The 61041-nt window shown below is 53.2% G+C and overlaps 1 protein-coding gene across 1 annotated transcript; it reads right to left on the bottom strand.

Annotated features, from left to right (window-relative positions):
• Positions 1-11074: 11074 nt before the first annotated feature.
• On the bottom strand, positions 11075-52084 carry LOC105419488 (histone-lysine N-methyltransferase 2C-like). The gene is given in 65 exon segments (XM_029832315.1): positions 11075-11340; positions 11424-11532; positions 11691-11764; positions 11840-11956; positions 12043-12125; positions 12228-12399; positions 12402-12443; positions 12543-12679; positions 12768-13179; positions 13181-13513; positions 13515-13670; positions 13672-13887; positions 13963-14076; positions 14500-14558; positions 14736-14994; positions 15446-15582; positions 15659-15837; positions 15984-16131; positions 16348-16477; positions 16559-16723; positions 17665-17856; positions 17945-19255; positions 19257-19598; positions 19785-20017; positions 20097-20157; positions 20252-20318; positions 20470-20581; positions 20668-22235; positions 22328-22635; positions 22811-24736; positions 24972-25178; positions 25708-25781; positions 26227-26462; positions 26551-26695; positions 26787-26936; positions 27071-27103; positions 27194-27334; positions 28220-28312; positions 28652-28844; positions 29776-29906; positions 29991-30116; positions 30332-30451; positions 31201-31413; positions 31510-31581; positions 31667-31773; positions 31853-32017; positions 32290-32471; positions 32559-32663; positions 32911-33015; positions 33240-33356; positions 34045-34167; positions 35535-36253; positions 36418-36489; positions 39125-39468; positions 39562-39737; positions 41139-41253; positions 41742-41913; positions 42013-42175; positions 42689-42798; positions 42880-42989; positions 43256-43462; positions 43738-43885; positions 45525-45613; positions 48830-49018; positions 51129-52084. Coding segments are annotated over 64 exon segments (14706 nt in total). The 5' UTR covers position 49018; positions 51129-52084; the 3' UTR covers positions 11075-11247.
• Positions 52085-61041: the final 8957 nt, after the last annotated feature.

Here is a 61041-nt window from a genome sequence, read left to right as displayed (position 1 = left end):
ATGTAAATATCACTCTTGGTTCAGCAGCTGTGGGGAGGAAAAAGAGCAGGAAATACTTTCAGGGGGGGGGGGGATAATGGACACAAAACACACAGCCTCAACAGCAATTATGGGTCTGGACCACTTACCTGATGCCTGTAGTCATAATTAAGCTCTGCTTCGGCCACTATCACCACACAAACGGTGGAAAGGAAAAACACTCGGCTGCAGCATTTCGACACGTTGATGGTTGTTGTCAAAAACGGAAGTGATGTTTGCAGATTATAATCACAATTAAAAGTCTGGCTGCAGGGCTGCATTTAGCTCCAGTTTTAGAAGTTTGCTTCCTAACTATTCATTTAAAAACGCGGGTTATGAATGCGGGTCGTTGCCTGATTTTGCGGGCTCCTCGATTAGAAATAAGAGAAATATTTGCGATGGATCACAAAGTCGACCGACCAAACTTCGCCTCTGTTGCGCAGCAGCGAATATTTTAATTACTTACCGTCGTCGTCTAGGTCAAGTTTCTCCAGCATGCCTTCGAACAAACCGCAGACCTGCGAGTGGGGACAGAAAGGCACAAGGTGTGCGGTGAAGGCGAGCACAAACCCCCGCAGAAAGCGACACAAACTTTGCCGGGATGCGTGAGCGAGCAGCGGCGTTGAAGCGACTCCCCCCCCCGGTAGAGCCCACTGGTCCCACCGGTTCCCGGTGAACCCCGGGGCGCCAACACCCACACGGACAAAGGGGAACAACGGCCACCGACACCGAAACCTTTTCTCGGCTACATGCGGCTCCTCCGCGTCCGTTAACTAAACGCAAATTAAGCGGACTGAAAGCTCGCCCGGAGCCCGACCCCCCCCGCCGGGAGAAGCAGAATGGAACAGTCCAGCACCATTTGCTGCAGCAGCAGAGCCGCGGTGTCCGGAACAGAACCCCCCCCCCCCAATAACGGGGCTGAGCACATTTGATACAAAATACAGTAAATCCAATCCAGCCCACGCTCACTCACCGATGGGGGGGCACCGACAGGCAGGAAATAACCAGGAAGCAACGGCGCACGGCGGACACGCCCCTTCATGCTGGAGCAACCTGGCTGCTTCACCATAATAGGAAATCCTTCAGGTTGCTTAGCAACAAGAAGCCGAGGACGCCTCATCACACCATCAGAGGAAATCTCCCCAACAAAGTGAAGGAGGGGGTGTCCGAGGTTCTACCAGGACGTCTGGTTCCGATTCTGGTTCTGGCTCGGGCACAAGCAGCCCAGCACAGCTGACTGTTCGGGTTGTCCTGCGGCGTTGCAGGTGCAGGAGTGGCTGCGCTGTGACGCCAGCAGTAATCCCCCCCCACCCCCATGACTAATGACCGCCGGACCGTGGGCACCGGTCCTGGGTCTGTAGAACCGGTCCTGGGTCTGTAGCACGGTCCTGGGTCTGTAGCAGAGCCACACAAGCTGCAGATGCAATATTAATTCATCACAAGAGCTTTCTGCTAATTATCCAAGCAAGAAACCACCCGTCCCTCCCTGGGAACCGGAGGGGAACCTCGCTTCACGCTCTCTTTCTGCCGTTGGACTCACGTGTGAGGTAGAGTGAGACGGCGCCGGGCTGGAGGAAGGGATGGGAGGCTTGGCGGCGGGAAGAGTGAGGCGCTGTCCTATATCCGGGGGCGTGGACATGGAGCGGGACCGCGTGCTGGCGTCCGGGTTCTCGGCGTCGGCCGTGCTTGGCTGGGCCTCCTGGGTGAACACTGGTTGGCTGCATGACTGGGTGGGGGTGTTTGGTGGCGTGGAGAATCCTGAGGCTGTGAGGAGGGGGAGAGGAAGGCGCTGTTAGGGCAGCCACAAGGACGCCGCGGCGGTCTGACGGACACAAACAGGCTGGAGGATCACTGACAGCTCCTTCCACACAACACTTTCCCAGAAACCTCCCAGTTTCCCACCCATGCACAGGACCTTCTTGGGGGGGGCTCACACATCACCAGCGGATACCGATGCAAAACCTTTCAGCAGGAAGCGCGACACGAAAGAACGGGTCGTTGGAATATCGCCGGCGGTGCTACGATTCATCGATTTAAGAGACTTTTCCCTGATTAAGAAAGGTTTCCCAACCAGAACTGGGCTGACTACAGCCCGCAGAGGGCGGCCGGCGTAGCAGCCAGCTGCTGGTGACGTCAGTCACATGACGGGCGTCCACGTGCTCCCCGCCAGCGGCCATCACCCTCTGACACACGCAGCAGCACGGGGCTCCGCCTCCTCCCAGCTGGCCTGCACCCACGCTGGGCCGGGAGCCTTCCAGGTGACTCCTGCCGCGTCCTCAACCCCCCCCAACACCCCCCGGCGTGATGTGTGACGCCACGCTCGAGAGAACGCTTTCTGTTTTAAATCCGCCTCATCATTGGTGCTGAATCCAGCTGGGCGGCTGTGCGGGAATCATCGATTTTCTCCGTCCGTGTGCCGGCTGCTCGCGCCCCCCCCGACGCTATCTCCTGACATTTAGTTGGCATGTAGCGGCCCCCCTTTGGCCCGCCCTGCTCCCGCCGCGTGGCCTTCTTATTTTAGCCGAGCTGCTGCGGCACATTCCACAGAAGAAGATCACGGCGGGGCCGAGAGCCCCCCTGCACTGGTGGCACTGGTGTTTGTTTCCACCTTAGAACTGGGAAACAGAGGTGAGAGCAGCCGATTCCTGGTTACGGGTCGCATCAAACTGTGTGAAGGAATAAATAAAGTGGGAAGAATATCACCTCCTCCGGCATCTGCAGGGGAAATAAACCGGAGAGGCAGCTTTTAGTTTTGTCTTCTGGGACACCGAAGAGAATCTGATGATGGGTGGATTTAAATGGCCAGAACAGTGGGAGGCGGGGGGGCCTCTTTTCTCATTCCCTATTTTTTCCTCCATCTTGTCACCAACACAGAGCTGAATTCTAAATGACTAAAGGGGCTAAAGTGCAGCCGGGGCCTCCGCAGGCCTCGTTGCTGCGCTGCTGCTGCGCTGCTGCTGCTCGCTGCTGCTAAGAATAGCCGGTTGTTGATGGTCAGTGACACCAGTTGGGCCTATTTTTGCTGGGTTAAATACATGATGCAGAACCACCCTTCCTGGTTCTGGCGGAGGTGAGTAGAATCCTGTGATCACACTCAGCTGCACATCCAAGACGTGGACGTGGAGGAGGGGTGACGGAGCTTCCGCTGGCCTCATCCAGGCGCAGCAGCTCTAAATCAGGCAGCTCTGCCTGGGGAGGGACGGCCTGGGGAAAACCTAAAGGACCAACCACATCCTGAGTCAGAGGAATAAAGTCCAACCTGCCGTTTGGATTTGATCTGAAATGCTTCTGATATCAGCAAACGCTGAGCAGGAGCTGCAACAGTTCCGCTGGGGGCGGCCTCCCACGCGACACGTGCACGTGCACGGCCCTCCTGTCGCGGCGGCCTCCACGCGACACGTGCACGGCCTCCTGTCGCGGCGGCTAGCCGCTACCTTCTATAGATAGCTTCCCCATTTAGGTCAGTGTGCAGTCAAGATGCACCAGATACATCTGTGAAACCAGAGAAGCAGCCAGAGAAGCAGCTCCTGAGCTATATGGAGCACCACGTTCTGCACCAAATCATGAGCCTCACGTGCGTGTTCAGACTGAAACGTGCACTTAGAGGAGGATTAAAGCGGTGATTGTGGTTACCACAAAGACCAGGACGCCTCGGACTGGTGCCTCCCGCTCAGCCCATCTTGCTCCTTGCGTTTCTTGCTTTTCCTCAGGCTGCCAACCCTCTTCATGGAAAGCATCGAGTGAGGGCTTCCAAGCTGAAGCTGACCATCAGAATCCACATTACGGCAGGGACGCAGGTCCAAACGGTCCCAGAGTCAAACGCTCGACAGCTGTTTGGGGACTGGATCAAAGGTTTAAAAGTAGTAGGTCCGAGTGTTGCCCCACGAGAGCAGAGGGAAATCGAGTCTGGACTTCCTTTGGGAACAGATACACAAGTCCAAGCGGAATTCTGGCGCTCCGGACTAAAAGTTCAAGTGAAAATGAAGCTTCCAACGAGGGGTCCAAACCCGTGAGAGCAGCGCGCGTCCTCCGCCGGGCAAATATCTGCTTGCCGGCGCTGCAACAGCTGGACCGGACCGCCTTTGTGGCCCGAGCGCGTCGGCACCGGTGCTGTAAATCGTCAGGTGCAGCTGTGGGTGGCGTCTAATATAGCAGCAGCCTGTAAAAGGATGGCCGGTCTGTGAGGGATACAGCAGCATTCCAACAGCCTGCGTCAGCGCCGGCACATCTCGCCTGGACCCGCCGCTCCAGAAATGTTCCCGTTGCTCCGAATTTGGGTTTTAGCTCAGAAATCCTGCAGCTCGGTGGCGTCATGTGAGCCTGCTGAGGCTGATCAGAACACCCCCGCTCAGTATCCCTCGGCCCCTCAGGAGAGGATCCTGATACGCCGCGGGGCCGAACGTGGTGGCGAGGAAATAAAAGGCCCGTCAAAGTCCGACAGCCTCAAATCGCTTCTGATGAGTTTTTCTTTCCGAGGAAATCGTGATGTGACTTTTGAGATATTGTTCAGTTTATATAAATTTAAAAAAAAACAAATGTCCTTTTAAGGCCTGCGGTTCATTAATGAGAGGCAAAAACTCCCAGGTTTCCTTTATTTACTGACAACACAGCACACAGTAGCAACAGAGAGCGACCGGGGGGGGAGAGAGTGTGATAACTTCCAGATAAGGCGATAAAAGCTGCCTTCAGCTGTGAGAGGCTGACCAATGTGCAGATGACAGTAACCTTTAGACCAGGTGGAAGTAAGAGGAATCTGGAAAAGGCTTAAGGAATATGGCAATAATGGACATGAACATGATAGTTAGAAACACACAAATTAAAAAAGCATGCTTCCATAACATTTCTCCATCTCTCCCCTATTCTATAGAAGAAATGGAAAAGACTCTTCAGCACCCCCTTGTGGTAGCAGAGGGGTCTACAAAAATATTCCTAAACTAAGATTAGGATGTTCCGGGCTGTAGCCGAGTTGATCTGAACAGCCTGCTCGTTTCCATCCCATCCCCTCTCACCACATCATTCACCAGAAGGTCCTCTTCAGGATATCTGGGGCTAAACCACATCCTGTCTGCAGAACATCAGAGCAGATGGAGAGACTGCCGCAGATGCTTGGGTGTGGTTTTTTGTTTGGTTACCGTGCTGAAGAAAAAGGAACGTTCTCAGTTTTTAGTTCTGGGCCCCTCCCGTCCTCCAGGAGCTGCCAGAGCCGCTCGTCCGTGAGGAAGCAGAAGAAGGGCTCATTTATGAGCCAGAAACTTATGACTCACGGACGTGCCGTGTGATGCTGCTTCCAGCCTGTTTTCCATGTACAACAGGCTGGTTTTGGTTATGCAACCACAAAAACCCGCCCAGGTCCGTCCTTATTTCTGCTGCACTAAGTCAGTTGGCACACCGGATTTAAACTGGCTCTTTCCTGGAGAAAGTTGCTGACACCTGTAAGAGATCGTCATTCCAGCGATGACAGGGGGGTTGGTTTAGAGGACGTTACCGCAGGCCTGTCTTGCTGACTTAAACTACAAGGTCATCTGGAGTTGCACTTCATGCTTCCCCCCGTGCGGGCGCAGCAGGAAGTGCAACTCGCCGTGTTGACGTCTCATCTGACAATCTCCTTCAGACAGGCGCGCGTTCCTGTGTGTGGTTTCACTCGCATGGCAGGAAACTCATAACATCAGCTAGCTGACACGGCTTTATCTATTGTGTTTCACTTCCCTCTGGGCTTCTCTCACCTTCAAATAAAACAACAGCTCTCTGTTTGTGTGTGTGTGTGTGTGTGTGTGTGTGTGTGTTACCTCTTCTGGTCCTGGAGAAGAGTTTGATGCTTGTAGACGAGCAGCTGGAGGAGGAGCGGAAAATACCGCTGAAGCTGAGGCGTCGGGGGGACTTGGGCGAGGAGGTGTGAGGGGAGGGATAAGGGAAGATGGTTTTAGGGGAACCTGAGGAGGTCTTGAATGCACCGGAGCGGACTGAGGGCAGGGCGCCACGAGGACGGGGCTCAAGGCACAGCCCGCTCTGGAGGGGCTGGCTGAGCGAATGAAACGCTCCCCCTGAGGGAAAGAGGCAGAAATATTACAATGAGAATAAATGAAGAATCACTTATATCACTCATTATGAGAGGCCTTCCTTAATTTGATGCCCTTCTCGGATAGAAAGGAGAACTTTGGAGGCACACAGAACTGGTTGATGGGGAAAGCAAAGCTGTGCGTTTGCTATTGGGACTACTTCTTCTTTTGGGACTCATGGGACACACCTTGTTTCGACACAGCCCCTGTGACACTCTGAGGGTGCGTCACAAACAGCAGAAACATCACGGGGCAAAGTGCAACGCAGGCAGATAAAGGAAAAGAAAGGAAACGCAAAGGTGCCGCAAAGACGGAGGGTTTGGTTCTGTCCTCAGAGGAGCTCAACGTTCTGGGCAAAAACCACGTTTTGCCACTTTTAATGAGCTCTTAAAAAAGGCACCAACTTTGTGCCGCGTCAGCTGAAGTACATGAACGCTGTGTTTGGTGCCGTCACCCCCCCCACACACACACACACACACACACACACGCGCACCAGGCAGTGGTGACAGCAGACAATCAGCACTCCTGTTTGACAACTACGATGGTATTTTTTTTACGACCCGCCGTGTTTGCGAGGCACCTTTGCACAGTCGTTGACGTGGTAAAACAGGCAGAAAGCCAAAACAACAGGGCCGAGATGGCAGCCGCTCGGGCTTGGGAGGCAGAAGCCCGCGAGCCTCCTCCCACCGCTGGTGTAGCATGCTCCGTTAACCCCTCGTGGGCCGCGGCGGCGCTGGCTGGGCTGCAGGGAGGGTGTGTTTACAGCACACATGGAAAAAGTAAAGAAGGTTTTTCATAACAGCTGAAGTAGATAAAACCCTGCAGGTCCGCGAGGGTTTGAGCTGAAGGCGCCAGAAATGCTCCCACAATAACATCAAAGCCTTTTAAATAGGGCAGAAAGGGTTCTTCTTTGGTTTCTGCTGCTGTCGTCTGTGTGCACGCCGCTCCGGAGCCAGCGTGCACACACCCATCTCTCCTGTTGGCGTGCAGCTCCCACCGTCATTGCGCAAGAGCTGGTAGCAGCAAGTGAACAGCCAGCGGGGATCTTAATCAATCCTTTTGGAACACAAACAGGATCCAGTATTTACACACCACCTGAAGACAGAGGTGCACACGCCTCTGTCCAAACCAACCCAAGGCCGGGCAATTAGGGCAGGACTAAAGGAGAGAGACCCGCTTTGGCTCGGAAAGTCAATTTCCTGTGGGTTATGCTGTGATTCCTGGTTACGTGGAGGCTAATATCACTGTCTGTAATCCAGCCTCATGTTTCCCTCTCCCAGATCCTCCACTAAATAGAGACAAAGGAGCCAAGCTGGAGGCAGCTTCTCCTCAGTCGAGCACAGAAAGTCAGGAAATCACCTCCTGGTACAGGTGAAACCCATCCTGCTGGTACAGGTGAACCATCCTGCTGGTACAGGTGAAGCCATCCTGCTGGTACAGGTGAAGCCCATCCTGCTGGTCCAGGTGAACCCATCCTGCTGGTACAGGTGAAGCCATCCTGCTGGTACAGGACAGGTGAAGCCATCCTGCTGGTACAGGTGAGCTGCTCGCCAATGCAGCAGGAACACAGAGCGAGCCGTCACCAGCGGAGGTCCCCGTGCCCCCTCCCGCTCCACGGTCGGCTCCGCTCACATTGGAACAGACGTTGGTGGCCTAAATAGTTAAAACTGAATATTTCCCGTTCGGGGAAACGTGTCCTGCTGTTACAGTCTGACATGGGAACACCCCGGGAGTTTAACATGCTGCCAGGAGAGGAGGATTCATTAAAAGACCAGTTTATCTGCTTGTCCCGACGGCTCCAGTCAAAGGAGCGATTGGGAATGTGAGTCAGCAGCGATCCATCCCAGTCGGACGGCACCAGACCGGATCAAACAACGTGAGGAAAACCAAAGGCCAAAGTCGGCTTTCCAGGGCTGCCGTGTGGCGCCAGCATCATTAGGGCTCCTTGCAAAGTGAATGCAAATGCACTCGACTGTTAGCTCGTGCACGGAGATCAGACGATAAGGCAAAGCTGCAGCAACCTCCAGGAGCAGCAGGTAGAAGGTGCCGAATTACTGAGCTTATTCCACAGGGACGTGCGAAAGAGCATTTAGAACAGGGGTTAAAATGTGTAGATTACAAGCTGTTGTAAGGGACACAAACCCAACACAAGGCCCAATTACCCTAACTGACTGTAGTAGGTGGATCTGGTGGATCCTGGCCAAGAAAACAGGCCTCCAGCTCCTCTGGACCATGTGGGTTCACCCGCATCGGTGTGCACCAGATGTGCGCGCTCTGCGGCCACGCAACAGCCTGATCATCGGTGCACCCGTGCACAACACACCCTGCAAAAGCAGAGCAGAGCACCGAGGTTCTGGAAACCTCCACGAGCAAGTCGGAGGAACGATTTCACTTTTCCGATGAAGACTTTATCGCTTTCATCCGGACAAAAACCTGAAAAGTGACTTGAACAGTTTCCCGCGGTCAAACTGTGAGTCCGAATAAAGAAGAGTCGCATCCTGGCTGAACTAGCTGCACATTAGTGACACACCAACTGTGACGAGTTGCTTGTCAATCACGCTCCCGCACACACGCAACCACCGCGGCCACAACGCACGGAGACGAGCCGCATTTGCGGACAGTTGAGCGACTCACCGGGCATGTTGATCCGCAGACTTCTCCTCTTCTTCGGGCATTTTCTTTGAACTCTTGCCGGACTCCATCAAACGTGCTTCCCATCTTTTAAAAGCCCACAACATCAAGCTAGCGCCCGTCACCGAGCTGCTCCTCCGGGCGGGCGGGCGGGCGTCCACAAACGGCTCGTAAAGGTAAATAAGGCGGCCCCTTCCCTCGGCTGTCCAGTAACTTCCTCCGACGCTGCAGCGCTGCTCCGTCCACCCGGAAGTAGGCTCGGCCTGAGAGGGCAGGGCACGCGCCACAATGTTTACAGGTGCTGTGACGCAATCCGAAGCGCGCGCGTGTGCTGATGGGTCAGTCCGAGACCAGCGGGAACCTCGACAACATTACTCCGCCGCGCACGGCATGAAATCCGCAGGTCCAAGTTTACGCGGGCTTTAAAACTCGTAGTTTGGCGGCGTCCACGCGCAGCTTACGCAGCTGAGGGATATGGCGCTATTTAGCCGCCTCGCGTCAGTTGTGTCAGCACTATCCTTGCGGCCCGCTCGCGGAGGGACAACCCGCGAGAATGACGCGATGCGAGTGCCACGGTCGGCGCTTGACGTAGAAGGACGACGTCAGACGCGACAACAGAGTCACGTGACCGCCGACAGGACGCAGGTTGTTGCGCAGCTGATGCGTCAGAAGCCAACGTTATGACGTCACCCAGCATTGAGGTTTGGATCGGGAGAGTCGGATCGATACTGAGGGAAGAATCGATCCGAGGAGCCGCTTCTCGTCGGCAGAACGTTTTAGAGGAAAATAGTTCCTTCATCTGGCTGGAATCACTAACACAAGGAACATGTAAAATAGTTTATTTTTGTAAATGTTTCTAAATTCAATTCCACAAACTCCAAACCTCATAATCTGTACACTTCAAAAGGCAGTTCAAAAAAAGGAAATAAAAGAAAGAAAGAAAACAAAATCGGGACTACACGACCAAGAAAAAGTTGCACAAACACACTGGCAGGATGATATCATACAAGAGAAGAAAAATATCCAAGAAACAATTTTGTTACAACCATTCATTGAGAAAATATATACAATTGAGTCTTCGGAAAGTTAAAAAAATACATGCCATATACATTACAAGTTCTCAGACTGCCCTCCAAAATTTACAGTCGACTTGAAATTGTGCACGCAAAAAACTTCCATTTCTCTGCCACGTGACCGTCGATGTGTCAGTGTAAGAAACGTCTCTGATTCCGGAGAACGTTGTGTCCGGTCCAAAGGGTACAAGGTCGGGCAGTTCTGGGCAGGAGCGCTCCTCCTGCTCCTCCAGCACCGGGTCGACGGACTCCCCACGGCTCCCTTGGACGCTTGCACCTTGAGTTATTTCTTTTTTTAAAAGCACAGGTAAAAACAAAACGGAACGAAAAAACAGCAAAAATACACGTCAATGTTCCTATTTGTGTTAAAAAGTTAAAAAGGATTTTTGGGTTTTTTTTTTTTTTTAAATCTAATTCACAGTTCTTTAAAATCAAACCGTGATCGACAGCAAACAGATCACACCGATCTCTGACTACGTGAACCTCTTTTCCTCTGGTAATTCCTTACATTAGTCGACAAAAAATATTTCTTTTTTGTTTTTTGAGTGGTCAAAGTATGTGTAAGTCACAAAACACTACGCTACAATACCTTACTTTAATACAAGAAAAATACTTTGTGAATTATTGTGGTTATATTACAAATTCTGTACAGAATAATCATAATATATACTCTCCAAATGAAATAACGTCCATTTTAGAATAAATTTCAATGACAAATAGAACAAAAGGAAAAAAAACAATTAAAAAAAAACAAAACAAAACAGCCAAACATCGAGAAGGTTAAGGTAGTATTTGGTCGGTTATTCCTATAGTTTTCTTTATGTACATTTATACAAAAGTAACAGCATGTCTTCCTCGATCTCCAAAAACAATAGCAACGTAGCCTTCTTTAAATCAATCTCATCATTTTGAGAATAAAATTCATTCACTCGGTAATAAATACAAAAACCTCTCGAATTCCACACAAATCACATGACAGAGACCTATGATAAAACTGACTCATGGAATCAAGTAATCTTTAAAGTTTGTGTCTGTGGGGTTTTTTGTTTATTTTCTTTTTTAGTGCAAGTTAATATTCCCTTCGCAGTACTCGTTGCTGTACATTCCTCATTCAGTGATGTCTACATTTAGTCATACGTATACATTAACAGTATGAAACAAAGGGCCTGCCCTTAATAAGCAATAAGGCCGCACCTGCACAGTGCTTTCCCATTCGCTGGTGGATTCCGCACCTCATGTACTCCAAACACACAGATACATACATACTGGCGGAGGCGTCTGGCAGCAGAGCCCCCACATATGGCACAAGTCACATCCTGGTCAGGTGGCCTCGCCCCGCCCCGATGAACGTGCGTGGGAATCCGTTCACCTCTCCGGGGCCCGGCCCTTCTGCTCGAGTGCGAAGGCCTTTTCCTCTGTGCAGAGATGGCAGCGAACACACGTCACGGCGAGGAATGTGTTTAGATTCGTCAGTTGATCCACTTCCTGCACTCCGGAGCTCCGCAGTGGCAGGCTGTCTTGTGCTGGCCCTCCGCACTGTCCAGCTGGTAGTCCAAACACAGCTGGAGACAGGAGGAGGGGAGGGAAGGGTCAGGGCTGCCCCCTGGCCAAAAGCTAGCGTGAGGGTGCAACAAGGGACGCTCACCTCCTCTCCTTTGGCGATCCTGCGGACGCAGCTGATGATGATCTTGTGACCTCGCTCAAACGTGACCACCTCAGCGACGCAGTTGGGCGCACAGGAGTGGTTGATATACCTGAGAACCACAGAAGCAACGTGACTGTAGCGAATGGATGTGGAGGCTGGAAGCAGCAGATTCATGGGGTCGCAGCAGAAACGAGGATCAAACACATGATTACAACGAAAGGTCTGATCCGTACGAAGGTGCGAGTCATGAATGAAAGGGGGTTCTACCTTGCTAACCCTCCGGTGCGGGTGGCATCAACAACATGCTCGCTGTCGATGCGGAACATGAACACTGCTCGGTTCTGTCAGGGAAGGTTCACCGTCAGTACACAGAGGCCTCGACCAGAAAAACAGACAACCCACGAGAGGCTTTTTACTTGAGATCTGTAGATCTTCTCTTTCATGATGGCGACCTCCTTCCTGAGGATGGTTCCGTTGTACTCGATCACCATGGTCTGCTTTTCCATGTCTCTAGCAGCGAACAGCCCCAGGCCCTGGAAAAGGCCGGTCAGGATGAGCGTTTGTGACCAACCCGAGTGCAGCAGCAACATTTGAGGCTAACGCGAGGAGCCCAGATCACCTGAACGCGTGACCGAGCCAGATAGACGTTGGCTCTCCACTCGCTCTTCATCCAGCGGTACTGAGAAGATCTGGGATGCACCACTGGAGGCTTGTTTCCCTTCTCCCTGGGCAACGTTCTGGTTGGGACCGGGCGCTGCTGCTGGGTACAGTTTGCTGCTGGGGCCTTTAGGTGGTTGATGGGACGTACAGAGGAGAATCCAGGGTTAGAAACGGCTCATATAGAGCTCCGTGGCTGAGCAGCACCCGGTGTTACCTGATGACTCAGCGAGGTGTACGGGGAGCCGGTCTTCGGCTGAGCGCGGGCACTGCCGGCCGGATTGAGCATGAGGGGCAACTCCACCAGGGGGTTTCGGCCCGTAACGGAAACGAGTACCTCTCGCAGGCCTCCACTCCCGGGAGCTGAAAATGAAAGAGGGGGAAAGGGGATGAAGTGGTGCTGACGACGCGGGATCCATCTGAACTTCAACATCGTCCGTGTCAGGAAAAACCGCTGCAAACCGATTCGGTGATCTTGGTGACTGCGGGGACAGTCAGTCCAAACAAGTCCTCCCCTTTCAGGTAAACGGGGAACAGCTTCAGAGTGCCCGATTCCGTCCTTTTGGTCGGCGACAGGACCCAGGACCTTATCCACACCCCTGATCACAGCGAGACAAAAAACACAACGGTGACCGACAGAAGTGTGAGAAACAGAATTACGGGAATGACATGAAACCATAAAGACACCTTTGGCTGAGGTGTCCGTCAGGAACAGATCTTTGTAGCCCTGCTCCACCACTCTGATGGTGAACTCGGGCTGCCCCTCTCTGTCCTCAACCGAACACACGTAGCGGCAACGGCGGTTGCCATGGCGCATGCTCCAGTAAATGCGGCAGGCCTCGTAGCCAACCGGGAAGATGGCGGTGGAGGAGTGGAAGGCGGCCATTTGCAGCGGGGTGAGCTGGCCCATGGAATGCGACACCAGACTGCCCACCCTGAAGGTGTAGCCCAGCTCGGGCTGCCCGACAGCGGTGGCCAGCTGGCGAACCTCGTCTCGTTGCACGTAGACGCGTCGGAACACAGCGAAGCAGCGCAGCTCGTGCTCCAGCGCGTGTCCCGCGCTCCCCCGGGGCCTGTGGGCGTGGCACAGCATGGTCTTGGTCCTTGAAGAGGTGGCACTGGGCCTGCAGAGCACAGGTGAAGTGGTAGACGTTGGTGCAGCGGAGGCGGTGGCAGCCGCTGGTGGCCCCCGTGTGCTGGCAGTAGGCGCAGCGCACCGACTGGCCGCGCCGCAGGGCCAGGTCCACGTTGATCAGGGCGCCGGCCTGCGTCTCGTACACCTCCGTGGACCACAGGGCGCAGTTCAGGTGAACCCACACGTCGAGGTCGAGGTTGAGGAGCCGAGCCGGGCCATCCGTGAGCCCGTCTCCGAACTGGTGGCAGAAGCAGCATCGTCTGTGGTCCCGGAGCAAAGCGGGGGGGCGAAGAGAGGCAGCCCAGTTGGCTCAGGAGCTCATCGATCTTGTCTTCATCAGGAAGTTGGGAATTCCCCCGCGGTACCACCACCTGGATCGTCCACTTCCTCCATTTAAGCCCCTTCTGCCTCTTTCCTTGGTGCCAGCCATCTTGGGATCTTGGCCGGGCCTTCAAGCTTCACCGTGACTTTAATGGCATCCGATTTGGTCTCCATCCTGGACGCGTCCCTGCTGTGGGAAAGGAGAGAGGCGGTGGTGGAAGGAGGAGACTGCTTCGGCTGCAGCTGGGCCAGGCAGTGGACGTCCAGCGACGACATGTTGTTACTGTACTGGTGCAGCGTTTTAGAAAGACTCTCCGTGTGCTCCGACACTGGGAGAGGGGAGCTTAATTCCTGAAAGATAAGAGAAGATCCATGACGTCGCTAGGACATGCCATGAGCCCGGGTTTATCTGTGTGTCCTACACACCTTTCTCTCCACGGACGCTCGGGACTGCAGGGCAGATGAGGAACAGTAGAGAAGGAAGCAGCTGTGGCTGCAGAACACCAGGTTTTCCTCCGATTTTAAACGGACGCCTGATTCCTAAGAAGACAAATCAGTAGTTCCAAGAGACGGAGTGAGAGCTTTGTGGAGGGCCGGAGCTCCACAGACGTGTAAAAAACAACTTATGAAATAAACATCAGAAACATTTAAACAGCCCAAATATGCTGGAGTTAAAGGCTACGGTGCTTAGCCTCGGAAGTGATCCTAAATAGATTTAACACCAGCAGGCAGGATTTACATAATCGGCAGCAGAATCGCAGCAGAATCGCTGTGGCGTGTGCACGCGCACGTGTCCCAGCCTTGAGGCGTAGAGGAGATAATATATTCCTGAATGTCTGGGCATCGAGGAACGACACCTGGTGACCCTACTCAAACTATCAGAACGTGAAATAGTCGTTGGTCTAATAGGAGCAGCTGACCTGTTTATCATTTGAAATGCTCAAAACCAGATGAATTGGATACCTTGATGTGGACGGGCAGATCTTTGGTGGATTTCTGCACCCCGTTTCCAGAACCACCACCTTACAGTGGCAGCACCAGTGAGGTTTACACCCAGGGCTGGCAGGAATCCTCTCATCCCGCCCTCGAACCTAAACCTGCAGCAGCAGCCAAAGGAACGTCTCTTAAACGTTAATGCTGGAACATGTGTCAACAACGTTCCAACGTCTTCAGGTGGAGCTCTTATGGCTGCTTCTCACCTGCTCTGTTCAGATGGAACGGGAAGTTATGTGCTTGCTGCTGCATCAGCTCATGTCCCCCACTGGGCCGCATCATGTGTCCCGGCCGTATGTGAAGTCCTCCGTTGTCTCGTTGTCCGTGGTACAGCATCGGGGCGTGAGCCTCCATGCCTTGAGGGCCCACTCTTGGCCCCCTGTCTGGGGTGCTGCTGACCTCGTAGCTACTGGGGATCTTGACCGACAGCAAGTCTGAAATGGCTGCCACGACCCCTGTGATGTTCTGTAAGAGCAGACGGATGAAACATATCAGTGATATTACGATGGTGTCATGTCATCGTATAATGCCTCGTAAACGTGCACATCTAAAGCTTTTCTGCTACGCTGCACACACTAGATTATTGATCGGACCGTTACCACCTTCCTAAATCTTGGCTTGCAGCTGCTTCCCTGTGATGCAGAGTGACGAATCACGTTCATGTAATGTACAGACACAAATACAGTCAGTGGACGTTACTGATGACCTCGCTATTTTTTTTTTTAATGTACATGCTAACGCTAAGCAGCCCCACGCTGACACAGGACACCGGCTGTACCCTGGCATCCACAGGGATGAAGGTCGCTACATCCTTGTCAGGCAGATGTTGAAGGGAAATCCATTCTTGGGGCTTCCTTCTGACTATCTGGGGTCAGAGAGTGAAGTGGGATATTTTAAGACAAAGTAGCACCCCCACCTCTGCTGCAGCCGGTCTCAGTGTGATGGCCACAGACACCAGCCCTTGTCTGGACTCAGTAGACATGGAACCAAAGGGGTGGCCCAGGAACATGGAAGAAGGCTCCGTTTTAATATCCTGCAATTTGATTGCTGAACCTGGAGAAGAAAATGAGAAGGATGATCACTTCTCCACCTCTGTAGCAAGACTAGGCTATCCGAATGCTGCGTTTACCTTTCCCATCGGCTGCAGGAAGCATGGGGAGGACAGGAGATTGGCAGGGGGACGGCATTTCCTCCTTCACCAGTGACAGGTCCGGGTAGCGGCTAATCTCCATGCCAAACACACTCTCAGGTGATGAGGATGGAACAAAACTGTCAGGCGTGTCTCTGTCCTTGCAAGGCTCCTGTCTGCTGTTGTCAAGTCAAGATAGAGACAGAGACCTCGGTCGAAACTGCTCAAGTCATATCGACCATCCGGAGATGGCGGCTTGAATAGTTCATTTCGGGATATTACGACGCTGGAGCAGCATGAAGTGAGAGTGAAATGCAGCCGTTACCTGAGCTCTTCCTGGTTGTTGTGAGGAGGCGTGGGAAGGGAGGCCGGCACATCCACTGTTTTGGGTCCCTGCGCGATGGCGCGAGCAAGAAGGTCTTCCTCAGTTCTAAAAGGGACGTGAAGCGGTTTTGGAACCAGACCTTTGGACACTGTAGGAAAGAGAGGCGTTAATGGCAGTGCACACCCTCTCTAATGCTCATCCACATCTGATTCCTGCAGCTGCTGCAGAATGTCAAAGGTTGCTCGGTACACGTTGCGTTCCCGATGAACCAGAACCTGAACGGATCCACAACGTTTCCTGGGGACACGACTCAACGTGCGTGAAGAACCAGACGTGCGAAGGATGAAGCTTAAGGAAAACTTGCCCATGGCAGCAGCTTTGTTGGCCAGCTCTTCCGTTGTGGCAAACCCGTTGATCATTTTCTGCTGGTTCACAGGTGGTGGGGTGGGGGGCAGGGAGGCCGGTGGCGTTGGGGGGTTGCTCAGGTTACTTTGCTGAAGGAACAATGCACCGTCTCAGAACATCATGCCACGGACAAGTCGGCTTATCCAGTTACTAAAGTCAGCGCGTCTTACCTTGTAGGCTAGCTGGGAGTAATAGTCAGAGACTCCGTCTAAGGAGGCGCTGCCAAAGCTACCGGAGAGAAGGTTCTCGCCGTTGAGCTGGCCACTGCCGTAGGGAGCGAAGTGGGCAAAGTTTACCCCGATCAATGGCTCCATGAGGGGCAGGAGAGACAGTTGCTGTGTCAGGAGAAGAAAAAGAAAATCAGAAATAGAGCAATGAATGAAACACAAATTAAACTATTGTTCCTGTCCCCGATCCGAGGACGGGATGGGAAGTCCTGGTCCATTGAGGGCAGCGCTGCAGCAACATGCCTGGGGACGTGCGGCAGGACGCCACAAACCAGGCTGCTGCCACTCAGGCAAAGACGGAGCCCACCGACGCCAACGTGAATAAAAAAGCCGCTCGAGGACGGCAAAACGTCAGGAAGATCACGGCCCAAATACCGGAATTCATAGGGAAGCACGAGCAGGACAATAGCATTGTTCTGCAGAACTGTGCACCAGCAGGTGGTGCAATAAGTGTGAGGCAATAGTGACACATGGATCTGTCCTTTGTTCCATTAATAACTCAGACAAACATCCAGGGACAACGCGGGTGTGCTCACGTTTGCTGGAATTCCAAAGTATCGAAGCGAGACTCACAAATACTCAAAATGTGATGGGGCACCCCAATAAAATGTGCATGTTCACACACGAAGCACAAAGAAAACAACAAACCCCACAAAATCTAAACTGACAATTGTTAAAAATCGACCATAAAGTGAGTAGCGTTCGGTTACACCAGGACACATGGATGAAAAATGAGCTGAACAGTTATTTTCCACATCAAAATCATCATAAATAAGTTCTAAACTCTGGACGACCAGAAAAAGCAACATCTAATCATCAACCTCTAAATTTACAGTGCAGCAAAATTCGGCACAGCAGCAACATCAGATCACCAATATTTGGGAATCTTTGGAAAATCCCCTCGAATCTGATGATTAATGATAACATGCAGGTGCTCCTCCAGTGGAGCATTTGCTAACGACTCCATGTAAAAGGCGATGAATTATTCAGATATTGAGATGTGATGCAGATCTGAATCTCCAATCATTCCCTCCCCAACACAAATGTACCTGCTTGATTTGGGTCATGACGGAGTCGGAGCCGGGATGCATCAGCTGCTTCTCTTCGCCGTCCTTCTTCCTCTTCTTGTAGCGTGAAGCGGGCTTCTCTCCTCCTTTCTGAGACCTTTTGTTCCTCCCTTTCTTCTTTTCCTGGTCAGACAGCAAAGGTCCGGGGAAGTCCGGGGTGCCATCCGAGCATGCCTGGACACGAGATTGACGAGTTGCATCAAAAAAATGAACATTTGAATGACGTGACGAGGTTTGTGGCCTTCAGATAAGCCCCACTGACCCCATTGCTGTCCATTGAGCTTTGCCTCAGCAGGGATTTGCAGTCTGCTGGATCCTCCTCCTCAGACCTCTGGCTCTCCTCTGACCTCTGTTGGGAAATGCCAGGAGGTGGGGTGCTCTTGTTCTTCAGAAGGTGCTTCAGTAACTCATTGCCAGCCTCTCCTTTGTTTGGACTTTGTCCAGCAGAGAAAGGTGATCCGCTCCCTTTATTACCCTCCTCCTTCACAGAGCTCATGTCTGAAGCAAGATGGCCTTCTCGTGGTCCATGACACTCCGAGACGTCCATCTGTTCCAACTTGATGTTGTTAAGGATGCTGTCGTGGTCCTGGGCTCTGGCGGCGTCTCCTGAGGATCCAGACTGACCTCCAGAAAGCTGCCTCTCCAACTCTGAGTGACTCGGAGTAGAAGATCCCAACAGTGGAGATCTGGACAAGTCCTGCTCACTGAACAGGTGGGCGTTCCTGGTGGGGGTGGAGGAGGTGTCCGAGACACAAGGCGTGAGGGGGGCTGTGAGGTCAGAGTGTGGAGTTGAAGGAGTCTTGATGGAATCGGCATCGTCGTCTTTCTTCTTCTTGCGATTTCTCTTATTCTTCCCCTTCTCGTCCGGGATGATGTTGGAGTACAGTTGGATCAGAGACTGCCCCGAGCCCGGGAAGTTAGAAGGCAAGGGTGTCGACGTGTCGCCTCCAAATGGTGGGCCCTCACCAGGCATCTGAAGCAACATCCCAGGCCCACTGACCTGACGGGATCTAGGCTGGGCGTGAGGGAAATTAGCAGCCTGTAGAGCAGGGGCATCAGGCCCAAAGCCGTGCCCCATGTCACGGGGCATCAGTCCATTCCCAACAACGGCTCTCCTCTCGCCCTGCATGCACGTTCCTGGTGGCGAACCTATTCCAGGCTGCATGCCGTGTTGCTGGGGGAACATTGGTCCTGGGTGCTGCTGTTGCTGCATGGCGGGCCTCTGAGGCTGCATAAAGTCTTGGGGCAGGTCGGAGTTGAAAAAGGGCATTTGACTGAGCGGGGCCATGCCGCCGTCTGCTCCCATCATCCCTTGCTGCTCCATTTCCATGCGGTGTTTCAGGGCTCTCTGGCGTTCGATTTCCTGCATGAGCTGCACGCGCTGCCTCTCCTGCTGCTCCCGAAGCCTCTCTCTTCTCTCCCGCTCCTGGAACCCTTCGCTGAACGGGTTGTTGTCATCAAACTTCACCGGGCCCGTCTGCATATGTTTCATGCCAACCGGTGGAGCCTGCGGGGCCTGGGGATCCACAGGCATCTGTGGGTGTGGGGGCATGTTACCCATGGGTAACGGATGAGGCTGACCCGGGTTTCCCACAGCTACCTGCTGTTGGGGCATTATAGGCGGCATTCCTGGGCCACCCATGGGCACGGGGGCACCAGGATGCCAACCAGGCGGGGGGTTCGGCATACAAGGGGCATTTGGTTGGCCTGGATGAAGTGGCATTTGCATCATGGTATTCACAGGGGGTTGGACCAACTGCGGTCTCCCAGGGACCATCGGGTGGGCCCCCGGGCACCATACCGGCAGGTCCAGGCACAGGGTGCATCCCAGACATGATGGGAGTCATGTTATTCTGCTGCTGTTTGACCCGGTACTCTTCTATAAGCTCGGCGTGCTCTTTCTGCTGTTTACGGATCTGCAAGGAAGGGAACGTTGACAAAACGTGAGCTTTCGGAACGTTTTAGCTATATCACTCGCAATCAGTACAGTTGGAAAAGATAAAGGCAGCACTGTTGTCTGTCCTGTTCTGCTATTTGGGTGGACAGAGACAGAGACAGAGACAGAACGTCCTCAATGCAGACAGCAGATGTGGACCAGTTACCTGCTCCAGTTGTTTCTGCACGACACCCTGCTGCTCTGTAACATGCTTGAGCTGCTCAGCATCTTCCTCAGGGAACTCTCTGCCCGCCTTCTTGGCTGTTCTTTGTTTGGCAGACAGAGCTTTCTTTGACTTTCTGTGAGCTCCGATCTTTTCTTCCAGAAACTTCTGCTGCATTTGAAGTAGTTGCTGGGTCTCTTGGAGCCATTCTTCATATTGAGCCCGCTGAGCATTATCTGAAAGAAGGAAAAAAATAAGGATTTTATTCGCAATCTTGACAGCATTTAATGTAAGAGAAGCTGGGAACAAACTTACTGCCGAATCCCGGCCCAAAGTTGGGAGGATTTGGTCGTGCAACCTGCGTCAACTTTCCATCCTGAATGTAATAAAGTGCACGATCACATACATGCAGCCGACAGCGTTTCGTTACACTGTAAAACACTGCGAGAGTGGACAAATAAGTCAGTTACCTGTCCCACAACCTGTGGAGGGAGCGGCGTGCTTTCTGGACAAGGTGGAGCAGGACCAGGAGGAATTCTGCAACCAAGCAGTTCAGATGTCGTTAGGCAACTCCAACTGTTACGCAATATCATTGTTTAATAGTGCCACAATGACAGGATTTGTGATATTTGAATTTCCTCTTTGGGAAAGTTACTTTTATATGACTTTCTTCAATATGTTTGTTTACCTGTTCATGACCAATGGGGCCATTCCCATGTTGTTCTGAACCATGACTTTGTTGATTCCTTTGAGGGCCACCATTTTAGCCTTCATGATGGGGTCAGTGATGGCATCAAAATCTGCACGTGACAAGCCATGTCCATGAGAAAAGACACACCTTAAACACGACACTCTCCAGCAGACAGTGGCGCTCTGAATTATTTACCGATGTTAGGGAAGAAGGAGTCGCTGGAGCGTTGTCGTATCATGGCCTGCATCTGTCTTTGCTGCTGCTGCTCCTGCCTCTCCTGGTCCAAAAGGTCCTGCAGCAGAAGTGGCTGCTCCTCCAACAGAAGTGGACGGTGTTGGCTGTTCTGGCCCATTGCCTGGTTTAATGCTGTCTGCTGGGCCGGGGTCAGACTGCTCGGGTCCACTCCCGGAGCCAGCGCGGCCTGGTGGTCCGCTCCAAAAGCGGCCATAGAAGATTCTCCTGCACTGGCGGCGTCGGCCAGTGTTTGAGCCATGACCATTCCAGGATTACACTGTGTGTCGACGGCTTGGTTCTGCTGGGTCAGGAGGTTAGCTCCCTGACTGACAGATTCCAATATTGGATTTAATGATTGCTCTTCAGGCTGCTGCTTAATGAGTAAGCTCGACAAAACCGGAGTGGCGCTGGAGAGCGCCCCCTGCTGGTTTGAGGTTACGGCGTTTCCGGCAGCGTGGTGTTCGCCAACCGCTGCCGCTTTCTGACAGTCTTTGACTTCTGTTTTAATTTCTGGACCAGGTGCCACTGACCCAGAGTCCTGAGCCCCAGGAGCTTCCAGTTTGACCTGAGCAGGGGGCTGCGCCTCCGGCTGCACCAGTAAGGAACCCGAGGTTGAAGCCTCCGCACCAGCGCTCTGGGTTTTGATGTCCGCGGTGTCGGCGTTATCGTCGATCGGGTCACTGAGATCCAGCTCCTCATTGAACATATCTTTCTTGATATCATCAAGGTCGGGGTCTGTGTAGGCTATGATGTCAAACTTCCCAGATGTTAAGAAGTCATCCAGGTGCAAGTCGTTTGTCTCCAAGTCTAAATCTTTCCCATCATCAGGATCCAAATTCAGGTTTTCCAAGTCAGCATCCACCAGGTCTTTCACTTCTACGTCTTCGAGATCTTTGACTGCCGATTCTTCTGCATCCAGTTTCTCTTCCACGGCTTCGCCGCTGGTGACCGAGACGTTCTCCATCTGCCCAACGGGAGGTACAGCCAGAACCACCGAGGCCGGCATGTTCTGGGTTTCATTGGAGGCCGGCTGACTCATGGATCTCATCAACGGAGACTGCTTGTTATCGCCGTTTCCTGCCATTTGGGCGTGCTGATGGAGACTGTCCATGCTGCCGGACCGTTGCACGTGCCCGGCCTGGCTGACCATGGGGTCGACCATCCGGAGCCCTTGATTTAAAGGGAACCTTGAATCAGGCACACCTGGAAATCCCGGCGGCCTCTGAACGTGCATGTTAAGATCGATGTTGTTTCCTGGCATGGCGGCAGGTGGGAAGGGCAAGCGCGGCCTGTTCTCCGCCGCTCTGTGTCGCAGTTCGATGAAGGTCTGGCCCATTATGTTGTGCTGTTGGACCGGCACGCCGTGGGCTGAGAAGTGCTGAGGAATCCCCATGGAGTTGCCTCCTAAACCCTTCGCCATTTCGGCCGGCATGGGCCGTCTCATCTGAGGAGGGACATCTGGCACCGGGTGTGGCCCACGCTGAAAGAACTCCTGAGGGCCATGGGGTCCAAGAGGTGGGAATGCCACTCTTAAATGGAAAGAATCATATAAATGCGGAGAGTTTAGTGGCGTTCTAAAGTACAGAACTCCTGATGTAAAGTGCAATGATACAATACATACCTTGGTCCCGGATGTCTCAAATTTGGATCTCCAGGAATCAGGCCCCGGGGCACTTGACCGTCGTTAGGAAAAGGGAATCGCTGATCACCCGGAAAAGGTCCAGGAAAGCGCATTGGACCTCTCATGGGTCCCTGTCCTGGATAAGGAGGAGGAGGTCGGTTGAACATTTCCCCTTGTTGCACATTAGCTTCCTGGGGCCAGGCTCGTGCTCCAGTTAGATTACCAGCAAGGTCCTGAGGTCCCCTCTCCTGACGGATTGCACTCCTCTGTTGCTGCTGCTTGAGGATTAGTTCTCTAATCCGTTGCCTCTGTTAACACAAGAATAAGCACAGACATTTGATTGATTATTACAGTTACTTTTGGGAAGTTTTCTGTTCATTCTGGCCAACATATTCCCCATCGGAGGCCAAAGCTCGTGATGATTTTTCTGTGTTCTGCGGCATCAGGACAATATATTAAGCCTTAAACATAAAGTTCCCGTACCTGTCTTAGTCTCTCCTCGCTCTCAGCCAGAGAAACACTCTGAGCCTCAGAGGGAGCACCAGGCATTTGTGAGGTGGACAGTTGGCCTGTGGCTTGTGGGACCGTTCCACTGCTCCGGACGCCCGACTGATCTTTCATTTCCACTTTCTCCGTTGACTGTGGGCAGTGGGTCATGGAGGTTTGTTCAAAAGGGTCATGGCCAGGTGTCTGGCCAGGTCTCCTGGAGGGCGACTGAGTGAACCCATCTTCTGAAATATTAGGGTGTTTAGGGGTTTGGGAGCCAGGGTGGGGAAAAGGCTCTTGAAGCCTGCCTTGGGGTGAAGAAAAAGGATCCTGGCTTCCTATCGGTCCTAATCGTGGTCCCTGTCCAGGACGTGGAGTTCCAGGAGGCTGCGCATATGGGTCATTAGGCATCGGTCTTTGGGCTCCCGGCTGGGAAAACATGTCACTGCCATCCGACCTTGATGGGCCACTGGTACTACCAAATGGTTCTAGTGGCCCTCTCTGGCTCCCCGGGGACTTGGAATATCTCTCTCCAACAGAGGGTCTCGGGGTACCTGGTGGTTGAGCGTAAGGGTCCATTGAATGGGAAGGTGACATTCTTTGTCCCGGGTGAGCCTGGTGGGAGAACTGATTCATCCCAGTAGGACGAGGAGTCGAAGGAGCCTGCGAGTAAGGGTCCGAAGACGGGCTAGGGTTCGAAGGTTGTCCGTAGCTGTCGTGGGGACGTGGGGTTCCAGGAGCCCGCGCGAAGGACTCAAAAAATGGGCGAGGTTGGGAACCAGGCTCGTTTGTGGACCGACTGCCTGGAGACTGGGAAGGTTGGGCAAAGGGATCATACGTGAAATGATCAGGCCTGGGAGTGGAAGGTGCATGAGCATAAGGGTTCCTGGACATCTGATTGACTGGTCCTGGCTGGGCAAACGGGTGCACCTGAGGGTGATGCTGTCCTATCCTCGGAGGACTGGTGAAGTTGTCGTTTCCCGATGGTCTTGGTGTGTGAGGGGAATGCGCGTAAGGGTCATTTTGGTGATTCTGGGAGAACCTCTCGGCAGAATGAGCACCTGGGCGGCTGAAGGCATCCTGAGTCTGAGGAGGGGGCATGGGAGTTTTGAACAGGGGGACCGAGCCCGCTTCGTTGCTTCCGGGAATCGGTGCCAGCAACGGCCTTGAGTAAGGGTCGGACAAGATCATCCTATTCTGGGCCATCCGCTGATAAGCTTCATTTCTGATCATAGGCCTTGAGTAGGGGTCTCTGCCCGGAGAACCCATCGGGGGCCGTCCCTGTGCAGCCTGACTGACCCTGGGGGGACCAATGGGTTTCAGGAACGGGTCGATCTCACTAGTTGGCCTCGGGGTGTCTGGCGGTTTGGCATAAGGGTCACTGCTCATAGATGTTGGCGAGCCAAACGACTCATGAGCAGGAGAAGGCCTCCCTCTGTCCTGGTGTTCCATTACAGCAGAGGGGGATTTACCAGATTCAATGGGTATCCTGCGACAGGTATTTGGCCCAATATTTGGTGGTCTTGGTGTCCCAACCATTTTAGCATACGGGTCCCATGGAGAAGAGGGTCTGGACCCAGAGGATCCGGGTGAAAATACCTGGGGGGACTGAGGCTGGGAGGAAGGGCCAGACGGAGGAGGAGGAGGAGGTCGTAAGAAGACGTCCTCTGGAGGACACTGGGTGGGCGTGCCCGGCAGCTGCGGCCTCACAAACCCTTCTTTAGAGTTGTGCTGCTGCATGGGGGACATGCTCCCATTGCTGGGCTGGGAGGCTGGGCTCTGGCTCCCGCTGTTACTGCCGTTCCCTTCCGACTGGCTGTTGCCCTGCTGCTGCTGCTGCTGCTGAAGTTGCTCGTTTTTAACCTGCTCCAGTTTCTGAGTCGCCTCAATTTTGGCCAACTGTTTGCTTTTCTGCCTCATTTGCTGCGGAAAAGGAACAATGGAAAGTAGAATTAGACATTCAAAAGGATGGGATATATATCAGTCTGTCAAGTCATGCCAAAAATGAACCGGACCTACTAACCACCAATGTCATCAGGGTTAATGTTGAGGATAGTGCAGCTGATTATGGAGTTTTACTAAACCACCACTTCTTAGCTGTCTTAATATAAAGTGGACCTGCCGCTGCATTGCCTGGCTTCATTGCATACACTCTTACCTGTCTAAACTTCCACTCTTGTTCATGCTCTGACTCTTTTGGTTTCAAAGGGTCTTTAAACAGCAGTTCTGTGTCTAGTGGTATGTTGGGATCAAACACCTCAGGGGGCTGCTGCTGCTGCTGCTGAAGGTGGTGCCTCTTCATCGTTTCATTCGACATCTGGACTTTGTTGATGCGCAGGGCTGCTCGGTTATCCCTTGCCTTTTGCTAAACAGCAATCAAAAAACACATTAAACAAGACGGGAAATGGAAGAGATGAACAACGTGTAGGTTTCAGCTCACTGGCATCGAGGGTGAGGCTGGAAGGTTTATGCTTTCTCTGCCTATTTAACATAGCAAGACCAGGAATTACTGGCAGTTCCTCACTCAACCACGTAAATACAGCAACCAAAAAGCCCGACAAATATAATTACAGCCACAAGAAAATCTTGAAGGCTCAATACCTGTGAAATATTTACTGAACGCTGTGCTATCGTGAGATTATTTCCTTATTGGTGGGACCGTGTGCTTCGCCAGACAAAGCGAATAACCCCGACTGTCTCGCACTGTTGCCATCTGGAGCAGATAACTACGTCCAGCGTGCCGAGTGTTGCACACACCTGGATCAGCCTTCATAATGAGGGCCAATCAAACGGCTGATGACTGGCTGATAAAGACGGAGATCTTTAAAGTGCCAACTGATCAGATCAGAGCAGCGTGGAGCTGAACAAAGGGCTACTTTAGCGAGTGATCTTACCACATATGGAGCCCTGTCTTGAGAGCTAGCTTTCCTCCAAAGTTTTGCAATTTGCTTTACTCTTGTAGACCAGTCTGTGAAAAGAATGAAATGTGTTGTCATGACAACCAGCTCACAATGTATTTCAGCAGAAGATATTTAATCATTTTAACACTCTAATTTCTAAAGAATTTTACCGAAAAAAAAAGAAAAAAAAAGAAAGTTCTCTTTCATTTATTCAGACACTTCAGCCTTGACGAGGAAACGCCGACTGGCAACGGTTTGCAGATATCGAACCATATCACACAAACGTGGTGGAAAATGAAATGTCCTGTCCATGGCAGCGCCCAGTGAGCAACGGCTACTGCTTCACATACCCACTGACCTTATCTTAACAGCTTTTTAAGTGACAATCGCAGCCAAGAGGTGCTGAGAGCTTTCCTTTGCAAAAGTGTAAATTTGGTGGACTCCACATTTCATTTCCTTAGAAAGAACAGCACTTACAAGAAGCAAAAATCTGTTTCTCTGCAATACACAAACCTGGATATTCGTCTTTTAAGTTGGGAAAATTGACATTGGTGTATAAAACTGGTGCAACAGTGGCGAGCTCTCCGAGCGTCTCCTCTTTTTCCCATTTGAGTGTACTCCTCTGGGCATTGGACATGGCTTCAGTCTCTCCCTCAGGCAGTGGTCCAGGTGGGGCAGGCCCGGGGCCATGGGCAGAGGGGGGCCATGGCCCCACTGCTTCTTTAGGCATTTGATTAAACTTTTTGTCCCTATAACAACAAAAATAACTCAGCTCCATCTCATGCATAAAAAAAAAGAGATAATTAAACATTCACATTGGACAGCACAGTCCGGTACCTTGGATTGTCAGTGAAAGGCATTCGGTTAAGGGGGGGGAAATTGTCGGGCATACAGGGACCTGCTCCTTGATTTGTAGGAAACCGTTGTTGGTTTGGTCCCATCAAACCATTTATCATCGGCATCCGTGGAAACATGGGGTTTCCTGGGTGGGAATTAAAAAGGACAGGTTTGGAAAAGGTTCCCAAAGCCAGCAGATCAATGTCAAGTGTCCTCTCCGGAGTGGAGAGAGGTACCTGTGTTGGGGTGAGGCATTCTAGCGCCAGGTGTGGTGGGAAAGGGCCCTGGACCCTGGGGGTGAGGCACCTGTGGTGGTGGAGGTGGGTGGTTGGTGCTGGGACTGAGGACAGCGGTGAAGAGATCCTCCACATCTTTGCCCCCCAACTCTGTAACACAGGAAATGCACAACTATAACACAATCGACTCAGCAACAAAATAAATACACTAGTTCAAAAAATGGGGAAGAAATGCATCCCAAGTAGCCAAAGACGGGTATGAATGGAAAGGCGGATCTACAAACCTGGAATTTTGTGGAGCTTGCTGAGAATTGACTCTAAAAAAACAAAACATAATTTATATGACTTAGCTTCTAAAATTATACTGTAAATAAGATAAATATTCCTGTCTGGGGCGTCACACTGACCATCAGTGACCATCTTGTCCAACTCGGGGCTAAGAATGCCGTCCAGGGGCTCCTCCGGCAGGGATCGAGGGGTCCTCCGGCCCATTTGAGATGGGGGCACCACTGAAGAACTGTCTGTCAGAGGTCCAATGTCCAGCCCAGCTGAGGAAATACGCAACAAGGTAGAAAATATCATAAATACCCTTTGGTTCAAAGAGCCCACGGAGCTCAGCTCTCTTGAGGTTCCTGTTTGTTAGTGTCGTAGGAACAGTGGAGAGACGAGACAGGTCATAGCGCTTCTCAGCACAAGTATAACGACATGTTAATGACACCAACGTCCTGTTTCCTTTAAGAGGAAGCCAGATCACCTCAGTCTTTAAATCTCTGCTAAAACACACGACAACACCCGTGGAAATAATCAGAGCTCCATTAGCACAGGCAGATTTCATCTCTGATAGACGCTCGTTACATTAAAAGACTTCAGATACATTTCCTGCATCACTTCAAAACAAATGGTTTGCAAACTGAGACTAAAATAAGACGTCAAAGTTCTAAAAGAGTGACAAAGAGTGAGACACCATATGCTTTTGACAGAAGACTGGGTTAGGGAAGCACCAAGCAATCCGTGTTAAAACAATCGGAAAAGGCTGAAGGACAGAATGAAGCAGCTTTTATCCATTCAAAGCTCAACACACGCACAGCGAGAGAGGAAGAATGCACTAAAGCGAGGGATTAGTAGGCCAGAGCACCCTTACCAAAAGGAGGAGGTGAGCTGTCAACCTGGAAGGGGCAAAAATCAAGACCTACAAGAACCCAAAACCAGATAAAATGATTGAAATAACTGTGATGACAGAAACAAAAAGCACAACACGGTTCAGACGATGCCAACAAAAGATAAAATCAGGGGGTTGAAATAAAGGTACTGCTAAAAAATGTGAGCAAAAGAAATCATTTAAAGGTGAAAGCATTGTGCACGTGGTGTCCGAGGACATTAGCGACCCACAGCTGGGTGACCTTTAAGCTGCTTGTGAGATACGTATCACGCACCAGAGTCAGCGCTCGGCTTTCCCAGCATTCCCAAGATGTCTGGATCAGTGTTCAGAACATCGGAAAGATCAACTAATGGTTCTTCAGATGGCTCTGTAGATGAAGAAGAAATAAAAAGGGGGGGAAAAAAAGGGAAAAGAAAGCCAAACCGTCATAAATGATAAATGATGATGTTAAATGGACATGATAATATGATACGGAACCATTGTTGGATGATGTAGAAAGGGCTTGGTAATGGTGACAATGCTTCACGGTCTAATTTGCCCCTTTTTTATCGTTTATGCTTATCGTGCATTGTGTATTGTTGAACACAACGCGCTTTGCCCTCGTAGTTACATCTGCTAAAACACCGTGCACGTTTCTAATCACATGAGCTGCGTTGGTAGGGAGCGCAGGTCACCCGGGGATCCAGTGGCCAGCTGATATACGTACGTCCTGCAGCAGGTCTGGTGGGGAGGGCAGCTGTGGAGGCGCTGAGCAGAGGGTCTGAGGAAGGGTCCAGGAATGTGGAGGCAGAATATTTCCTCTCCACTTGGCTTTGGCCGTCTTCCAGCAAGCCCGTCTCTACTCCTTGATGTCTGCTCTGCTTGCTTTTGTCCAGCAGATCTTTTCCAAAAAATGCCTCCTAAACACAAAAAGACAAAACATTGGGCGAAGGCACGGTTTCCCAGCCAAGACCAGTCGGCTCTCCACGACCAGTCGGCTCTCCACAATCCTCTCCTGTTCAAATCGCTGATCAAAGTCAGTATTCCAGCTAAATGCTAGTGGAGGTGTCATTTAAATACGCACACAAACATACCCCCCCCGAGAGCTGCACAAACAGAATAAAGGGTGCTCCCAGGGGACCTGTGCAAAGCTCTGAAGCCCTTATTTGTGCGCTAGCCTCATTTTCCAGCATCTTCCACCAGCCCAAACATTTAGACCTAAAAGTAATCTGCTATTCTTTATCGCACAACAGACGTTAAAAGCCCGTTGTGCTGCGATTTCTATAATTAATGAAGAGTACTTGGACCCTCGGCTTCAGCGTAACGCCCCCACAGTGCTGCTATTAAGAGCAACACTGACAGCTGTCAGTGGTTTAATGCACATCAGAGGTCTGTGCTGCGTCCACAAAGGGGGACAGTGATGACGGGTGGTTAAAGCCTCTCAGCCAGTTAAAATGGATTCAGAACCCTTCTAATGTGCACGGGCAGGCGCGAGCGTGCTCTGTGGTGGGATTATCTAGACCGTGCCCTCTTCTGAAACAGCTCCGTGCAACACAATGCTTTCAAGACCGTGTGCCGTGCACCCCCCACCCTCCCTGGGGTGAGTTTCAAACACGTTTTATGAAGACTTGGCAGGACAACGCCAGACAACGAGACACACGTTGGGGGTAATTTTAAAAAGCAGCTAAAATATTGCACTTGAAATATTCAATAAGTTGCATCTATGGTGGAAAATTTAAGAGCAACAGCAGACAGGCGGAATTCTACGGCAATTAAAGAGTCCATTAATCCATTAGAGCCATTAAAGCCCTCGATTGCTGCCCAGACCTTGCTGTGCCAGGGGCGACAGACCTGCAGGTAGGTTGGAAAAGCTTCCTCCAGTTTGGTTTTCTTCTTTCTGTAGCGCTTCTTTATCTTCTCAGGGACCTCTGGTCCTGGAGGCAGCTCGTCCACCGGCGTATCGGGCAGCGTCTCGGACCATCCTACAGATAAAAGGACAACAGACGGGTCAGGATTATAGAGTACACACCAATGATGCACACATGCACACGTAGCCCAACACGAACCCTCATCTTTCCCAGCAGGAATCTCCGACATGGAGCCAGAAGAATCCTTTCTGCAGAGGGACCGTTTGGCCTTGCTCGGACCTTGACCAGGACGGTTCCTCTGGCGAACCATGAACCCCCCAATTCCTGAAAGCAATCAATCAATCATTCATGTATTAGCAATAAGTCCATAAAAAGACTTTAAACATCTGGTTTTATAAGAGATGTAGACGATTCTAGACGTATAAAGTCCTGGATAAAAGCCTTTGAAAATGACAGAGCTGCAGATTCAAGCATGTAGTGCACAAATGTGCTTTGGTTCACGCTTCAAGGAAGCCGTCTCCTTCAATCAGGTGCCTTACCCGGCCGGTACGGTTTCCTCTTTCTCTTCTTGCCATTGTCCGCCCCCTTGGAGTCGTCCTCCACAGGCTCTCGTTCGAGGCTCGAGTCAGACTTCACCTCACACTCCAGGAGCTCTGCCTCTGCCAAAGGTACAGCCCCCCCACGGTTACCAGCCCCGAAGGAAAGAAAAGCCCGACGGCCCCCGGGGCCGCAGCGGGCAGAACCAGCAACACTCAGAAGGCTTCGTAGCAAGTGTTCACGCAAAACTGTTGGAGGTATTTGGTGCAGGGAGACCTGGAATAAACGTGCACAGCAGCCCCCCCAGAAGTTCTACTGAGCCCCAGAAATACTGTAAAGGGAGCCGTCACGGTCCCGTGGAGGGTGCTTCAGAATTAACAGCAGACCTATGGACACATCCTTGTCCCCCCCCCCCCCCCCCCCCCCCCCCCCCCCCACCCAATATAGGGATCCAACAGGCCAATATAGGGATCCAACAGGCCACTATAGGGATCCAACAGGCCAATATAGGGATCCAACAGGCCAATATAGGGATCCAACAGACCAATATAGGGATCCAACAGACCAATATAGGGATCCAACAGGCCAATATAGGGATCCAACAGACCAATATAGGGATCCAACAGGCCAATATAGGGATCCAACAGACCAATATAGGGATCCAACAGGCCAATATAGGGATCCAACAGGCCAATATAGGGATCCAACAGACCAATATAGGGATCCAACAGGCCAATATAGGGATCCAACAGACCAATATAGGGATCCAACAGGCCACTATAGGGATCCAACAGACCAATATAGGGATCCAATAGGCCAATATAGGGATCCAATAGACCAATATAGGATCCAGTGTGATGGCCTAAAGTACCTCTGTTGTCCTCCATGTCTTCATCACGAGAATGCTCTGAGGGGGGATCGAGCGGGGCCTGAAGCACCGCCACGCTGTTCTGGTTGATGATCTTCAGCTTCAGCTTTGGTTTGGGTTTCCTGCGGCGTGACGCTGTAGCAGAGAGGCTCTGCAGCTGGCAAAGGCCGGACTCGGTCAGGCAGACGCCATCTTGGGTGTAAGTCCTGGACAGGTCTGGACATATTGGGTGGTATCGTCAGGAATATAACTGTCAGTTAACGGAAAACGACCTCTGGAGGAGGAGCCATATTTCTGAAGCAGCCAACTTACCCATCTCTTTAGCCTTTGTGAAGATTTGGGTCATCACCTGGGGGTCAATGACGTCTCTGGCCTTGGCCACAACTGCAGCAGCAGAGGAGGAGAGGAGTCAAAACACCGACACAGGCGCCACACACACCAGTCTAGCTGGAGAATAACTGCCCCACACCTTTCGTGCTCTTGAAGGTCCGACACATTGTGCAGTTGAAGCCATTTTCTGCAGCTTTTTCCACATCTTCCTCCGAGTGGAGGCTCTGGCAAGATGCATGGAACCACCTGAGGGTGGGAGGACAGCAGTCGTGTTACCGGCGTGCACACAGACAGGCAGCGGCGCGTGTGGAGGAACGGCGCCCACCTGTCGCACTGACGACACTGCAGAATGGTGGTGCCCTCGCTGTAGTCCACCAGGCAGATGGGACACGTCACCAGGCTGGCACAGGGGGCACACTGGGTGTAATTCTTCTGCCACTCACACCTCAGGCCCGGGGTGGTGGCACCACACTGGGTGCAGGTCACACACCTGCAGGGTGGACGGCAGAGGTCATTCCACCAGGTTTCATCAAAAAAGTGGGATTTAGTGGAAGTCAATGCTCATCAGAGCTGAATAAAATGGGTATTTTGCAGCCATACATCATTTAGAACACGTCCAAACACAAGCGCGATTTCATTTTTAACCAACAGCTGATGAGAAATTTAACAGACTAGTTCAATTAAACGAAGTCTACTTCAAACGAAGTGAGTCTAAATAAGAACGTTTGATTTTTAATTGGAGTGACGCAATCCCACGCTCACCATTTGCACTTCCAGCTGTCTTTGGGAACGTTCTGCAGGGGAGGGTCCAGGCAGTAGGTGTGATAGCTGATGTCACAGTCGTCACAGAGCAGCAGCCGACCTGGGTCTGTGGCCTGCCCACAGGCTTCACACACCGTGCACTCCAGGCAGCGCCAGCCTTTACTCAGCACCACCTTGTTGATCTGTGAGGGCAGCCGTCAGGGGTTTATCTGCTGCTCTATTTTTGATTCCTACCCACCATACGACGCACAACTCAAACGTAAATGTACCTTGATGCCTACGCAGTATGGATGGTAGCACTGGCCGCACTGGGCACAGGCCAACAGACGGCCCTCTGCACCGAGGCCGAAGCTTCCACAGACCACACACATGTCCTAAAGAAGAACACTTCATTCGTGACCTCACTCCACAAAGGCAGGACACTTATACCGTTAGTTAGGAAGTACAATTCAGTTTGGTATGTTCAAAATTCCTTTAACTTTTTATTCATTTAAGGATTAAGGAATGGCACCAAGAAAATAGTTCCCCGGCGACCGTCTGCTCTACAGCCAAGCTACATTCTGCACGTTCACTTTGGCAGGTTTTAATGCTGAAAAAAGACATGTAAGCATTTACAAACACCTGTTTGAGGGTGAAATTGTCATTGCTGGAGAATATGACCACTGTGTTGTGCATGGCGTTCTCCTCCTCCTCCTTGACCGGGTACGGTGTTTCTATTGTGATGACCTGTATTTAAAAGAGAAGAGGAAAAACAGGTCAGTATCTTCAAATAAAAGTCCCTCACAAATTGTGCCTCCCTTCCAGTTCATTCTTTCATTAGCAGGAACACCGTTCACAATTAATTAGTCATGTCTTCAGCTGCAGGCCAAAACAAGCACAGCCTTTTAGGAAGTCTGATATTTGCCAAAGACGTCCAGAATTTCAGATGTCATGCAAGTGACAGCTCGTACCCCAGGATTGATGCTGGCATTTGCACCGTTCTTGCCTCTGGCCCGACCACGCCCAGCTCTGCCCGACAGTCCTGCCCCTCTGGGTCGCCTCCTCCCAGGGAAGCCTGAGCCTCGGCCCTGTAGGAGCAGGAGAGGAAGATGAACTATCCGACACCGATCGCAGGGCCATGGATGCAACGGCCACCCCCGTGTTCTAGAGTTCCTCTTTATTCGCAGGTTGACCAGCTCAACAAGGCAGAGATCTTAAAAAGGTCATGCAGAGCATGAATATGGTGGCACGTTGTCAGCAGAGATCAAAATATCATCAATAACTATCAATCAATAACACTGATGACGTGGAATTCAGCTGAAAATGAGCTCTGGCAGTGTTGCACACCCTTGATAGACTCGCTGTACAGAGATGTTCAACATAGGTGGAGCCCTGCTGCAGCACAACATCTAACCCTCAAGACGCTTTCAGCCAGGCCTGTCGCCATGGCAACCAAGTGCATAGACTTTTCACAATATCAAAAAGAGGGGAAAACAAAGAGACACGGCAGGGCTGTGCTGACAAAAGAGGACAGTTTGACTTTGTTAAAACACGCATCCAAATCATTTGTTAGCTCCTAATACGCTACTTCAGCCCGAGTGACAGGGTGAACTAAAATAACGATGACTTCACTTGAACGCCACGGTTAACTTTATTGTTGTGGAGGATGGTTGACAGTGACTTTGAGGAGGACTCGGAGGGCGCGTGTCACTCGGGCAAAGAGGCCAACAGGAGGCAGCTGCTGCCCTCCTGTCTCCGATGAGCCACATTATTTACCACTCTGATGCTCCAGCCGGGGCTGCCAGAGGACTGCCTCGTCTTTTGGACATCCCACCCCTCTGGCTGGTCTGGTGACCAAGACAAGGGGGAGCTCACACTGCTATGGGGACTCCATGCACCCTAGGTAAGGGAGGGTGGGTGAGAGTGAGAGAAAGGGAGGGAGTAGAGGGTGACAAAATGCAGCAACTTAAAAACAAAGCCAGCTCAGAAAAAATAAACATATCAAGAAAGATGTTAAGAGAGATGTGGTGAGCTTGAAATGCCTTTTGGGCTGAACGTGATAGTCCACAGCGTTAGGAAGCACCCGACATGCCAAAACAGAAAGCAAGAATCTGCTCTTAAAGCGCAATACAGCGAGCCGTCATGCACGTGTCATGCACGTGTCACACGCCCGAGACAATATTAAGGAACACAACTGTGCACGAGGCATTCTCTGCACAACTGGCCAGGTCATCTCAGCGTGAAAGCCTGTCTGTTGTTGACAGGAGGAAGTGCCGAGGGCCGACAGCACGCAGGGATGCATCAAGGGAAAAGAGTCGAGCGGAGAAGCAAAGTGGCAAATAAAAACTAATGGATGGAGAGCACCCGCGTTATGTAGCAAACTAATCTTACAGGGAGGGAATGACGTCACGTGTGGACATGAACACGGAATAGCTGCAGCCTGACGTTGGTTCATGCATGGTTGGGGTATAAGCAGCAGGTACAACCTCTTATTACAGGACATCAGCCCCGGTCAGCTCATGCACTGGGGATTGGCAGCCCCTCGTGCTGCCATGTTTATCTACGTGCAGTAAATATATAAAAACTGTAACGTTCTATAAATCGAGATGCATCGTTGCCTCCAACCATTCCAGTCTCAACCAAACAGGAAGCCTGGTGTTGAACAAATCCACCTTGGACTGATCCCATCACAGTGGTTAGTGACAAGACAAGGAGAAGACGGGCCCAAAGCATCTTCACTGATTATTCACGTCTGCTCACTAAAGGGGCCACTTGTGATCCCTTTCTACTGGTACCGTGGCCTCATGCACAGTGATGACACTGTGTATAATAGTGCAGCATGCATGGAGTAGAAGAACCAACACTGCCCTCTGAACGCTTCGTGTTCACACACGTCAGGACAGCTTGGCTACAACCTTCATCAGAGAGACGAGCCTCGTGAGTTAGAAGAGACTGAGCATGATTCAGTGTCTCTGGGTCACACAGAACAAGTGAGGTTCACCCAGGAAAAGCCCCACATTTATTAAAGAACCAAGAACCTGAGATCCAGGGGGTTACAGGAGACAGGCGGGGAGGCACAACAAGATGTAAAACATATCTGCTCAAAGATGATTGGATTGTAAGGTGGAAGGGGCCCGAGAAGACACCAAGGATGGACCTGCACTCACGCGGGATTACGACTCGGGCGGGGTGTGTAAAGAAAGCAGAGAGAAGCTTAGAAACGTGAAGCAAATTAGCGGAGCTCTGTGAGACGGCGAGGAACCCACCTGCTTGACCCGTGGCCTCCCAGGGGAGAACTTCCTCTTGGTGATGGCTGGCTTTCCCATTCCAATTTTAGGGGGAAGGGGTATAAGTGTGGTGGTTGGCACTGCGCTGCTATGGTCGCCCAGCAAAGGTCGGCTCTGAGCCTGGAGCAGCTCCCTGGGAGTGGCCCCTCGGCCCAGGGGGGAGGAGTGACACGGAAAGGAGATCATTTCTGCTAATCTTTCCACGGATGTCTTCAGTGGCCTCTCCTCCGAAGACAGGTTGGACAGTGACACACTGGGCTTGATGTCTTGAACGGTGGACTTCTCCTCTGATTTACAGGATCCAGATCCCAAGGCTTTACCAGACTCTGAAAGGTTCCTGTAAAAAGCCCCCTCAACCTTTTCCTTGAGAAATTCTTTCTGAACGCCTTCCATGAAAGAACCGCCGACATCATCGGCTTTCAAAGGCGCAGATAATGACACCTCCATTGGTTGCTCTGTGCACGGTCCTGACGTAGTACTTGGTTCTTTGGTGGTTGGGATGATGGCCTTACTATCCTTTGTGCTGAAAATGACCAGACCCTCTGCAGAGCAGACCTCTGTCTTTGCTGGCTTGACTGATGTGGCATCCTGTGTAGGTGGTGACTCCAGAGAGGGCCCGACTGGAAAGGACTCGGGTTCCTGCTTGGGGGCCACTGCAGATGTGGACGTCTCCGTGGAGGTACTTGCTGCTCTTGTGTCTGCATGAAGAAAGGCAGCTGTTCAGGTCTGAAGCGCTACATTATGCCCCATCACTCACACAGTTCACTTATACACCTTCCGGGTCTCGAACCGAGAACCCTCTGCTTCTCAGCCCAGTCTTAATTCTAGTAAACTATGTGGATGATGTCGAACAAACACAAACCTGTTTTAAATTCTGCTGGGCTTTCACTGACTGGAGTAGGCTCCCTCTCGAGGTCTAATCCCGCTGAGACATCTGGAACACAACGTTAAAGAGATATCACGTTATGTACTTAACAATTATCTGGATTTTAGGAGATGCAACAACATTCTGAAGACATCCCCTCTTCCTTCCCCCTCTCTCGGTGCTTATCTCTACGCCCACAAAGCTGTTACTATCGCGTTCAGACAATCTGTGGGGATCCCTCCTGGTCGGTGGACTGCTGGTCTGTGTAAGAGCCTGAACATTTACCATCATGAATATTGGTCATTTTTACAACTGAAGGCTCCCAGATAATCCTCTTGCCTGTATCCAGCTGGCTTCTTTAAGTGTCGGCCACATGGCCACTACAGTGTTAAAGAGCACAAACAATCCATTTTTACTACTAACTTACTTTTGTTTTAGACATGTCAATACATTTAGCCCATCTAGCATGAATAGTAGCCCTCATTCCAGGCAAAAGGGCTCCCATACATCAAGGCATTATTCCACCTAGCAGCCTCTTAATGAGGGGCCCACCATTTCAACCCACCGGTTCCCATGTCACACTGTTTCTGATACACGCATGCACCTGCTAAGCATCTCTGCCAGGGAAGGGGGTTGCCCTGGCAACCGACATCCCAGGGTCTGTGTGCTCTGAGCTCATGACTGTGCAGCTTGCAGGTGCTCATCCGGTGCCGATGCCAAAAAGTCAATTAGGATATGAGCCTCGGACCGTCTCAAGCCTTCAACTATTGAGCGGGCTCAACACACGTACTCATTCACACTCGCTTCCTACAACTCCTACAGTTAAAGAGCGAAAGATGGAGCTGAATACAGAGCTTTCATTAACACTTGGGGGGCCTAAGCCGGGCCTAACTCCATTCACAGGTTTGCTCTCAGCCACAACTGGCAGCAGAGCGACGACACGTCTGCTATTAAGCCCTGAGCGGGGACCGGTCGTGACCAGTCGTGACCAGTCGTGACCAGTCGTGACGGGTGATGAAGAGGTCTGGATCATGTCTTTAATCAGGGCAGGCACATGAAAATATGTTCGCAGTGTCAAGCCGAGCACAAATATCCAAAAACAAAATTTCATTTGTATTCCTGGAGCCCGTCTATCAACACCGATCCAACCAACAGCTGGAGGAAATCAGAGGGTCTCCTTTGACACGAGCAACTAAACTTGTGGTTCTCTAAATCAATAAAAGTATTTTGTGGCTAATTTATATTACCTGGACAGAAAGGTTAGAGCACAAGAGGCCTGTTGGACTAAAGTAAAGCAAACTGACATCTGATATGCAGGCAAACGTATTAATGAAGCAGCGAAAGCATAAACCACCTGTTTGATGTATTCAAGAGCACATCTGTGAAAAAAGAAAGAAACACACAGCCACACAGCCAACAGTAGCAGCAGCCACAGCAGCATGTGGAGATGCAGGTCCACAGGAAAAAGCTGGTACCAGCACATTTATATGGTGGAGAAGGTGGAACTGTGGGAATCATGGATGAGCCAACGGAGCTGATGGAAGGGTTAGTCGGGAAGGCAGTCTCTCTGGGAGACTGTGGTGGAGACAGTGGGGGTTCCTGAAGCATCTCCACGGGGCTGAAGGGCTGCACTGAATCATGGGGCTGAAGCGCTGCACTGAAGCGCGGGGCTGAAGCATGGGGCTGAAGCGCGGGGCTGAAGCATGGGGCTGAAGCGCGGGGCTGAAGCGCTGCACTGAAGTGCTGCACTGAAGCATGGGGCTGAAGCGCGGGGCTGAAGCATGGGGCTGAAGCATGGGGCTGAAGCATGGGGCTGAAGCATGGGGCTGAAGCGCGGGGCTGAAGCGCGGGGCTGAAGCGCGGGGCTGAAGCGCGGGGCTGAAGTGCTGCACTGAAGCATGGGGCTGAAGCGCGGGGCTGAAGCGCGGTGCTGAAGTGCTGCACTGAAGCATGGGGCTGAAGCGCGGGGCTGAAGCGCGGGGCTGAAGCGCGGGGCTGAAGCGCGGTGCTGAAGCGCGGGGCTGAAGCGCGGTGCTGAAGTGCTGCACTGAAGCATGGGGCTGAAGCGCGGGGCTGAAGCATGGGGCTGAAGCATGGGGCTGAAGCATGGGGCTGAACCATGGGGCTGAAGCATGGGGCTGAAGCATGGGGCTGAAGCATGGGGCTGAAGCGCGGGGCTGAAGCATGGGGCTGAAGCCACAGAGGTAGGGCAGCAAGCAATGACACTTTGAATATTAACATAGCTGCAAAAATGCTGGAAGTTCCACCAAAAACTGATTATTTGATGTTTCCATAGAAAAACAGAATCATGTAAAATCCTTTGGCTCCAATTTCACATTGACAGGATGGAGAGTTTCACAACCTGAGACAACACTGGCACAGGTCTGTCTGAGGCATCGTCTCCTTCACCTGGACGGCAGCTAGTAGTTATTAGTTATCAGTACTAGTTATTAGTTAGCACACTGGACTTCAGAACTACAGTTTCACAGTAAAGCTCTTTAGTCTGTCACTAGTAGAAGAGTGTTGAATGAAGAAGATTCTTAAAACCAAGACGAGTCCAAATCAAAGGAAATCGTCTGCAACACCTGAAATGCAACTTTGTTTGGCCCAAACTACCAAATTCCCGCGGAGCTCCAAGCACGTGACGAACCCCATAATGCAGCTAGAATGCTGCAAGAGCAGAGCCACTGGAGGAAACACCCACCAGGCTTTGAGGCTGACGTGTCCAGCTCCTCCTCCTGGACGGCGGCCTGAGCAGGCTCTGGGTCCGAGTGCGTCGGAACGGCGAGTAACTGGGGTTTGGGGTCGTTGTGCATTTGGGGGGGCGGCTGCGTGCCAAACTCAAGGTCTGTGTGCTTTTTGGCCGGCTGTAGGTCGGTCTCAGGGTCCGTGTGCATGGAGGCGGGCTGAGAGGTGAGCTCTGGGCCTGCGTCCACGTCCTCCGTCTGCTCCGCAGCAGGACACCGACAGCTGGAACAAACGTAGTCTTCTCTGGGGTGGATTTCTGCTCGGCCCGAGTGCTGACGCTCACACTCCAGGTGTAACCATCTGAATGAAGAACGCAGGAAGGTTGTGTCGGGGTGTGACGTAAGCAGATAGTTTTGGTCTGACACACAGAAGCAGATTATTCCTTTGTCTTACCGTTTACAAATGTGGCACAAGAGGAGATCTTTTTGATGCTCAGGGTCCAGAGTGCAGGCACACACCGGGCAGCACAGAGCAGGGTCCTGGTTCTGGACGCAGATCTCACACAGCAGGCTTGTGTGATGCCACTGCTTGCTGCTCCGCGTTCCACACTGAACACACACTCTGCAGTTCTAAAGAGCAAAAATAGTCTTTTTTTATTAGCGCGACCCTGAAAATCCACTCCAATAAATGCAATTTTCTGAGGTACTGGACTTGGGCAGTAAATTAAGGATCTTTTTATATTGTTTTTACAGAAACAGATATTCATTTAGAGCAAAAAGACTCATTCACATGGGTGGAAATACTCATGACAGTGCAACTGAGGCCTTAAAGACTTGGCTATGTGAGTCATTATAGAAGCATGAGAAGCACAAACCACGACAGGGAAAGAAGCCCCCAGCGTGCACGCATTTGAACGCAGGCTCTATCCCACATTTCCTTGTAACGCAGCAAATGTCACAGAAACAAAATGGGGGTTCCAGATCCTCAATTCAAGCGATCATCAGCATGCATGGGCACTACTGGTTCACAACGAGCCAAGATTAATTTTGAGGGTCACCAATAACTGCAGCCACAGCAGCAGCAACAGCCACAGCAGCACCAGCTGCAGCAGCAACAGTAGCAGCAGCAGCAGCCACAGCAGCAGCAACAGCCACAGCAGCAACAGTAGCAGCAGCAGCAGCCACAGCAGCAGCCACAGCAGCACCAGCTGCAGCCACAGCAGCAGCCACAGCAGCACCAGCTGCAGCAGCCACAGCAGCAGCCACAGCAACAGCAGCACCAGCTGCAGCCACAGCAGCAGCAGCAGCACCAGCTGCAGCCACAGCAGCACCAGCTGCAGCCACAGCAGCAACAGCAGCACCAGCTGCAGCCACAGCAGCACCAGCTGCAGCCACAGCAGCAGCAGCACCAGCTGCAGCAGCCACAGCAGCAGCAGCAGCCACAGCAGCAGCAACAGCCACAGCAGCACCAGCTGCAGCCACAGCAGCAGCAGCAACAGCCACAGCAGCACCAGCTGCAGCCACAGCAGCAGCAGCAGCAGCACCAGCTGCAGCAGCAGCCACAGCAGCAGCCACAGCAGCAGCAGCACCACCAGCTGCAGCTGCAGCCACAGCAGCAGCCACAGCAGCAGCACCAGCTGCAGCCACAGCAGCAGCACCAGCTGCAGCAGCAGCCACAGCAGCCACAGCAGCAGCCACAGCAGCAGCAGCACCACCAGCTGCAGCTGCAGCCACAGCAGCAGCAACAGCAGCACCAGCTGCAGCCACAGCAGCAGCAGCACCACCAGCTGCAGCTGCAGCAGCAGCAGCACCACCAGCTGCAGCCACAGCAGCAGCAACAGCCACAGCAGCACCAGCTGCAGCCACAGCAGCAGCAGCAGCAGCAGCAGCACCAGCTGCAGCAGCAACAGCAGCAGCAACAGTAGCAGCAGCAGCAGGCTAATCCTGCAGCAGGTAGGGGGCTTTGTTGCACAGACTGCGCTATTTCCATCAGCAGAGCACCAAAGTTCCCATCTGCCAAGGTTGTCCTACCTTACATCTCCATCCGTTGGTAGGAAGAGAGTCGATAGCAGGTTGCAGACAGAAGGTATGGTAGCCTTTGTCACACATGTCACATACAAGCATCTTAGTGTCCTCTCCTGGGTTCCTGCAGAGAAGAAAAAGGGTTTGGAACATGGAACCTTTCCAACAAAAATCAACAAATCTAAGGTTTAGGCTCCACTCAGCTGAGGTCCATGGTAAGAGTGGGTGTTTCCCCCCCGAGTGTGGGCAAACACCAGGTTTGGTTTGATTAAATCAGACCTACTAGAAGTGTCTTTACACGAGCAGACTGTGAGGTTTCCACCCTTCAAGCTCATGGTAATGTTAACCCAACCTAACCCTAACCCATGCTTAAGACCTCACCAGGATGTCCATGCTCAGCCTACCGCTACATATTTGCTTCTCAAATTACAATGTTCTGTAATTTGAGCGTAAAATTACACAATGTGACAAATATGTAAACAACAAGTGTGGAAATCTGAACTTTCACACAAACAACAAAAGTCCTTTTAACATCCCTTTAATACTGCATTCAGAATTTAAGCTTAAACCAATATAGCCGATACAGTAGGAGCGGGAGGCAAAGAGACTCACATGCACGTCTGGCAGATTTTACACTCGGGGCACTGCCACCCTGCCCTTCTCAGAGGGGTCACGGCCATATCCAAGCATGTCCCGTGGTAATGCTGACCACAACTGGTGCAGAAGAGCTGGTCCAGCAGGTCCCCTGGGCTATCACACAGCGTGCAATGTACATCATCTACAACTAGGCAAAGAAAAACCCAAAACAGCCAGTTAATCTCAGGCGGTGGCGAGGAACTTCTTATTGCGTGTGCAGGTAAGACGACGGCCGTAGGGAGCGTACATTTGTGAATGGCCTGTTCGGTGTGTTCTGGGCAGAGAAGCGAGAAACTCCTGATATCCTGAAAGGTTCCAGCTGCCCCCGCACAGGGGTAATGGTAGAGTTGAGCACATCCTTCAGCACAGCACTTAATGGATGCTCCAAGGCGCTTACAATATGCACAGTGCTGCAGAAAGAGCAAAATCATTCATTATGTGTCTTTGGACACGGTTACAATCGGCACATTTAATGATGGAAACAATAAACCCTTAACACCAGTTTATTTGACGGCACCTGCAACAGAGGCATAAACTACTCAATCCTTTAATTTCTCTTTGGGAGTGATCACTTAAGTCTAAATCTTTAGTAAATCCATTTTAACCCCGTGATGATCACAATTATGCCAGAGCCTGGAACGTTCCCCGTGTGGCTGCTCTTGAGAAGGAGCGGAGGAAGTGCTGATGGGCTCCCGACACACTCAGAGGGCTGCGAGGGCTAAGCTACCATGAGAGCTCAGCCTCGCTGAGTGGCGTGACCTTTTCCATTTCACAGCTGACAGATCCACGCTGCCAGGTCGACCTTTACCAGTCAGTCTGATCCATCAGCTTCCCATTGCCTCATGAAGACCCGCTTCATGCTGCTGCGGCACATTAACATGCTAGGAAGGCCCATTAGTCCACACACGGCTCGTCCGACTCACCTTTGTGCTCCCTGAGTATATGGCTCTGTCCACATTAAGCAGAGATTGTCCCTCGCCCTGACGAACCCCCTCAGACCACAAGGCACAGCTCTGATGTGCCCAGCATTGCCCTGGAGGGTCAGCAAACGGTGCATTCAGGAGTGCATCTTTCACTGCGTACTGACGAATAGATGTGTTGACTATGTTTTTACCCGACTCAAAGAGAGACTGGACGTTGAGATGTGGAGGGAGGCCAACGTGAGACAGCTCGTCCAAAACACCACTGGTGCGCTCTGGTTCTTCCTCACAGCTTTCAGACCCACTGAAACACATTTAGAGCGAAAACGCCGCCATAAGAGAGAGAAGCGCTGCCAGCTAGCGTAAGGATATGCTACACACGTGTGGAAGAGCAGGGGTAGAGAAATGGAGACAGTTTCAGGAGGCATCTCATCACAATTACCAGTCCCAGAGCATCCTAGCTTAGCCATACGGTGAATTTGCTTATGACGGCCTTTTCCCCTCCTCGACCGCCACTACACACCCGGCCAACGCTGCCAGATCCGTGACGGATCACAGGGGCTGACTTACTTCGTCTTTGCTCTCTGTCCTGAGGTGGTCTCTCCAGGCATTTTTGGCTGAGTGGTCTTATCGCCATCGCCGCTATCGCTCGCCGAGCCTCCTCCGTCCTTGTTGCTGAAGAGTGCTTCGAGCTGAGGTGCGATACCGAACACTTGCAGGTCCCCCTGACCCAAGAGGCTACGGCTACCACAGTAACAGAAGGCACAGAGACGCTCCCTGGAGGACAGAAACGGATGCTAAGAGTCACCTGCCTGCAAGCTAACGAGGGTCCAATACGGAGGAAAGAAGATGCGTTCATGATGGGGGGGGGCAACGTCATCGTTTCATTGAAATAAGACAAATAACGTAGATGTGAGGGTTAAAAAAAATCTGTAAAAAGTTAGTTGCTTTGCACGGTTGAGCAGATACGTCAGGGAAGCAACAGTGTTTAGCAACCACGCTAATAAATGAGCAAACAAACTGGGTTTTCTGGGAGTTTCGTCTTTACTGACCTGCTTTTGACTTCTCTACTCTCTGGGACAGCTGGTCCGACGGACGTCCCAGCTGGAGGGCTCTGGGGTAGAGGGGAAGAGGGCCCGTCCTCCTCCGTCACCTCTGTGGTCACCACTTCCACAGCTTCCACGTGCTGGATTGGTGTTTCTGCAGGTGAGATGAAGAGCTAATGACGCTCAGGCAGCCATCGCCATAAACCTGGAATCTGCACGGGTTCAAAATGTTAGCAGGACGGTTTTATTCCCAGTCAGGACGCCCAAGTGACCAGGAAAAGGCTGGAGTTGTAATCACAGGAAACACGTCCCTGGTGCCGCCGTCAGGAGGCTCTCGGCAGACGCTCCATTAGCAGCCACTGAGGTGTCGTTAATTTAGGCTCCTCTGTCAGCAGATAACCGAACGGGCAGGTTTTTGGGGTTTTTGGAGCAGTGGAGTGAATGAAACTGCTGAGGAATGAACTGCTAAACCTGTCAAAAAAAGCTGGAATTCAGTGGAATTCCAAGGCTGGAGAGCTCCGCCAGGACGGCACTGAGGCCAGGAGAATGGAGGCATGATCACATGACGTGATGCACACACATAAAAAGAGCATAAATGGGTCTGGAGAGACTGATGGGATTCTAAAAAGCTTTTAGAGGGCATTAGCCTTGGGCTCTCTCCACTGCTCCTCAGTGCCCGTCTGAGGAGCAGGAGGAGCAGTGGGAGGAGGAGAGGGAGGGAAAAACAGGACCAGCGCAGCTTTGTAGCTCAGGATCCACCCTTCCAAAGAGCTCTGAAGGCTCCCAGCCCTCGTTCTGCTGGGGAGAAGGTCCACCTGGAGTGGAACCCCCCCCGATGCCTGCAGGGGAGAAGGTCCACCTGGAGTGGAACCCCCCCCTCGTTCTGCTGGGGAGAAGGTCCACTGGGAGTGGAACCCCCCCCGATGCCTGCAGGAGAGAAGGTCCAACTGGAGTGGAACCCCGCCCCGATGCCTGCAGGGGAGAAGGTCCACCTTTAGTGGAACCCCCCCTCGTTCTGCAGGAGAGAAGGTCCACCTGGAGTGGAACCCCCCCTGATGCCTGCAGGGGAGAAGGTCCGCCTGGAGTGGAACCCCCCCTCGTTCTGCAGGGGAGAAGGTCCACCTGGAGTGGACCCCCCCCCCCCCCCCCCCCAATGCCTGCAGGGGAGAAGGTCCACCTGGAGTGGAACCCCCCCTCGTTCTGCAGGGGAGAAGGTCCGCCTGGAGTGGACCCCCCCTGATGCCTGCAGGGGAGAAGGTCCACCTGGAGTGGACCCCCCCTGATGCCTGCAGGGGAGAAGGTCCACCTGGAGTGGAACCCCCCCTCGTTCTGCTGGGGAGAAGGTCCACCTGGAGTGGAACCCCCCCTCGTTCTGCAGGGGAGAAGGTCCACCTGGAGTGGACCCCCCCCGATGCCTGCAGGGGAGAAGGTCCACCTGGAGTGGAACCCCCCCTCGTTCTGCAGGGGAGAAGGTCCACCTGGAGTGGACCCCCCCCGATGCCTGCAGGAGAGAAGGTCCACCTTTAGTGGAACCCCCCCTCGTTCTGCAGGGGAGAAGGTCCACCTGGAGTGGACCCCCCCCCCCCCCCCCCCAATGCCTGCAGGGGAGAAGGTCCACCTGGAGTGGAACCCCCCCTCGTTCTGCTGGGGAGAAGGTCCACCTGGAGTGGACCCCCCCCCGATGCCTGCAGGAGAGAAGGTCCACCTGGAGTGGAACCCCCCCTGATGCCTGCAGGGGGGGGCCTCTAACATCACAGACACAACAGACGTGCACACACGAAGAAGAGCCTCACCTGTGTCCTGAGGGCCGATGGACTCGGTTATCTCAGTCCCGTCCATGCTGTCCTCCTCATCCACAACAGCCCTGCCCCTGGTGCGACCCCTGCAGGGGGAGAAAGGAGAGGTGAGAGGAGCCACAGCTGGAGGGTCAGGGTCACATCATGTCACAGCTGGAATGGTGGCGCGGAGGTGGCTGGGAGGGCCGAGTACTGGGAGACCAGGAGACCAGAGACCTGGAGACCTGGAGACCAGAGACCTGGAGACCTGGAGACCAGAGACCTGAGACCGGGAGACCAGAGACCTGGAGACCAGAGACCTGAGACCAGGAGACCAGAGACCTGGAGACCTGGAGACCAGAGACCTGGAGACCTGGAGACCAGAGACCTGGAGACCTGGAGACCAGAGACCTGGAGACCTGGAGACCTGGAGACCAGAGACCGGGAGACCAGAGACCTGGAGACCAGAGACCTGAGACCAGGAGACCAGTGACCTGGAGACCAGGAGACCTGGAGACCAGAGACCAGAGACCAGAGACCAGAGACCTGAGACCTGGAGACCTGGAGACCAGGAGACCAGAGACCTGGAGACCTGGAGACCAGAGACCTGGAGACCTGGAGACCAGAGACCAGAGACCTGGAGACCTGGAGACCAGAGACCGGGAGACCAGAGACCTGGAGACCAGAGACCTGAGACCAGGAGACCAGTGACCTGGAGACCAGGAGACCAGGAGACCTGGAGACCAGAGACCAGAGACCTGAGACCTGGAGACCAGAGACCTGGAGACCAGAGACCAGAGACCTGAGACCTGGAGACCAGAGACCGGGAGACCAGAGACCTGGAGACCAGAGACCTGAGACCAGGAGACCAGTGACCTGGAGACCAGGAGACCTGGAGACCAGAGACCAGAGACCTGAGACCAGGAGACCAGTGACCTGGAGACCAGGAGACCAGGAGACCAGAGACCTGAGACCAGGAGACCAGTGACCAGAGACCTGAGACCAGGAGACCAGTGACCTGGAGACCAGGAGACCAGAGACCTGGAGACCAGAGACCAGAGACCTGAAGACCAGAGACCTGGAGACCAGAGACCAGAGACCAGAGACCAGAGACCAGAGACCTGGAGACCAGAGACCTGAGACCAGGAGACCAGGAGACCAGAGACCTGGAGACCAGAGACCTGGAGACCTGAGACCAGGAGACCATGAGACCAGAGACCTGGAGACCAGAGACCTGGAGACCAGAGACCTGAGACCTGGAGACCAGGAGACCAGAGACCTGGAGACCAGAGACCTGGAGACCAGAGACCAGAGACCTGGAGACCAGAGACCTGAGACCTGGAGACCAGGAGACCAGAGACCTGGAGACCAGAGACCTGGAGACCAGAGACCTGGAGACCTGAGACCAGAGACCAGAGACCTGACCCAGGATGTGAAGGAAGAGGCATCATGGGAACATGAAGAACAGCAGACAGACGGCGCTCCAGAAGCTGATATTCCCAGTTATTCCCTAAATAAATGTACCCAACAAATGTAACGGTGAAAGAGCCAAACTATGGGATGAAACTATGGGATGTGCCAGCGTCACCAAGGCAACACGGGTCAGCACGCTCGTTCCCACCTGATAACCCAAGTCCCCTGGTACCGGAATAAACCTGTCTGTTGTTGTGGGACACGTTACCAGTGTTGACTGAGACGTGACCAGTGCGGCTCACGCTCACCTGAACATCAGCTGGGCCGGAGCAAAAGTTTACCAGCACCAGGTTACCGGCACCAGTTTACTAGCACCAGTTTACCGGCACCAGTTTACTAGCACCAGTTTATCACAACTAGTTTACCAGCACCAGTTTACCACAACCAGTTTACCAGAACCAGGTTATCACCAGTTTACCAGCACCAGGTTATCACAACTAGTTTACCAGCACCAGATTACCACAACCAGATTACCAGCACCAGGTTATCACCAGTTTACCAGCACCAGGTTATCACAACTAGTTTACCAGCACCAGATTACCACAACCAGATTACCAGCACCAGGTTATCACAACTAGTTTACCAGCACCAGTTTATCACAACCAGTTTACCAGCACCAGTCCAAGACTTGACAGTGAGTGATAAAGGTGCTTCACAGAGCCGAGGCATCACATGTTAACCCATAACTAGTCTCCTGGAGAGATGGTCAGTACCCAAACACCAGTCTGTCCCCAGTATAGTGAGCAAACTGTACACTGCCAGGCCAGGACGGTGCTACACCTGTACACACACACCATACACCTGTAGGTGCACCTGTACACACACACACCATACACCTGTATAACGTGTGCTGGATGCCGACACGTCCAAGATAATGGGCAGAACTTTAACTTGAATAGAGACCCGGCGGTGGGGGCCTGAATGCCTCGTGGGTGCGGAGGTGATGGGGGAGGGGCCAGACTGGCACAGACCGGATCGGTGCAGGTTAGCTAATGATGCTGGGACGCTGCTAAACTGGTCAAACTTGGTCACCAGCAGCAAACTGGGTGGAAACCATTCATGGATAATAACCATGGGGGGAGGGGGGGGACCGGAACCAGAACTGAGGCTGGGCTTTGGTTGGACCACTGCAGAGGAACACCACCAACATCTGCCTACAGACGACTCCCACGTTTAGATCCCAGACCGGAACACCCAGAACTGGACCTGGAACCCCCCGAAGGGTTAAAGGCCGGGCGCTACACAACAGTGGGTGTGTAACGCTGCTACACACACTCGGTGTGAGCGGTGCCATTCGGGCCTGCTGGCCCGGGGCGGGCGGCCCAAATCCTGACGGTCCCAGCGAGGAAAAGATGGAAATAATGCCGGAGAAAGAAGTCCCAGCTCGCAGGGCTGCCGGGAAAACCTGGCAGGGAGTCGATTCCAGGCTCCGCCAGCAGGGGGGGTGGGGCCACCGAGTCACCGTGCACGCAGCTTCTTCCATGAAGGAGACTACAGCACATCGGGTCAGGCGCGTGCACATCGGGCCAGGCACGTGCACATCGGGCCAGGCACGTGCACATCGGGCCAGGCGCGTGCACATCGGGCCAGCGATGAGAGCGAGGGAACGCTCTCGGCTGTTCTGCTACATGCTAACGTGCGCTAGCAGACGTGCACCCTCTGAAGCTTCTCCCTGAAGCAGCCGTCCAGGCAGAACTGCTGCATCATGCCGAGGAAGCGTCACACGCTTGACTCCGCCTCACGCCTCGACTCCGTGTTGGGGAGGAGCTTAAAACGACCAGGAAACCAGCTGCACGCCAACGGCGGCGGGCTGAAACACCGATTCTGAGACGAGAGCCAAACCCACGTACTTTTTCCTGTTCTTAGACATGGACGAGGGTGGCGCCTGGGGCAGAAGGGCACAAGCATCCTTGCGTGGTCGACCACGAGGGCGCTTGTCCGGGTGGGCGGGGCTTCCTGTGGACGCCGCCCCAACACTGCTGGAGGGCGGCGAGGTTCCCTGGTCAGAGGGCTCCACAGTCTTCTCCTCTGATGACATTCTGAAACAGAAAGACGACATCATGCTTCACTACGTTGTGGCGGCGTGTTTCCTCGTGGCGCGCCACTCGCCCCGGACACCAGCTGTGACCAGGACGATGGCTCCGCCCCCTCCACGCGGCGCCCGTTCAGGTTTCCCCTTCACGCTCTGCCGACGGCGGGATGACAGCGCCTCGAACGCACGGAGGCCGTGCGTGGGGAGAACACGGCGAAGCAGATGGGAAATAGGTGTTGTGGGGGGGGGGGTGTGGCCTGGCCAGGAGTCACAACACACACACGCACACACACACACACACACGCACACACACACACACCCCACTGGATCGGAGGGGGAATATTTAAGAACCATTTCTCCGGGATGTTCCGCACTGACGGGACAGGTGTGCACGTGAAGTGGAACACGTGCACGCGCCCCACGTTACATCTCCAAGGTGATCGTCCGCAGCCCGTTCGGGCGCCACTCGGCGCCACCGACGTCCCTCTGTTGACCTGATCCGAGACGGAAAAACTGGTTTAATATTGTGGGATCAACGTTGCCGCTGGCAGAGTCGGTGAGCGTTTCTCAACCGTTTCCACGGCGACGGAGATGTTTTGAGGGGTTTTGGCGTCTCTCCGAGGTTCCTCCAGCCGCTGGTCCCGTGCACGTGACTGCGCCCGTCACCAGCGAGGCCCGGCTGAACGGTGACACGGGTGAACCGGACCCAGAGCTCCTCCTTCCCAGACGGCGTGCGGCCATCTTGCCGCCGCGGCACCGTTAGCAGCCCCAGTATCACTAAACCAGTCACAAACTGGCCAACCAGTTCAGATTCACCAGGTCAGTTTAACCAGTTCAGCTTAACCAGTTCAGAGGTGCCACCATATGAAGCCTCCACCCCCCCCGGGGGCATTCAGATCCACAGGATCACGGTCTTCAAGCAGCATCCCAACAGATTTACATCCCTGCTAATCACCTGTGTATTACGCTGTAATTACAAGCTGAACCCAGATGAGAAGATAATGCATGGACCTGCGGTTCCGCCCTGGTGCCAGGAGCAGCCCTCACCTGCCCGCAGGCTCCACGGACAGGTGCTGGTCCAATAACACCCGTCTCATTAGCACAATAAGACCTCCAGCATCCCTGGTGAAGAAAAACAGGGATCCGAGGGGGGATCCTGGCATCATCAAGGGATCTGGTCACAGTGAGCTGGGTAACCACCATATATATATTATATATACACATAAAAGCACATCCACGTTTTGGGGAGCCTCCTAGGAGCAGGCAGCTCGTGGAGTGGAGCACAACTGGAGCCATGCTAGCTGCAGCGGTGGCTAACTGCAGCTAGCATGGCTAGCGGTAGCTAGCTAGGTGGACCGTCAAGTCAAGCACAAAGAAGTTGCGCACAGCTAAGTGGTGCTAGCCTGTTGTGTTGAACTCTGTCGCCGTTTCTCGGACGACCACAGACAAAAGCGACACTGACATCATCCGGACGGGATCAATAAAAGATGAAGGACGCTGACGAGCGGCTCGTATGCGAGCGCGGATCCCAGGAGGGACGCGGCTTCGGAGGGAGCCAGCGAGGCAACCGGGGGCTCAAACAGGTTACCTGTGTGTGCCCCGAGTTGCTCAAGTCGCCCTGACTAAGCTAACGTCCAGAACACAAAACACAACCCGACCCGCCGAACAGTTGGGGGGGGGGGAGCAACGGTGTTGCGACAACAATGGACACCGAGCAGGAACGAGGCTGGCCGGGTCGCCAGGCTGGGTGCAGCCCGCTGGGCTTCGGTGCTGCACACACAAAGGCTCGGTCTCCTCGGTGAGACGGAACTGTTCTGGGAGCCGCACAAAAAGTGAGAATGATGCCTTCTGGAATGACGTAGGCATTTCTTTCTCCACTCGGTTCGGCGGGTCGCCTCTGGGCCACTGGCACCCATCACCAGACGCTGGGGCTCTGGCGAGGCGAGGTTCCGAGAACGGTTCTACCGAAGGTTCCCTCCCGTGGAACAGTCATGAAAGCCAAGCGCCCGAGAACAGCCATCAGGCGAGAGGGAGATGTTGGCTCAGCTTCAGCCCAGGAGGGGAAGTCCAACATTTATCCAACATGCCACACAATTTAGCACCTTAGCGAGGCTTACCTTCCAGCCCTAGGAACCTCCAGTTATCCTCTTCATGTCCGAAATACTGGGGAATGAAACGTCGCACTTTTATCACCCAACTAGCCAGCGAGCTAAAGGAGCTAGCTAGCTTCTCTCCAATGAAGCCACACTGCGATCCTCAGAAATGCATTATGCATATCATTATATTCCAACGTTGCAATGTTATTCCAAACTTTGCCCATTTGATGGAAAGTTAAGACGGCGCAAATCCAAGGGGAAAGCACTTCGCTGGCAGACGCATCGGGGATCACTTTCCTTTCTCCAATGACAGCTGTCGTCTCACGAGTTGGCTTATTTAGCTAGTTGCTGTTAGCCACCCAAGTCCATGGGCAACAATCCGACACGCAGAAGCAACGCACCCCCCAAAGTCCCGGGCGGCTGCAAACGTCCAGGCTCCGCGCGGAAACTTTGCGGTGGGCCCTCGGCGAGTGCGCCGTTACCCCGAAGCGCGACGCCGACGTCGGATGCCGACCGCTCGGTTGGCGACTGGCTCTATTTTCTTCAGCATCGACGAGCTGCGGGACCGAGCGGCCACTCCGAAGACTCTCGCAGTCAGCCTGCCACGCAGCGACGACCGCCTCCGAACGCCGGGAGAATCAAAATCGGCATTCCGAAAATGACATCCCATCCACGGGAGCGGCCGAGCCGGGAAACGGGCCTGAAATATCGGGAAATTAAGTTGAAGATGACGTTTCGCTGCGCTCTGTAACAGTGGCCATATCTAATGATAAGTGGCACCGCAGCACACCCCCTCTGGGCTCCTTAAAAACTAGATCCGCCTCCCCTTCCAGCAACTACGGCCCGCGCCCCGTCCCGAAGCCGACCCAAACGTTCGGAACCGAACGGCCGAGCAACATCACGACTGTTGGTGTTTACCGAGAAGACATCGCGGCCGAGGACGCGACGCCAACATTTGACTATTTCCACAAAATACTCTCTGACCCTGCGGAGGGATACGAGCGTTTGGTAAATAAAATAATGGCTGGGGCGGGCTGCAAAAGGCGGCGGGGTGGATCTCGGCCGGACCGGACGGGATCCGTCCGAGCCTTCGGGATCCAGCTCATGCAAATGTGCACACGCGGCGTCGCGAGCGGCGGCTGATGCGAGTCAAACGGAGATCTGTTTTCTCCCGAGCGGGTGCCGCGGAGCAGAGGTGGGTCGGTTCCGAGCGCGCAGCCACGTTCCCGGGGCTGTCAGAGCGGCCGCGGCCGCGCACGGCGCATCCCCGCAGACTAGGCGGTGGCAACATCCCATTTCCTGCCCCTTTCCTCCCGCTCGGAGAGTAAATGTTTCCCTCCTGATTGTGCACAGTAATTGCTTCTCGTGTGTGTTTGCGAGGGGTGGAAACGGGGCGATCGGGAGACGCGCCGTGCACGCAGGGGTTAATTTTCTGGGAGAAAAATCCCCCAGGGGTCGGCTTCCAGCAGCTACACACGATATGCAAAAGAGCTGGTGGGTGTTACGTATTTGCGTGCGTCTGGGGTTTGGGGGGGGGGGGGGGGGGATCATCGCGATCAATTGTGCCCGCGAGTTTCTTAACGTCGAAGCCGCCCCCCCCCCCTCAAATTAGCAGGAAAAAGACCCCGCAACACTTTTAATGTTCAACCTTTAGCTGTTTGTTGTTGCCTTTTTTCCCCCTTTTAGCCACCAGCACCCCCTACCGGCCAGCGCGCGCCACGACACGAGTGTTGGCTTGGATGATTATTGATCATTTTAGTCATTTAGAATAAAAAATACAAATCAAATCAATGCAGGATTAATTCTACAGCAGCTTATCTCTGAGAATTGGTCCATCAGGTTTCAATGCTTTTTGCTTCTGGGCGTTTTCTGTTGTTTAGAGACGAAGACTTCATGGTGTTGCATCTTTTTTGTTGTTTTAACATATTTTGTCTATTCAAGATACTAAACTCTAATAAACTCTTGTTTTCTTTACTCAGATATACTTAATGCTACCAATAATACTAGAAATTGCAGTTTCTTTTAGTAGTGAGTGGTCTGGAAACAGGAAGTAAACAATAAAAAAAGACAAATTTTCATTCTTGAAGCCTTGTTGGATTTTTTTAAATATAATTGTCACCATTTTCTTATCACGAGCATCAAAGACTCAGTGTTCACGAGTTTCTGGATCCATTCAAGAGGCTGAAATACTGACATTTAAACCAGAACCCAGAACCATTAGTGGGACGAGCATGCTGACGTCACTGACCTTTGACCCGAGGTGTAGGCTTACAACACAACCGCCATTGACCTAATTACATCGGAGCAGCTGTTTGGTGGCGCGTGCACGTCACTCCTGACCCACAGACCTTCTGACCTGCTCTCCGCTCGCAAACTCGACCCAAGTGAGCCCAAACTGATGATCTTATATAATCATCAATATTAATTATCATCAATAACTCTTGTTGGGTGACACAGGTGAGAGACACACCTGATTGTAGTGAAGCTCCCAACACGACTCTCAGGTTTCGATTAAAACATCGTGGAGCAGAACAATTGGGAGGCGCTGCAGGCAGGGGGCAGCACGGCGCTGCTGCAGCCACCCTGCAGCCTCCGGAACCTTCAGCGGAACCTTCAGCGGAACCTTCAGTGGAACCTTCAGCGGAACCTTCAGCGGAACCTTCAGGTGTGTCTCCAGACCTGCTGAACACCTTCGTTTGTGTTGAGACCTTTTCCACAGGGCAACAAACAGCCTCCTGAATAATTGGAGAGATTTGAGGCGCTTTTAACAATCCTGTTCAGGCATCCGGAGGACGGCAGCCCCCCCTCGACCCACCTGTGGTTAAAATAATCTTTTCCTGGACAATAAAGCAGGAGTGGATTGGGGGGGGGGGGCTCTTCTGGCCGTGGGAGGTGATGGAGGCCCTTTGGCTCTCATCTTCTAGAGTACGTCTCAAAGACCAAATCTGTTTTAAGCACAATGATGCTCGCGCACAGCCGCTGCCCGTGTGCGGGAGCCGCTTTTGTTCATTTCGGCTGGTGTGACGCGCACACGCGGGACCGTGCGCGCGGTTTATTGATCGCTGCTCGCCAACAGCGGCGGTGCTTTGACGAGGGCATCCTGAAAATCTGCCCCCGCGGAGACGTGCTGCATAAATGATGACGATGTAACAGTCAAAGCTTAATGAAGAATCACGAGACTGTTGTTTTGCCCCCCCCCCCCCATCCCAGCAGGAACGAAGCTCTGGCGGCTCCAGACGTCTCGCGCTGGCAACATTCTCCCTCCTTCACACCTTTAGGAGGCGAAGAGGCGACGCGCAGCTGCAGAATCCGGTTCCGAACAGCTGCGGTTGAGCAGATGGGCCTTATGATTAATATAACAGGAGAAACAGGAACCCAGCGAGCGTCTCCAACGGGCCAGGTATCCCACAATGCATTGCACAGCTTGCTCATTATTTCTTCTAGTTACATCAAAGTTTCAGCGCGCTGTAAAACTCTTGGTGCAGGGTGGGAGGCGAACCCTAAGAGGGTGGGAGGCTAACCCTAACGAGGCGGGAGGCCAACCCTAACGGGGCGGGAGACTAACCCTAACGGGGCGGGAGGCCAACCCTGACGGGGTGGGAGACTAACCCTGACGGGGTGGGAGACCAACCCTAAGAGGGTGGGAGGCTAACCCTAAGAGGGTGGGAGGCTAACCCTGACGGGGTGGGAGGCGAACCCTAAGAGGGTGGGAGGCTAACCCTAACGGGGTGGGAGACTAACCCTAACGAGGCGGGAGGCCAACCCTAAGAGGGTGGGAGACTAACCCTAAGAGGGTGGGAGGCTAACCCTGACGGGGTGGGAGGCGAACCCTAAGAGGGTGGGAGGCTAACCCTAAGAGGGTGGGAGGCTAACCCTGACGGGGTGGGAGGCGAACCCTAAGAGGGTGGGAGGCTAACCCTAACGGGGTGGGAGACTAACCCTAACGAGGCGGGAGGCCAACCCTAAGAGGGTGGGAGACTAACCCTAACGGGGTGGGAGGCTAACCCTAAGAGGGTGGGAGGCTAACCCTAACGGGGTGGGAGACTAACCCTAACGAGGCGGGAGGCTAACCCTAAGAGGGTGGGAGACTAACCCTAACGGGGTGGGAGGCTAACCCTAACGGGGTGGGAGGCGAACCCTAAGAGGGTGGGAGGCTAACCCTAACGGGGTGGGAGGCTAACCCTAACGGGGTGGGAGGCGAACCCTGACGGGGTGGGAGGCGAACCCTAAGAGGGTGGGAGGCGAACCCTAACGGGGTGGGAGACTAACCCTAACGGGGTGGGAGACTAACCCTAACGAGGCGGGAGGCCAACCCTAACGGGGCGGGAGGCGGGGGGATCTGACCTCTGACCCTGATGGCACAGAAGGTTTATTTATAAAACAGGGAAGGAACCAATAAATGAGCCCTTCTGAGTGTGTCCAGAGCTCTAATGTACAAATTACACTGCCCATGAGTGGGGGTGGGGGTGGGGGGGTAATTAAAATCTATTTTTAATCATGGGGGATTTTTCCAAAGAGCTTTGGGAGTGAGGATGAAGAGAAAAGAGAGGAACCAGCCTGTGATGAGCCAGGTGGTCTGAAGCAGGGACGCGCTGGCCTGGTTGACGGAGACGGATACGAGGACGGGGAACCGCGGGAAGCTTCTGTTCCCCCCCCCAGCAAACCCTGGGGGGGGAACTGGGGGGGGGGGGCATGACGATGAGAAGGGGAACAGGGAGGAAGTGCAGGATGGTGAGAACCGGGGAGAACTGCTCCTGGTGGCGTTCCAGGCTCCATCGCTCCTGCGCCCCCCATGAAGGAGCAGACTCACCCAGGAGGCCTTATTAAAGCCAAGGTTAAACGTTCCTGTTCCCGTCTCTGACTCCTCGGCTGCACCTCAGCTCCCCTGAGACTCCTGCGCTGGACGCTCCAGCAGCTCTTGGTCGGGGGTGTCAGTGAGCCGGGGGGGGGGGGGGGGGGGGTCTGTTATTAACACGGTCACCTCTGGGCTGGTGGAAGAGCTGCTTCATATGATCTCCATGACCTGCTGCTGCTGCTCTGTTCTCTCCTGAACTCCTGCACAACATCTCAGAGGTGCCTGTTGGAGAAATGGATGGATGGATGGATGGATGGGTGGATGGATGGAGGGGTGGATGGATGGGTGGGTGGATGGATGGGTGGATGGATGGAGGGGTGGATGGATGGGTGGGTGGATGGATGGGTGGATGGATGGATGGATGGATGGGTGGATGGATGGATGGGTGGATGGATGGGTGGGTGGATGGATGGAGGGGTGGATGGATGGGTGGGTGGATGGATGGATGGATGGATGGATGGATGGATAGATGGATGGATGGATGGATGGGTGGATGGATGGGTGGGTGGATGGATGGATGGATGGATGGATGGATGGATGGATGGATGGATGGATGGATGATGGGTGGGTGGATGGATGGATGGATGGATGGATGATGGGTGGGTGGATGATGGGTGGGTGGATGGATGGATGGATGGATGGATGGATGATGGGTGGGTGGATGGATGGATGGATGGATGGATGGATGGATGGATGGATGATGGATGGATGGATGGATGATGGGTGGGTGGATGATGGGTGGGTGGATGGATGGATGGTGGATAGATGGATGGATGGATGGGTGGATGGATGGATGGTGGATAGATGGATGGATGGATGGATGGATGGTGGATAGATGGATGGATGATGGGTGGGTGGATGGATGGATGGTGGATGGATGGATGGATGGTGGATAGATGGATGGATGATGGGTGGGTGGATGGATGGATGGTGGATAGATGGATGGATGGATGGATGGATGGATGGATGGATGATGGGTGGGTGGATGGATGGATGGATGGATGGATGGATGATGGGTGGGTGGATGGATGGATGGATGGATGGATGGATGGATGATGGATGGATGGATGGATGATGGGTGGAGCCAGAATCTCCTGACTGACACCCTCAGGCTGCTGTGGGAGCCAGACGGAGCCTAAAGGCGTCTGAGTCCATCACCTCATCACCTGCTGGTCTGCAGGTGCAACCCCTGACCTCTGATCTGACCTCTGACCTCTGACCTGACCGCAGCCAGGACTCAGAGCCACGTTCAGGTGCTGGGAGGACAAGAACGGCTCTCCTTTACCCTGCTGCCTTCATGCTAAGCTAACTCTGCCTGGAGGCGTTTTCATTCCAAAATGTAAAATAAAGAGTCAGAAGCAGTTTGAATGTTTTATTCAACCTCGGATGGAAAATAAAGAAGGCGGCGACTGAAAGGTTCTGAAGTGTTCCCGGTCTTCTCTGGGCAGCGCCGGCTGCCTGAGCAAGGACGCCTTCTCACACGTCTGAATAATTCAGCGGCTCAGGTGGGCGACTGCTGCCTCACCTATTGGCTTCCTGTTTATGTCCCCAAAACACAGGAAGTAAGGTCCTAACGGAGCGTTTTAAAAGGATGGAACTCCTTTTGTAGCTCTTTTATTCTGTTGTAACTACACCTGTAGTTACACCTGTAGTTACACCTGTAGTTACACCTGTAGTTACACCTGTAGTTACACCTGTAGTTACACCTCGGCTGATTCACACATGATTGGATGTTTTTTCAGGCCTGATAAGGAAACCGCACGTCTGGGCCACTCGAGCGTTCTCACCTTTGGGTTGTTCCTGTTGTTCCTGTTGTTCCTGTTGTTCCTGTTGTTCCTGTTGTTCCTGTTCCTGTTGTTCCTGTTGTTCCTGTTCCTGTTGTTCCCGTGAGGAAGGCTTCCAGGTGGGAGCTGGAACATCCTCAGGAACAAAAGTCCAGTTTTCACACATAAAAATTCAACAGTTTAAAAAGCACATCTGATAAATTCAGCCACTATTTTCATCGCCAGGTCAAAATTCGACACTTCCAGGCGTTTCCAGAACATTCAGCCAGCAGGATTTTAGTTTTATCACATATTCTAAAAGTCTTGCTGTTTGAAGGCTGCAGTGGAGCCACATTAACAGAGAGAAGCAGCAGAATTCCAGGCGCTGGGATGGATGTGAAGTCTGGATCCGCTAAAGAACGGCAGGTTTGCCGCCCAGGCATCCACCCAGGGGGCTGCAGCAGCGCCAGACAAAGGTTTTCCCAGGTGAGATGATTTATTTAGCTCCCGAAACAGCGACGGGAGGGTGATCGTTCCCGTCAAAGCTCGGGATGTGATGAAGGAACGCAGAGCTGGGAGCGGAGGAACAGCTAGCCTTGGAGTTTAGCACATCACTCACACTTTGAAAAGGTAAAAATAAGCTCAAACATCGCGTCTCTACTTTAATCGGCCTGAAATAGCTGCGGGGGTGTTGGGGGGGGGCTTAAACTCTATTAATGCTCTTCAGACAGCATTAAAATCGCTGGTTTCCTGCTCGGAGTTGCAGAATCGGTGGATATTTGAATGTCAGAGACACGCAGGGGCCACTTGGAGGTTGTTGCTCTACCAGAGGAGCAGCAGGTCCGACCTTTGGAACCAGCAGCTTCACTGGAGCACAAATCTTCCCCACTCAGGATTTCCACACACAGCAGGTTTCCCCATCATAAAGAGTCATAAATCATGAGCTCCAAATCACCGCAATCTCAATGCCATAGACGCAGCAGCAGCAGCAGCAGCAGCAGCAGCAGCAGCAGCAGCAGCAGTAGCAACAGTAGCAGCAGCAGTAGCAGCAGTAGCAGCAGCAGCAGCAGCAGCAGTAGCAACAGTAGCAGCAGCAGTAGCAGCAGCAGTAGCAACAGTAGCAGCAGCAGTAGCAGCAGTAGCAGCAGCAGCAGCAGCAGCAGTAGCAACAGCAGCAGCAGCAGCAGCAGCAGCAGTAGCAACAGTAGCAGCAGCAGCAGCAGCAGCAGCAGCAGCAGCAGTAGCAACAGTAGCAGCAGCAGCAGCAGCAGCAGTAGCAGCAGTAGCAGCAGCAACAGCAGCAGCAGTAGCAGCAGCAGTAGCAACAGTAGCAGCAACAGCAGCAGCAGTAGCAGCAGCAGCAGCAGCAGCAGCTACAGCAGCAGCAGCTACAGTAGCAGCAACAGCAGCAGCAGCAGTAGCAGCAACAGTAGCAGCAGCAGCAGCAGCAGTAGCAGCAGCTACAGTAGCAGCAACAGCAGCAGCAGCAGTAGCAGCAACAGTAGCAGCAGCAGCAGTAGCAGCTACAGCAGTAGCAGCAGCAGTAGCAGCTACAGCAGCAGCAGTAGCAACAGCAGCAGCAGTAGCAGCAGCAGTAGCAGCTACAGCAGCAGCAGCAGCAGCAGCTACAGCAGCAGCAGTAGCAACAGCAGCAGCAGCAGCAGTAGCAGCTACAGCAGCAGCAGCAGCTACAGCAGCAGCAGTAGCAACAGCAGCAGCAGCAGCAGTAGCAGCAGCAGTAGCAGCTACAGCAGCAGCAGCAGTAGCAGCAGCTACAGCAGCAGCAGCAGTAGCAGCTACAGCAGCAGCAGTAGCAACAGCAGCAGCAGTAGCAGCAGCAGTAGCAGCTACAGCAGCAGCAGCAGCAGCAGCTACAGCAGCAGCAGTAGCAACAGCAGCAGCAGCAGCAGTAGCAGCAGCAGTAGCAGCTACAGCAGCAGCAGCAGTAGCAGCAGCTACAGCAGCAGCAGCAGTAGCAGCTACAGCAGCAGCAGCAGCAGCTACAGCAGCAGCAGCAGCAGCAGCTACAGCAGCAGCAGTAGCAACAGCAGCAGCAGCAGCAGTAGCAGCAGCAGTAGCAGCTACAGCAGCAGCAGCAGTAGCAGCTACAGCAGCAGCAGCAGTAGAGCAGCAGCAGCAGCAGAGCAGCAGTAGCAGCTACAGCAGCAGCAGCAGCAGCAGTAGCAGCAGCAGTAGCAGCTACAGCAGCAGCAGCAGCAGTAGCAGCAGCAGTAGCAGCTACAGCAGCAGCAGCAGCAGTAGCAGCTGCAGCAGCAGCAGCAGCTACAGCAGCAGCAGCAGCAGTAGCAGCTGCAGCAGCAGCAGTAGTAGCAGCAGCAGCAGCAGAGCAGCAGCAGCAGCAGCAGTAGTAGCAGCAGCAGCAGAAGCAGCAGCAGCAGCAGCAGTAGAGCAGCAGCAGCAGCAGTAGAGCAGCAGCAGCAGCAGCAGAGCAGCAGCAGCAGCAGCAGCAGCAGAGCAGCAGCAGCAGCTCCAGCAGCAGCAGCAGCAGCAGCAGCAGCAGAGCAGCAGCAGCAGCTCCAGCAGCAGCAGCAGCAGCAGCAGCAGCAGCAGCAGCAGCAGCTCCAGCAGCAGCAGCAGCAGCAGCAGAGCAGTAGCAGCAGTAGCAGCTACAGCAGCAGCAGCAGTAGCAGCAGCAGCAGCAGCAGCAGCTCCAGCAGCAGCAGCAGCAGCAGCAGAGCAGCAGCAGCAGCTCCAGCAGCAGCAGCAGCAGCAGCAGCAGCAGCAGCAGCAGCAGCAGAGCAGCAGCAGCAGCAGCAGCACAGCAGCAGGAAAACGGAGCCCTGGCATCGTCTCCTTGCATCCAGCCTGATGAACGGTCCTCCTGTGTTTGTTAGAGCAACGACACCACCGACAAAAGGCTGTGATGAGTAATTGTTTGTGAGCTGGAGTCGGTGAACCTTTATGTGCACGGAGACGTTTGCTGCCCACATGGCTCTGGGTGCTGCCAGCATGATGCTCGGAGGTGGGCGGACGTTTCGCTCCTGCTCCGTCCTAATTGGAGTGCGGACGGAGCATCTCGACCTCCTCGGGTCTGTGATGGAGATCATCTCAGAGGTACTGTAGCAACGGCTGGGAAACAAACAGATTTGCTTTGTGCTGCTGCGGCTGCTGCTGTTGCTCCTCACAGCAAAAGCCGGCGCGGCGCCCACTCAGATCCGTCCAATCAGATCGCAGCAGGCCTCCTTTGTGTCTCTGCTGGCGCTTGTGCTGACACAATTCTACTTTTGACACTTTCCGTGAAGACTTTGGAGCCTTGCTTCCTCCACTTGAAGATTAATCTGGGACAGCGTTTTCC

The sequence above is a fragment of the Takifugu rubripes genome, unplaced genomic scaffold (assembly GCF_901000725.2).
Source record: "Takifugu rubripes unplaced genomic scaffold, fTakRub1.2, whole genome shotgun sequence".
Classification (NCBI taxonomy): Eukaryota; Metazoa; Chordata; class Actinopteri; order Tetraodontiformes; family Tetraodontidae; genus Takifugu; species Takifugu rubripes.
Note: the sequence above shows the minus strand (reverse complement) of the source record. Positions and strands in the feature narration are given on the sequence as shown.